Source organism: Eleutherodactylus coqui, chromosome 8 (assembly GCF_035609145.1).
Source record: "Eleutherodactylus coqui strain aEleCoq1 chromosome 8, aEleCoq1.hap1, whole genome shotgun sequence".
Taxonomy (NCBI): Eukaryota; Metazoa; Chordata; class Amphibia; order Anura; family Eleutherodactylidae; genus Eleutherodactylus; species Eleutherodactylus coqui.
This window is the reverse complement of record NC_089844.1, coordinates 202617381-202689469: the sequence shown is the minus strand read 5'-3', so window position 1 is coordinate 202689469 and position 72089 is coordinate 202617381.

Below are 72089 nucleotides of genomic sequence, written 5' to 3'. Positions count from 1 at the left end.
ATTATGATGTCATAATGCAAAATTCCATTATGATGTCATAATGCAAAATTCCAATATGATGTCATAATGTAAAATTCCATTATGATGTCATAATGAAAAATTCCATTATGATGTCATAATGCAAAATTCCATTATGATGTCATAATGGAAAATTCCATTATGATGTCATAATGCAAAATTCCATTATGATGTCATAATGTAACATTCCATTATGATGTCATAATGCAAAATTCCATTATGATGTCATAATGCAAAATTCCATTTAATGTCATAATGTAAAATTCCATTATGATGTCATAATGAAAAATTCCATTATGATGTCATAATGCAAAATTCCATTATGATGTCATAATGGAAAATTCCATTATGATGTCATAATGCAAAATTCCATTATGATGTCATAATGTAACATTCCATTATGATGTCATAATGCAAAATTCCATTATGATGTCATAATGCAAAATTCCATTATGATGTCATAATGTAAAATTCCATTATGATGTCATAATGTAAAATTCCATTATGATGTCATAATGCAAAATTCCATTATGATGTCATAATGTAACATTCCATTATGATGTCATAATGCAAAATTCCATTAGGATGTCATAATGTAACATTCCATTATGATGTCATAATGCCAAATTCCATTATGAGCTCATAATTTAAATTCCATTATGATGTCATAATGCAAAATTCTATTATGATGTCATAATGCAAAATCCCATTATGATGTCATAATGCAAAATTCCATTATGATGTCATAATGTAACATTCCATTATGATGTCATAATGCAAAATTCCATTATGATGTCATAATGCAAAATTCCATTATGATGTCATAATGTAAAATTCCATTATGATGTCATAATGAAACATTCCATTATGATGTCATAATGCAAAATTCCATTATGATGTCATAATGGAAAATTCCATTATGATGTCATAATGCAAAATTCCATTATGATGTCATAATGTAACATTCCATTATGATGTCATAATGCAAAATTCCATTATGATGTCATAATGCAAAATTCCATTATGATGTCATAATGTAAAATTCCATTATGATGTCATAATGTAAAATTCCATTATAATGTCATAATGCAAAATTCCATTATGATGTCATAATGTAACATTCCATTATGATGTCAAAATGCAAAATTCCATTATGATGTCATAATGTAACATTCCATTATGATGTCATAATGCCAAATTCCATTATGAGCTCATAATTTAAATTCCATTATGATGTCATAATGCAAAATTCCATTATGATGTCATAATGTAACATTCCATTATGATGTCATAATGTAAAATTCCATTATAATGTCTTAATGCAAAATTCCATTATGATGTCATAATGTAACATTCCATTATGATGTCATAATGCAAAATTCCATTATGATGTCATAATGTAACATTCCATTATGATGTCATAATGCAAAATTCCATTATGATGTCATAATGTAACATTCCATTATGATGTCATAATGCAAAATTCCATTATGATGTCATAATGTAAAATTCCATTATGATGTCATAATGTAAATTCCATTATGATGTCATAATGCAAAATTCTATTATGATGTCATAATGTAACATTCCATTATGATATCATAATGCAAAATTCCATTATGATGTCATAATGCAAAATTCCATTATGATGTCATAATGTAACAATCCATTATGATGTCATAATGCAAAATTCCATTATGATGTCATAATGTAACATTCCATTATGATGTCAAAATGCAAAATTCCATTATGATGTCATAATGCAAAATTCCATTATGATGTCATAATGTAAAATTCCATTATGATGTCATAATGCAAAATTCCATTATGATGTCATAATGCAAAATTCCATTATGATGTCATAATGTAAAATACCATTATGATGTCATAATGTAACATTCCATTATGATGTCACAATGCAAAATTCCATTATGATGTCATAATGCAAAATTCCATTATGATGTCATAATGTAACATTCCATTATGATGTCACAATGCAAAATTCCATTATGATGTCATAATGCAAAATTCCATTATGATGTCATAATGCAAAATTCCATTATGATGTCACAATGCAAAATTCCATTATGATGTCATAATGTAAAATTCCATTATGATGTCATAATTAAAAATTCCATTATGATGTCATAAGGCAAAATTCCATTATGATGTCATACTGTAAAATTCCATTATGATGTCATAATGCAAAATTCTATTATGATGTCATATAGCAAAATTCCATTATGATGTCATAATGTAAAATTCCATTATGATGTCATAATGCAAAATTTTATTATGATGTCATAATGTAACATTCCATTATGATGTCATAATGCAAAATTCCATTATGATGTCATAATGCAAAATCCCATTATGATGTCATAATGCAAAATTCCATTATGATGTCATAATATAACATTCCATTATGATGTCATAATGCAAAATTCCATTATGATGTCATAATGTAACATTCCATTATGATGTCATAATGTAAAATTCCATTATGATGTCATAATGAAAAATTCCATTATGATGTCATAATGCAAAATTCCATTATGATGTCATAATGCAAAATTCCATTATGATGTCATAATGTAACATTCCATTATGATGTCATAATGCAAAATTCCATTATGATGTCATAATGCAAAATTCCATTATGATGTCATAATTAAAGATGAGCGAACACCAAAATGTTCGGGTTCGCGTTATTCGAAACGAACTTCCCGCGATGTTCGGGTGTTCGTTTCGAATAACGAACCCCATTGAAGTCAATGGGCGACCGGAACATTTTTGTATTTCGCCGATGCTCGCTAAGGTTTTCATGTGTGAAAATCTTGGCAATTCAAGAAAATGAATGGAACGACACAGCAAGTTCTCCTCTGCCACAGCTGTAACAGCTGTGGCAGAGAAGAACGATGTTAGCCCATTGAATTCAATGGAGCCGTCAATACAGCCGACTCCACTGAATGCAATGGGCTGCCGGCGATCGCGGGATGAATTGTCGGAAAGGGGTTAAATATATAAGCCCTTTCCTGCAATTCATCCAGAAATGTGTAAAAATAAAAAATATATATATACTCACCTGGTGCCGGCAGATGGAGTTCAGCGCGGCAGGCTGCAGTTCTCCTGAACTGCTCTGAACAGCTGTGAGTAGTATTCAGCAGCCGGGGATTTAAAATCCCCGCCTGCTGAATAAGATGCCTCTGAATGGTCACAGCCTGACCAATCAGAGGCCAGCCCTCACTCACACCCATTCATGAATTCATGAATGGGTGAGTGAGGGCTGCCTCTGATTGGCTCAGGGGCAGCTCTCCTGCCCCTGAGCCAATCAGAGGCAGCCCTCACTCACCCATTCATGAATTCATGAATGGGTGTGAGTGAGGGCTGGCCTCTGATTGGTCAGGCTGTGACCATTCAGAGGCATCTTATTCAGCAGGCGGGGATTTTAAATCCCCGGCTGCTGAATACTACTAACAGCTGTTCAGAGCAGTTCAGGAGAACTGCAGCCTGCCGCGCTGAACTCCGTCTGTCGGCACCAGGTGAGTATATATATATTTTTTATTTTTACACATTTCTGGATGAATTGCAGGAAAGGGCTTATATATTTAACCCCTTTCCGACAATTCATCCCGCGATCGCCGGCAGCCCATTGCATTCAGTGGAGTCGGCTGTATTGCCGGTTCCATTGAATTCAATGGGCAAACATCGTTCTTCTCTGTTACAGCTGTGGCAGAGAAGAAGGATTTGTCTTCTATATGTTCTCAATGGGGTTGGCGCTGCTGCCACCGGCCCCATTGAGCGCATATAGACGAACATCCGAACATCGTGTGGTGTTCGTTACGAATAACGAACATCCCGAACACCCTAATATTCGCCCGAGCATCAAGCTCGGACGAGTACGTTCGCTCATCTCTAGTCATAATGTAAAATTCCATTATGATGTCATAATGAAAAATTCCATTATGATGTCATAATGCAAAATTCCATTATGATGTCATAATGTAACATTCCATTATGATGTCATAATGCAAAATTCCATTATGATGTCATAATGCAAAATTTTATTATGATGTCATAATGTAACATTATATTATGATGTCATAATGAAAAATTCCATTATGATGCCATAATGCAAAATTCCATTATGATGTCATAATGGAAAATTCCATTATGATGTCATAATGCAAAATTCCATTATGATGTCATAATGTAACATTCCATTATGATGTCATATAGCAAAATTCCATTATGATGTCATAATGTAAAATTCCATTATGATGTCATAATGCAAAATTTTATTATGATGTCATAATGTAACATTCCATTATGATGTCATAATGCAAAATTCCATTATGATGTCATAATGCAAAATCCCATTATGATGTCATAATGCAAAATTCCATTATGATGTCATAATGTAACATTCCATTATGATGTCATAATGCAAAATTCCATTATGATGTCATAATGCAAAATTCCATTATGATGTCATAATGTAAAATTCCATTATGATGTCATAATGAAAAATTCCATTATGATGTCATAATGCAAAATTCCATTATGATGTCATAATGGAAAATTCCATTATGATGTCATAATGCAAAATTCCATTATGATGTCATAATGTAAAATACCATTATGATGTCATAATGTAAAATTCCATTATGATGTCACAATGCAAAATTCCATTATGATGTCATAATGCAAAATTCCATTATGATGTCATAATGAAAAATTCCATTATGATGTCATAATGCAAAATTCCATTATGATGTCATAATGGAAAATTCCATTATGATGTCATAATGCAAAATTCCATTATGATGTCATAATGTAACATTCCATTATGATGTCATAATGAAAAATTCCATTATGATGTCACAATGTAACATTCCATTATGATGTCATAATGAAAAATTCCATTATGATGTCATAATGCAACATTCCATTATGATGTCATAATGTAAAATTCCATTATGATGTCATAATGTAAAATTCCATTATGATGTCATAATGCAAAATTCCATTATGATGTCATAATGTAACATTCCATTATGATGTCAAAATGCAAAATTCCATTATGATGTCATAATGCAAAATTCCATTATGATGTCATAATGCAAAATTCCATTATGATGTCATAATGTAAAATTCCATTATGATGTCATAATGAAAAATTCCATTATGATGTCATAATGCAAAATTCCATTATGATGTCATAATGGAAAATTCCATTATGATGTCATAATGCAAAATTCCATTATGATGTCATAATGTAACATTCCATTATGATGTCATAATGCAAAATTCCATTATGATGTCATAATGTAAAATTCCATTATGATGTCATAATGCAAAATTTTATTATGATGTCATAATGTAACATTATATTATGATGTCATAATGAAAAATTCCATTATGATGTCATAATGCAAAATTCCATTATGATGTCATAATGGAAAATTCCATTATGATGTCATAATGCAAAATTCCATTATGATGTCATAATGTAACATTCTATTATGATGTCATATAGCAAAATTCCATTATGATGTCATAATGTAAAATTCCATTATGATGTCATAATGCAAAATTTTATTATGATGTCATAATGTAACATTCCATTATGATGTCATAATGCAAAATTCCATTATGATGTCATAATGTAAAATCCCATTATGATGTCATAATGCAAAATTCCATTATGATGTCATAATGTAACATTCCATTATGATGTCATAATGCAAAATTCCATTATGATGTCATAATGCAAAATTCCATTATGATGTCATAATGTAGAATTCCATTATGATGTCATAATGAAAAATTCCATTATGATGTCATAATGCAAAATTCCATTATGATGTCATAATGGAAAATTCCATTATGATGTCATAATGCAAAATTCCATTATGATGTCATAATGTAACATTCCATTATGATGTCATAATGCAAAATTCCATTATGATGTCATAATGCAAAATTCCATTATGATGTCATAATGTAAAATTCCATTATGATGTCATAATGAAAAATTCCATTATGATGTCATAATGCAAAATTCCATTATGATGTCATAATGGAAAATTCCATTATGATGTCATAATGCAAAATTACATTATGATGTCATAATGTAACATTCCATTATGATGTCATAATGCAAAATTCCATTATGATGTCATAATGCAAAATTCCATTATGATGTCATAATGTAAAATTCCATTATGATGTCATAATGAAAAATTCCATTATGATGTCATAATGCAAAATTCCATTATGATGTCATAATGGAAAATTCCATTATGATGTCATAATGCAAAATTCCATTATGATGTCATAATGTAACATTCCATTATGATGTCATAATGCAAAATTCCATTATGATGTCATAATGCAAAATTCCATTATGATGTCATAATGTAAAATTCCATTATGATGTCATAATGTAAAATTCCATTATGATGTCATAATGCAAAATTCCATTATGATGTCATAATGTAACATTCCATTATGATGTCAAAATGCAAAATTCCATTAGGATGTCATAATGTAACATTCCATTATGATGTCATAATGCCAAATTCCATTATGAGCTCATAATTTAAATTCCATTATGATGTCATAATGCAAAATTCCATTATGATGTCATAATGCAAAATCCCATTATGATGTCATAATGCAAAATTCCATTATGATGTCATAATGTAACATTCCATTATGATGTCATAATGCAAAATTCCATTATGATGTCATAATGCAAAATTCCATTATGATGTCATAATGTAAAATTCCATTATGATGTCATAATGAAACATTCCATTATGATGTCATAATGCAAAATTCCATTATGATGTCATAATGCAAAATTCCATTATGATGTCATAATGTAACATTCCATTATGATGTCATAATGCAAAATTCCATTATGATGTCATAATGCAAAATTCCATTATGATGTCATAATGTAAAATTCCATTATGATGTCATAATGAAAAATTCCATTATGATGTCATAATGCAAAATTCCATTATGATGTCATAATGTAAAATTCCATTATGATGTCATAATGCAAAATTCCATTATGATGTCATAATGTAACATTCCATTATGATGTCATAATGCAAAATTCCATTATGATATCATAATGCAAAATTCCATTATGATGTCATAATGTAAAATTCCATTATGATGTCATAATGTAAAATTCCATTATGATGTCATAATGCAAAATTCCATTATGATGTCATAATGTAACATTCCATTATGATGTCAAAATGCAAAATTCCATTATGATGTCATAATGTAACATTCCATTATGATGTCATAATGCAAAATTCCATTATGATGTCATAATGTAACATTCCATTATGATGTCATAATGCCAAATTCCATTATGAGCTCATAATTTAAATTCCATTATGATGTCATAATGCAAAATTCCATTATGATGTCATAATGTAACATTCCATTATGATGTCATAATGTAAAATTCCATTATAATGTCATAATGCAAAATTCCATTATGATGTCATAATGTAACATTCCATTATGATGTCATAATGCAAAATTCCATTATGATGTCATAATGTAACATTCCATTATGATGTCATAATGCAAAATTCCATTATGATGTCATAATGTAACATTCCATTATGATGTCATAATGCAAAATTCCATTATGATGTCATAATGTAAAATTCCATTATGATGTCATATTGTAAATTCCATTATGATGTCATAATGCAAAATTCTATTATAATGTCATAATGTAACATTCCATTATGATGTCATAATGCAAAATTCCATTATGATGTCATAATGCAAAATTCCATTATGATGTCATAATGTAACAATCCATTATGATGTCATAATGCAAAATTCCATTATGATGTCGTAATGTAACATTCCATTATGATGTCAAAATGCAAAATTCCATTATGATGTCATAATGCAAAATTCCATTATGATGTCATAATGTAAAATTCCATTATGATGTCATAATGCAAAATTCCATTATGATGTCATAATGCAAAATTCCATTATGATGTCATAATGTAAAATACCATTATGATGTCATAATGTAAAATTCCATTATGATGTCACAATGCAAAATTCCATTATGATGTCATAATGCAAAATTCCATTATGATGTCATAATGTAACATTCCATTATGATGTCACAATGCAAAATTCCATTATGATGTCATAATGCAAAATTCCATTATGATGTCATAATGCAAAATTCCATTATGATGTCACAATGCAAAATTCCATTATGATGTCATAATGTAAAATTCCATTATGATGTCATAATTAAAAATTCCATTATGATGTCATAAGGCAAAATTCCATTATGATGTCATACTGTAAAATTCCATTATGATGTCATAATGCAAAATTCTATTATGATGTCATATAGCAAAATTCCATTATGATGTCATAATGTAAAATTCCATTATGATGTCATAATGCAAAATTTTATTATGATGTCATAATGTAACATTCCATTATGATGTCATAATGCAAAATTCCATTATGATGTCATAATGCAAATTCCCATTATGATGTCATAATGCAAAATTCCATTATGATGTCATAATATAACATTCCATTATGATGTCATAATGCAAAATTCCATTATGATGTCATAATGTAACATTCCATTATGATGTCATAATGTAAAATTCCATTATGATGTCATAATGAAAAATTCCATTATGATGTCATAATGCAAAATTCCATTATGATGTCATAATGGAAAATTCCATTATGATGTCATAATGCAAAATTCCATTATGATGTCATAATGTAACATTCCATTATGATGTCATAATGCAAAATTCCATTATGATGTCATAATGCAAAATTCCATTATGATGTCATAATGTAAAATTCCATTATGATGTCATAATGAAAAATTCCATTATGATGTCATAATGCAAAATTCCATTATGATGTCATAATGGAAAATTCCATTATGATGTCATAATGCAAAATTCCATTATGATGTCATAATGTAACATTCCATTATGATGGCATAATGCAAAATTCCATTATGATGTCATAATGCAAAATTTTATTATGATGTCATAATGTAACATTATATTATGATGTCATAATGAAAAATTCCATTATGATGCCATAATGCAAAATTCCATTATGATGTCATAATGGAAAATTCCATTATGATGTCATAATGCAAAAATTCCATTATGATGTCATAATGTAACATTCCATTATGATGTCATATAGCAAAATTCCATTATGATGTCATAATGTAAAATTCCATTATGATGTCATAATGCAAAATTTTATTATGATGTCATAATGTAAAATTCCATTATGATGTCATAATGTAAAATTCCATTATGATGTCATAATGCAAAATTCCATTATGATGTCATAATGTAAAATCCCATTATGATGTCATAATGCAAAATTCCATTATGATGTCATAATGTAACATTCCATTATGATGCCATAATGCAAAATTCCATTATGATGTCATAATGGAAAATTCCATTATGATGTCATAATGCAAAATTCCATTATGATGTCATAATGTAAAATTCCATTATGATGTCATAATGCAAAATTCCATTATGATGTCATAATGTAACATTCCATTATGATGTCAAAATGCAAAATTCCATTATGATGTCATAATGCAAAATTCCATTATGATGTCATAATGCAAAATTCCATTATGATGTCATAATGTAAAATTCCATTATGATGTCATAATGAAAAATTCCATTATGATGTCATAATGCAAAATTCCATTATGATGTCATAATGGAAAATTCCATTATGATGTCATAATGCAAAATTCCATTATGATGTCATAATGTAACATTCCATTATGATGTCATAATGCAAAATTCCATTATGATGTCATAATGTAAAATTCCATTATGATGTCATAATGCAAAATTTTATTATGATGTCATAATGTAACATTATATTATGATGTCATAATGAAAAATTCCATTATGATGTCATAATGCAAAATTCCATTATGATGTCATAATGGAAAATTCCATTATGATGTCATAATGCAAAATTCCATTATGATGTCATAATGTAACATTCTATTATGATGTCATATAGCAAAATTCCATTATGATGTCATAATGTAAAATTCCATTATGATGTCATAATGCAAAATTTTATTATGATGTCATAATGTAACATTCCATTATGATGTCATAATGCAAAATTCCATTATGATGTCATAATGTAAAATCCCATTATGATGTCATAATGCAAAATTCCATTATGATGTCATAATGTAACATTCCATTATGATGTCATAATGCAAAATTCCATTATGATGTCATAATGCAAAATTCCATTATGATGTCATAATGTAGAATTCCATTATGATGTCATAATGAAAAATTCCATTATGATGTCATAATGCAAAATTCCATTATGATGTCATAATGGAAAATTCCATTATGATGTCATAATGCAAAATTCCATTATGATGTCATAATGTAACATTCCATTATGATGTCATAATGCAAAATTCCATTATGATGTCATAATGCAAAATTCCATTATGATGTCATAATGTAAAATTCCATTATGATGTCATAATGAAAAATTCCATTATGATGTCATAATGCAAAATTCCATTATGATGTCATAATGGAAAATTCCATTATGATGTCATAATGCAAAATTACATTATGATGTCATAATGTAACATTCCATTATGATGTCATAATGCAAAATTCCATTATGATGTCATAATGCAAAATTCCATTATGATGTCATAATGTAAAATTCCATTATGATGTCATAATGAAAAATTCCATTATGATGTCATAATGCAAAATTCCATTATGATGTCATAATGGAAAATTCCATTATGATGTCATAATGCAAAATTCCATTATGATGTCATAATGTAACATTCCATTATGATGTCATAATGCAAAATTCCATTATGATGTCATAATGCAAAATTCCATTATGATGTCATAATGTAAAATTCCATTATGATGTCATAATGTAAAATTCCATTATGATGTCATAATGCAAAATTCCATTATGATGTCATAATGTAACATTCCATTATGATGTCAAAATGCAAAATTCCATTAGGATGTCATAATGTAACATTCCATTATGATGTCATAATGCCAAATTCCATTATGAGCTCATAATTTAAATTCCATTATGATGTCATAATGCAAAATTCCATTATGATGTCATAATGCAAAATCCCATTATGATGTCATAATGCAAAATTCCATTATGATGTCATAATGTAACATTCCATTATGATGTCATAATGCAAAATTCCATTATGATGTCATAATGCAAAATTCCATTATGATGTCATAATGTAAAATTCCATTATGATGTCATAATGAAACATTCCATTATGATGTCATAATGCAAAATTCCATTATGATGTCATAATGCAAAATTCCATTATGATGTCATAATGTAACATTCCATTATGATGTCATAATGCAAAATTCCATTATGATGTCATAATGCAAAATTCCATTATGATGTCATAATGTAAAATTCCATTATGATGTCATAATGAAAAATTCCATTATGATGTCATAATGCAAAATTCCATTATGATGTCATAATGTAAAATTCCATTATGATGTCATAATGCAAAATTCCATTATGATGTCATAATGTAACATTCCATTATGATGTCATAATGCAAAATTCCATTATGATGTCATAATGCAAAATTCCATTATGATGTCATAATGTAAAATTCCATTATGATGTCATAATGTAAAATTCCATTATGATGTCATAATGCAAAATTCCATTATGATGTCATAATGTAACATTCCATTATGATGTCAAAATGCAAAATTCCATTATGATGTCATAATGTAACATTCCATTATGATGTCATAATGCAAAATTCCATTATGATGTCATAATGTAACATTCCATTATGATGTCATAATGCCAAATTCCATTATGAGCTCATAATTTAAATTCCATTATGATGTCATAATGCAAAATTCCATTATGATGTCATAATGTAACATTCCATTATGATGTCATAATGTAAAATTCCATTATAATGTCATAATGCAAAATTCCATTATGATGTCATAATGTAACATTCCATTATGATGTCATAATGCAAAATTCCATTATGATGTCATAATGTAACATTCCATTATGATGTCATAATGCAAAATTCCATTATGATGTCATAATGTAACATTCCATTATGATGTCATAATGCAAAATTCCATTATGATGTCATAATGTAAAATTCCATTATGATGTCATATTGTAAATTCCATTATGATGTCATAATGCAAAATTCTATTATAATGTCATAATGTAACATTCCATTATGATGTCATAATGCAAAATTCCATTATGATGTCATAATGCAAAATTCCATTATGATGTCATAATGTAACAATCCATTATGATGTCATAATGCAAAATTCCATTATGATGTCGTAATGTAACATTCCATTATGATGTCAAAATGCAAAATTCCATTATGATGTCATAATGCAAAATTCCATTATGATGTCATAATGTAAAATTCCATTATGATGTCATAATGCAAAATTCCATTATGATGTCATAATGCAAAATTCCATTATGATGTCATAATGTAAAATACCATTATGATGTCATAATGTAAAATTCCATTATGATGTCACAATGCAAAATTCCATTATGATGTCATAATGCAAAATTCCATTATGATGTCATAATGTAACATTCCATTATGATGTCACAATGCAAAATTCCATTATGATGTCATAATGCAAAATTCCATTATGATGTCATAATGCAAAATTCCATTATGATGTCACAATGCAAAATTCCATTATGATGTCATAATGTAAAATTCCATTATGATGTCATAATTAAAAATTCCATTATGATGTCATAAGGCAAAATTCCATTATGATGTCATACTGTAAAATTCCATTATGATGTCATAATGCAAAATTCTATTATGATGTCATATAGCAAAATTCCATTATGATGTCATAATGTAAAATTCCATTATGATGTCATAATGCAAAATTTTATTATGATGTCATAATGTAACATTCCATTATGATGTCATAATGCAAAATTCCATTATGATGTCATAATGCAAATTCCCATTATGATGTCATAATGCAAAATTCCATTATGATGTCATAATATAACATTCCATTATGATGTCATAATGCAAAATTCCATTATGATGTCATAATGTAACATTCCATTATGATGTCATAATGTAAAATTCCATTATGATGTCATAATGAAAAATTCCATTATGATGTCATAATGCAAAATTCCATTATGATGTCATAATGGAAAATTCCATTATGATGTCATAATGCAAAATTCCATTATGATGTCATAATGTAACATTCCATTATGATGTCATAATGCAAAATTCCATTATGATGTCATAATGCAAAATTCCATTATGATGTCATAATGTAAAATTCCATTATGATGTCATAATGAAAAATTCCATTATGATGTCATAATGCAAAATTCCATTATGATGTCATAATGGAAAATTCCATTATGATGTCATAATGCAAAATTCCATTATGATGTCATAATGTAACATTCCATTATGATGGCATAATGCAAAATTCCATTATGATGTCATAATGCAAAATTTTATTATGATGTCATAATGTAACATTATATTATGATGTCATAATGAAAAATTCCATTATGATGCCATAATGCAAAATTCCATTATGATGTCATAATGGAAAATTCCATTATGATGTCATAATGCAAAAATTCCATTATGATGTCATAATGTAACATTCCATTATGATGTCATATAGCAAAATTCCATTATGATGTCATAATGTAAAATTCCATTATGATGTCATAATGCAAAATTTTATTATGATGTCATAATGTAAAATTCCATTATGATGTCATAATGTAAAATTCCATTATGATGTCATAATGCAAAATTCCATTATGATGTCATAATGTAAAATCCCATTATGATGTCATAATGCAAAATTCCATTATGATGTCATAATGTAACATTCCATTATGATGTCATAATGCAAAATTCCATTATGATGTCATAATGTAACATTCCATTATGATGTCATAATGCAAAATTCCATTATGATGTCATAATGCAAAATTCCATTATGATGTCATAATGCAAAATTCCATTATGATGTCATAATGCAAAATTCCATTATGATGTCATAATGTAACATTCCATTATGATGTCATAATGCAAAATTCCATTATGATGTCATAATGCAAAATTCCATTATGATCTCATAATGTAAAATTCCATTATGATGTCATAATGAAAAATTCCATTATGATGTCATAATGCAAAATTCCATTATGATGTCATAATGGAAAATTCCATTATGATGTCATAATGCAAAATTCCATTATGATGTCATAATGTAACATTCCATTATGATGTCATAATGCAAAATTCCATTATGATGTCATAATGCAAAATTTTATTATGATGTCATAATGTAACATTATATTATGATGTCATAATGAAAAATTCCATTATGATGCCATAATGCAAAATTCCATTATGATGTCATAATGGAAAATTCCATTATGATGTCATAATGCAAAATTCCATTATGATGTCATAATGTAACATTCCATTATGATGTCATATAGCAAAATTCCATTATGATGTCATAATGTAAAATTCCATTATGATGTCATAATGCAAAATTTTATTATGATGTCATAATGTAAAATTCCATTATGATGTCATAATGTAAAATTCCATTATGATGTCATAATGCAAAATTCCATTATGATGTCATAATGTAAAATCCCATTATGATGTCATAATGCAAAATTCCATTATGATGTCATAATGTAACATTCCATTATGATGTCATAATGCAAAATTCCATTATGATGTCATAATGCAAAATTCCATTATGATGTCATAATGCAAAATTCCATTATGATGTCATAATATAGAATTCCATTATGATGTCATAATGCAAAATTCCATTATGATGTCATAATGCAAAATTCCATTATGATGTCATAATGCAAAATTCCATTATGATGTCATAATGCAACATTCCATTATGATGTCATAATGCAACATTCCATTATGATGTCATAATGTAACATTCCATTATGATGTCATAATGTAACATTCCATTATGATGTCATAATGCAAAATTCCATTATGATGTCATAATGCAAAATTCCATTATGATGTCATAATGTAAAATTCCATTATGATGTCATAATGCAAAATTCCATTATGATGTCATAATGTAAAATTGCATTATGATGTCATAATGAAACATTCCATTATGATGTCATAATGCAAAATTCCATTATGATGTCATAATGCAAAATTCCATTATGATGTCATAATGCAAAAATTCCATTATGATGTCATAATGCAAAATTCCATTATGATGTCATAATGTAAAATTCCATTATGATGTCATAATGCAAAATTCCATTATGATGTCATAATGCAAAATTCCATTATGATGTCATAATGCAAAAATTCCATTATGATGTCATAATGCAAAATTCCATTATGATGTCATAATGCAACATTCCATTATGATGTCATAATGCAAAATTCCATTATGATGTCATAATGCAAAATTCCATTATGATGTCATAATGTAACATTCCATTATGATGTCATAATGCAACATTCCATTATGATGTCATAATGCAAAATTCCATTATGATGTCATAATGTAACATTCCATTATGATGTCATAATGCAAAATTCCATTATGATGTCATAATGCAAAATTTTATTATGATGTCATAATGTAACATTATATTATGATGTCATAATGAAAAATTCCATTATGATGCCATAATGCAAAATTCCATTATGATGTCATAATGGAAAATTCCATTATGATGTCATAATGCAAAATTCCATTATGATGTCATAATGTAACATTCCATTATGATGTCATAATGCAAAATTCCATTATGATGTCATAATGTAAAATTCCATTATGATGTCATAATGCAAAATTTTATTATGATGTCATAATGTAAAATTCCATTATGATGTCATAATGTAAAATTCCATTATGATGTCATAATGCAAAATTCCATTATGATGTCATAATGTAAAATCCCATTATGATGTCATAATGCAAAATTCCATTATGATGTCATAATGTAACATTCCATTATGATGTCATAATGCAAAATTCCATTATGATGTCATAATGCAAAATTCCATTATGATGTCATAATGCAACATTCCATTATGATGTCATAATGCAACATTCCATTATGATGTCATAATGTAACATTCCATTATGATGTCATAATGTAACATTCCATTATGATGTCATAATGCAAAATTCCATTATGATGTCATAATTAGAGATGAGCGAACGTGTTCGGCTCCGCCCCTTTTCGCCCGGACACCGAACTTCGCGAGGAATTCCGTGTTCGGGCGAAAAAAGTTCGGGGGTCGCCGTGGCAGCGCGGGGGGTTGCGGCGGGGAGTGGGGGGGAGAGGGAGAGAGAGAGGGCTCCCCCCTGTTCCCCGCTGCTGCCGCCCGCGCCGCCGCGCCTCTCCCCGCCCCCCGGCGCCCCCCGAATACTTACGCGCGAACACGGAAGTCCTCGGAAAAGCCGGTGTCCGGGTGCGTAAGTGTTCGTTAAGAACACGTTCGCTCATCTCTAGTCATAATGCAAAATTCCATTATGATGTCATAATGTAAAATTGCATTATGATGTCATAATGAAACATTCCATTATGATGTCATAATGCAAAATTCCATTATGATGTCATAATTAGGGATGAGCGAACGTGTCCGTTACGGACACATCCGCACCCGGACACCGGCTTTGCCGAACACTGCAGTGTTCGCGCGTAAGTGTCCGGGTGCCGCCGGGGGGCGGGGAGATGCGCGGCGGCGCGGGCGGCAGTAGCGGGGAACAGGGGGGAGCCCTCTCTCTCTCCCTCTCCCCCCCACTCCCGGCCGCACCCCCCCGCGCTGCCACGGCGGCCCCCGAACTTTTTCGCCCGAACACTGAAGTGTTCGCAAAGTTCGGTGTTCGGGCGAAAAAGGGGCGGAGCCGAACGTGTTCGCTCATCTCTAGTCATAATGCAAAATTCCATTATGATGTCATAATGCAAAAATTCCATTATGATGTCATAATGCAAAATTCCATTATGATGTCATAATGTAAAATTCCATTATGATGTCATAATGCAAAATTCCATTATGATGTCATAATGCAAAATTCCATTATGATGTCATAATGCAAAAATTCCATTATGATGTCATAATGCAAAATTCCATTATGATGTCATAATGCAAAATTCTATTATGATGTCATATAGCAAAATTCCATTATGATGTCATAATGTAAAATTCCATTATGATGTCATAATGCAAAATTTTATTATGATGTCATAATGTAACATTCCATTATGATGTCATAATGCAAAATTCCATTATGATGTCATAATGCAAATTCCCATTATGATGTCATAATGCAAAATTCCATTATGATGTCATAATATAACATTCCATTATGATGTCATAATGCAAAATTCCATTATGATGTCATAATGTAACATTCCATTATGATGTCATAATGTAAAATTCCATTATGATGTCATAATGAAAAATTCCATTATGATGTCATAATGCAAAATTCCATTATGATGTCATAATGGAAAATTCCATTATGATGTCATAATGCAAAATTCCATTATGATGTCATAATGTAACATTCCATTATGATGTCATAATGCAAAATTCCATTATGATGTCATAATGCAAAATTCCATTATGATGTCATAATGTAAAATTCCATTATGATGTCATAATGAAAAATTCCATTATGATGTCATAATGCAAAATTCCATTATGATGTCATAATGGAAAATTCCATTATGATGTCATAATGCAAAATTCCATTATGATGTCATAATGTAACATTCCATTATGATGGCATAATGCAAAATTCCATTATGATGTCATAATGCAAAATTTTATTATGATGTCATAATGTAACATTATATTATGATGTCATAATGAAAAATTCCATTATGATGCCATAATGCAAAATTCCATTATGATGTCATAATGGAAAATTCCATTATGATGTCATAATGCAAAATTCCATTATGATGTCATAATGTAACATTCCATTATGATGTCATATAGCAAAATTCCATTATGATGTCATAATGTAAAATTCCATTATGATGTCATAATGCAAAATTTTATTATGATGTCATAATGTAAAATTCCATTATGATGTCATAATGTAAAATTCCATTATGATGTCATAATGCAAAATTCCATTATGATGTCATAATGTAAAATCCCATTATGATGTCATAATGCAAAATTCCATTATGATGTCATAATGTAACATTCCATTATGATGTCATAATGCAAAATTCCATTATGATGTCATAATGTAACATTCCATTATGATGTCATAATGCAAAATTCCATTATGATGTCATAATGCAAAATTCCATTATGATGTCATAATGCAAAATTCCATTATGATGTCATAATGCAAAATTCCATTATGATGTCATAATGTAACATTCCATTATGATGTCATAATGCAAAATTCCATTATGATGTCATAATGCAAAATTCCATTATGATCTCATAATGTAAAATTCCATTATGATGTCATAATGAAAAATTCCATTATGATGTCATAATGCAAAATTCCATTATGATGTCATAATGGAAAATTCCATTATGATGTCATAATGCAAAATTCCATTATGATGTCATAATGTAACATTCCATTATGATGTCATAATGCAAAATTCCATTATGATGTCATAATGCAAAATTTTATTATGATGTCATAATGTAACATTATATTATGATGTCATAATGAAAAATTCCATTATGATGCCATAATGCAAAATTCCATTATGATGTCATAATGGAAAATTCCATTATGATGTCATAATGCAAAATTCCATTATGATGTCATAATGTAACATTCCATTATGATGTCATATAGCAAAATTCCATTATGATGTCATAATGTAAAATTCCATTATGATGTCATAATGCAAAATTTTATTATGATGTCATAATGTAAAATTCCATTATGATGTCATAATGTAAAATTCCATTATGATGTCATAATGCAAAATTCCATTATGATGTCATAATGTAAAATCCCATTATGATGTCATAATGCAAAATTCCATTATGATGTCATAATGTAACATTCCATTATGATGTCATAATGCAAAATTCCATTATGATGTCATAATGCAAAATTCCATTATGATGTCATAATGCAAAATTCCATTATGATGTCATAATATAGAATTCCATTATGATGTCATAATGCAAAATTCCATTATGATGTCATAATGCAAAATTCCATTATGATGTCATAATGCAAAATTCCATTATGATGTCATAATGCAACATTCCATTATGATGTCATAATGCAACATTCCATTATGATGTCATAATGTAACATTCCATTATGATGTCATAATGTAACATTCCATTATGATGTCATAATGCAAAATTCCATTATGATGTCATAATGCAAAATTCCATTATGATGTCATAATGTAAAATTCCATTATGATGTCATAATGCAAAATTCCATTATGATGTCATAATGTAAAATTGCATTATGATGTCATAATGAAACATTCCATTATGATGTCATAATGCAAAATTCCATTATGATGTCATAATGCAAAATTCCATTATGATGTCATAATGCAAAAATTCCATTATGATGTCATAATGCAAAATTCCATTATGATGTCATAATGTAAAATTCCATTATGATGTCATAATGCAAAATTCCATTATGATGTCATAATGCAAAATTCCATTATGATGTCATAATGCAAAATTCCATTATGATGTCATAATGCAAAAATTCCATTATGATGTCATAATGCAAAATTCCATTATGATGTCATAATGCAACATTCCATTATGATGTCATAATGCAAAATTCCATTATGATGTCATAATGCAAAATTCCATTATGATGTCATAATGTAACATTCCATTATGATGTCATAATGCAACATTCCATTATGATGTCATAATGCAAAATTCCATTATGATGTCATAATGTAACATTCCATTATGATGTCATAATGCAAAATTCCATTATGATGTCATAATGCAAAATTTTATTATGATGTCATAATGTAACATTATATTATGATGTCATAATGAAAAATTCCATTATGATGCCATAATGCAAAATTCCATTATGATGTCATAATGGAAAATTCCATTATGATGTCATAATGCAAAATTCCATTATGATGTCATAATGTAACATTCCATTATGATGTCATAATGCAAAATTCCATTATGATGTCATAATGTAAAATTCCATTATGATGTCATAATGCAAAATTTTATTATGATGTCATAATGTAAAATTCCATTATGATGTCATAATGTAAAATTCCATTATGATGTCATAATGCAAAATTCCATTATGATGTCATAATGTAAAATCCCATTATGATGTCATAATGCAAAATTCCATTATGATGTCATAATGTAACATTCCATTATGATGTCATAATGCAAAATTCCATTATGATGTCATAATGTAACATTCCATTATGATGTCATAATGCAAAATTCCATTATGATGTCATAATGCAAAATTCCATTATGATGTCATAATGCAAAATTCCATTATGATGTCATAATATAGAATTCCATTATGATGTCATAATGCAAAATTCCATTATGATGTCATAATGCAAAATTCCATTATGATGTCATAATGCAAAATTCCATTATGATGTCATAATGCAACATTCCATTATGATGTCATAATGCAACATTCCATTATGATGTCATAATGTAACATTCCATTATGATGTCATAATGTAACATTCCATTATGATGTCATAATGCAAAATTCCATTATGATGTCATAATGCAAAATTCCATTATGATGTCATAATGTAAAATTGCATTATGATGTCATAATGAAACATTCCATTATGATGTCATAATGCAAAATTCCATTATGATGTCATAATGCAAAATTCCATTATGATGTCATAATGCAAAAATTCCATTATGATGTCATAATGCAAAATTCCATTATGATGTCATAATGTAAAATTCCATTATGATGTCATAATGCAAAATTCCATTATGATGTCATAATGCAAAATTCCATTATGATGTCATAATGCAAAAATTCCATTATGATGTCATAATGCAAAATTCCATTATGATGTCATAATGCAACATTCCATTATGATGTCATAATGCAAAATTCCATTATGATGTCATAATGCAAAATTCCATTATGATGTCATAATGTAACATTCCATTATGATGTCATAATGCAACATTCCATTATGATGTCATAATGCAAAATTCCATTATGATGTCATAATGTAACATTCCATTATGATGTCATAATGCAACATTCCATTATGATGTCATAGGGTAACATTCCATTATGATGTCATAATGCAACATTCCATTATGATGTCATAATGCAAAATTCCATTATGATGTCATAATGCAAAATTCCATTATGATGTCATAATGTAACATTCCATTATGATGTCATAATGCAAAATTCCATTATGATGTCATAATGTAACATTCCATTATGATGTCATAATGCAAAATTCCATTATGATGTCATAATGTAAAATTCCATTATGATGTCATAATGAAAAATTCCATTATGATGTCATAATGCAAAATTCCATTATGATGTCATAATGGAAAATTCCATTATGATGTCATAATGCAAAATTCCATTATGATGTCATAATGTAACATTCCATTATGATGTCATAATGCAAAATTCCATTATGACGTCATAATGCAAAATTTTATTATGATGTCATAATGTAACATTATATTATGATGTCATAATGAAAAATTCCATTATGATGCCATAATGCAAAATTCCATTATGATGTCATAATGGAAAATTCCATTATGATGTCATAATGCAAAATTCCATTATGATGTCATAATGTAACATTCCATTATGATGTCATATAGCAAAATTCCATTATGATGTCATAATGTAAAATTCCATTATGATGTCATAATGCAAAATTTTATTATGATGTCATAATGTAACATTCCATTATGATGTCATAATGCAAAATTCCATTATGATGTCATAATGCAAAATCCCATTATGATGTCATAATGCAAAATTCCATTATGATGTCATAATGTAACATTCCATTATGATGTCATAATGCAAAATTCCATTATGATGTCATAATGCAAAATTCCATTATGATGTCATAATGTAAAATTCCATTATGATGTCATAATGAAAAATTCCATTATGATGTCATAATGCAAAATTCCATTATGATGTCATAATGCAAAATTCCATTATGATGTCATAATGTAAAATACCATTATGATGTCATAATGTAAAATTCCATTATGATGTCACAATGCAAAATTCCATTATGATGTCATAATGCAAAATTCCATTATGATGTCATAATGAAAAATTCCATTATGATGTCATAATGCAAAATTCCATTATGATGTCATAATGCAAAATTCCATTATGATGTCATAATGTAACATTCCATTATGATGTCATAATGCAAAATTCCATTATGATGTCATAATGCAACATTCCATTATGATGTCATAATGTAAAATTCCATTATGATGTCATAATGTAAAATTCCATTATGATGTCATAATGCAAAATTCCATTATGATGTCATAATGTAACATTCCATTATGATGTCAAAATGCAAAATTCCATTATGATGTCATAATGCAAAATTCCATTATGATGTCATAATGCAAAATTCCATTATGATGTCATAATGTAAAATTCCATTATGATGTCATAATGAAAAATTCCATTATGATGTCATAATGCAAAATTCCATTATGATGTCATAATGGAAAATTCCATTATGATGTCATAATGCAAAATTCCATTATGATGTCATAATGTAACATTCCATTATGATGTCATAATGCAAAATTCCATTATGATGTCATAATGTAAAATTCCATTATGATGTCATAATGCAAAATTTTATTATGATGTCATAATGTAACATTATATTATGATGTCATAATGAAAAATTCCATTATGATGTCATAATGCAAAATTCCATTATGATGTCATAATGGAAAATTCCATTATGATGTCATAATGCAAAATTCCATTATGATGTCATAATGTAACATTCCATTATGATGTCATATAGCAAAATTCCATTATGATGTCATAATGTAAAATTCCATTATGATGTCATAATGCAAAATTTTATTATGATGTCATAATGTAACATTCCATTATGATGTCATAATGCAAAATTCCATTATGATGTCATAATGTAAAATCCCATTATGATGTCATAATGCAAAATTCCATTATGATGTCATAATGTAACATTCCATTATGATGTCATAATGCAAAATTCCATTATGATGTCATAATGCAAAATTCCAATATGATGTCATAATGTAAAATTCCATTATGATGTCATAATGAAAAATTCCATTATGATGTCATAATGCAAAATTCCATTATGATGTCATAATGGAAAATTCCATTATGATGTCATAATGCAAAATTCCATTATGATGTCATAATGTAACATTCCATTATGATGTCATAATGCAAAATTCCATTATGATGTCATAATGCAAAATTCCATTATGATGTCATAATGTAAAATTCCATTATGATGTCATAATGAAAAATTCCATTATGATGTCATAATGCAAAATTCCATTATGATGTCATAATGGAAAATTCCATTATGATGTCATAATGCAAAATTCCATTATGATGTCATAATGTAACATTCCATTATGATGTCATAATGCAAAATTCCATTATGATGTCATAATGCAAAATTCCATTATGATGTCATAATGTAAAATTCCATTATGATGTCATAATGTAAAATTCCATTATGATGTCATAATGCAAAATTCCATTATGATGTCATAATGTAAAATTCCATTATGATGTCATAATGTAAAATTCCATTATGATGTCATAATGCAAAATTCCATTATGATGTCATAATGTAACATTCCATTATGATGTCAAAATGCAAAATTCCATTAGGATGTCATAATGTAACATTCCATTATGATGTCATAATGCCAAATTCCATTATGAGCTCATAATTTAAATTCCATTATGATGTCATAATGTAAAATTCCATTATGATGTCATAATGCAAAATTCCATTATGATGTCATAATGTAAAATTCCATTATGATGTCATAATGCAAAATTCTATTATGATGTCATAATGTAACATTTCATTATGATGTCATAATGCAAAATTTCATTATGATGTCATAATGTAACATTCCATTATGATGTCATAATGCAAAATTCCATTATGATGTCATAATTTAAAATTCCATTATGATGTCATAATGTAAAATTTCATTATGATGTCATAATGTAAAATTCCATTATGATGTCATAATGCAAAATTCCATTATGATGTCATAATGTAAAATTCCATTATGATGTCATAATGCAAAATTCTATTATGATGTCATAATGTAACATTTCATTATGATGTCATAATGTAAAATTCCATTATGATGTCATAATGAAACATTCCATTATGATGTCATAATGCAAAATTCCATTATGATGTCATAATGGAAAATTCCATTATGATGTCATAATGCAAAATTCCATTATGATGTCATAATGTAAAATTCCATTATGATGTCATAATGTAAAATTCCATTATGATGTCATAATGTAAAATCCCATTATGATGTCATAATGTAAAATTCCATTATGATGTCATAATGCAAAATTCCATTATGATCTCATAATGCAAAATTCCATTATGATGTCATAATGCAAAATTCCATTATGATGTCATAATGTAAAACTCCATTATGATGTCATAATGTAAAATTCCATTATGATGTCATAATGCAAAATTCCATTATGATGTCATAATGTAAAATTCCATTATGATGTCATAATGTAAAATTCCATTATGATGTCATAATGCAAAATTCTATTATGATGTCATAATGTAACATTTCATTATGATGTCATAATGCAAAATTCCATTATGATGTCATAATGTAACATTCCATTATGAAGTCATAATTCAAAATTCCATTATGATGTCATAATTTAAAATTCCATTATGATGTCATAATGTAAAATTTCATTATGATGTCATAATGCAAAATTCCATTATGATGGCATAATGCAAAATTCCATTATGATGTCATAATGTAAAATTCCATTATGATGTCATAATGCAAAATTCCATTATGATGTCATAATGTAACATTCCATTATGATGTCAAAATGCAAAATTCCATTATGATGTCATAATGTAACATTCCATTATGATGTCATAATGCCAAATTCCATTATGAGCTCATAATTTAAATTCCATTATGATGTCATAATGTAAAATTCCATTATGAGCTCATAATTTAAATTCCATTATGATGTCATAATGTAAAATTCCATTATGATGTCATAATGTAAATTCCATTATGATGTCATAATGCAAAATTCTATTATGATGTCATAATGTAACATTCCATTATGTCATAATGCAAAATTCCATTATGATGTCATAATGCAAAATTCCATTATGATGTCATAATGAAAAATTCCATTATGATGTCATAATGTAAAATTCCATTATGATGTCATAATGAAAAATTCCATTATGATGTCATAATGTAACATTCCATTATGATGTCATAATGTAAAATTCCATTATGATGTCATAATGTAAAATCCCATTATGATGTCATAATGTAAAATTGCATTATGATGTCATAATGCAAAATTCCATTATGATCTCATAATGCAAAATTCCATTATGATTTCATAATGCAAAATTCCATTATGATGTCATAATGCAAAATTCCATTATGATGTCATAATGTAAAATTCCATTATGATGTCATAATGTAAAACTCCATTATGATGTCATAATGTAAAATTCCATTATGATGTCATAATGCAAAATTCCATTATGATGTCATAATGTAAAATTCCATTATGATGTCATAATGTAAAATTCCATTATGATGTCATAATGCAAAATTCTATTATGATGTCATAATGTAACATTCCATTATGATGTCATAATGCAAAATTCCATTATGATGTCATAATGTAACATTCCATTATGATGTCATAATGCAAAATTCCATTATGATGTCATAATGTAACATTCCATTATGATGTCATAATGCAAAATTCCATTATGATGTCATAATGCAAAATTCCATTATGATGTCATAATGCAAAATTCCATTATGATGTCATAATGTAAAATTCCATTATGATGTCATAATGCAAAATTCCATTATGATGTCATAATGTAACATTCCATTATGATGTCAAAATGCTAAATTCCATTATGATGTCATAATGTAACATTCCATTATGATGTCATAATGCCAAATTCCATTATGAGCTCATAATTTAAATTCCATTATGATGTCATAATGTAAAATTCCATTATGAGCTCATAATTTAAATTCCATTATGATGTCATAATGTAAAATTCCATTATGATGTCATAATGTAAATTCCATTATGATGTCATAATGCAAAATTCTATTATGATGTCATAATGTAACATTCCATTATGATGTCATAATGCAAAATTCCATTATGATGTCATAATGCAAAATTCCATTATGATGTCATAATGAAAAATTCCATTATGATGTCATAATGTAAAATTCCATTATGATGTCATAATGAAAAATTCCATTATGATGTCATAATGTAAAATTCCATTATGATGTCATAATGTAAAATTCCATTATGATGTCATAATGTAAAATCCCATTATGATGTCATAATGTAAAATTCCATTATGATGTCATAATGCAAAATTCCATTATGATGTCATAATGTAAAATCCCATTATGATGTCATAATGTAAAATTCCATTATGATGTCATAATGCAAAATTCCATTATGATGTCATAATGTAAAATTCCATTATGATGTCATAATGTAAAATTCCATTATGATGTCATAATGAAAAATTCCATTATGATGTCATAATGTAACATTCCATTATGATGTCATAATGTAAAATTCCATTATGATGTCATAATGTAAAATCCCATTATGATGTCATAATGTAAAATTCCATTATGATGTCATAATGCAAAATTCCATTATGATGTCATAATGTAAAATTCCATTATGATGTCATAATGTAAAATTCCATTATGATGTCATAATGCAAAATTCCATTATGATGTCATAATGTAACATTCCATTATGATGTCAAAATGCAAAATTCCATTATGATGTCATAATGTAACATTCCATTATGATGTCATAATGCCAAATTCCATTATGAGCTCATAATTTAAATTCCATTATGATGTCATAATGCAAAATTCCATTATGATGTCATAATGTAACATTCCATTATGATGTCATAATGCAAAATTCCATTATGATGTCATAATGCAAAATCCCATTATGATGTCATAATGCAAAATTCCATTATGATGTCATAATGTAACATTCCATTATGATGTCATAATGCAAAATTCCATTATGATGTCATAATGCAAAATTCCATTATGATGTCATAATGTAAAATTCCATTATGATGTCATAATGCAAAATTCCATTATGATGTCATAATGTAACATTCCATTATGATGTCAAAATGCAAAATTCCATTATGATGTCATAATGCAAAATTCCATTATGATGTCATAATGCCAAATTCCATTATGAGCTCATAATTTAAATTCCATTATGATGTCATAATGCAAAATTCCATTATGATGTCATAATGTAACATTCCATTATGATGTCATAATGTAAAATTCCATTATAATGTCATAATGCAAAATTCCATTATGATGTCATAATGTAACATTCCATTATGATGTCATAATGCAAAATTCCATTATGATGTCATAATGTAACATTCCATTATGATGTCATAAAGCAAAATTCCATTATGATGTCATAATGTAACATTCCATTATGATGTCATAATTAGAGATGAGCGAACGTGTCCGTAACGGACACATCCGCACCCGGACACCGGCTTTAGCGAACACTGGAGTGTTCGCGCGTAAGTGTCCGGGTGCCGCCGGGGGGCGGGGAGATGCGCGGCGGCGCGGGCGGCAGTAGCGGGGAACAGGGGGGAGCCCTCTCTCTCTCCCTCTCCCCCCGCTCCCCGCCGCACCCCCCCGCGCTGCCACGGCGGCCCCCGAACTTTTTCGCCCGAACACCGAGGTGTTCGCAAAGTTCGGTGTTCGGGCGAAAAAGGGGCGGGGCCGAACGTGTTCGCTCATCTCTAGTCATAATGCAAAATTCCATTATGATGTCATAATGTAAAATCCCATTATGATGTCATAATGTAAAATTCCATTATGATGTCATAATGCAAAATTCCATTATGATGTCATAATGTAAAATCCCATTATGATGTCATAATGTAAAATTCCATTATGATGTCATAATGCAAAATTCCATTATGATGTCATAATGTAAAATTCCATTATGATGTCATAATGTAAAATTCCATTATGATGTCATAATGAAAAATTCCATTATGATGTCATAATGTAACATTCCATTATGATGTCATAATGTAAAATTCCATTATGATGTCATAATGTAAAATCCCATTATGATGTCATAATGTAAAATTCCATTATGATGTCATAATGCAAAATTCCATTATGATGTCATAATGTAAAATTCCATTATGATGTCATAATGTAAAATTCCATTATGATGTCATAATGCAAAATTCCATTATGATGTCATAATGTAACATTCCATTATGATGTCAAAATGCAAAATTCCATTATGATGTCATAATGTAACATTCCATTATGATGTCATAATGCCAAATTCCATTATGAGCTCATAATTTAAATTCCATTATGATGTCATAATGCAAAATTCCATTATGATGTCATAATGTAACATTCCATTATGATGTCATAATGCAAAATTCCATTATGATGTCATAATGCAAAATCCCATTATGATGTCATAATGCAAAATTCCATTATGATGTCATAATGTAACATTCCATTATGATGTCATAATGCAAAATTCCATTATGATGTCATAATGCAAAATTCCATTATGATGTCATAATGTAAAATTCCATTATGATGTCATAATGCAAAATTCCATTATGATGTCATAATGTAACATTCCATTATGATGTCAAAATGCAAAATTCCATTATGATGTCATAATGCAAAATTCCATTATGATGTCATAATGCCAAATTCCATTATGAGCTCATAATTTAAATTCCATTATGATGTCATAATGCAAAATTCCATTATGATGTCATAATGTAACATTCCATTATGATGTCATAATGTAAAATTCCATTATAATGTCATAATGCAAAATTCCATTATGATGTCATAATGTAACATTCCATTATGATGTCATAATGCAAAATTCCATTATGATGTCATAATGTAACATTCCATTATGATGTCATAAAGCAAAATTCCATTATGATGTCATAATGTAACATTCCATTATGATGTCATAATTAGAGATGAGCGAACGTGTCCGTAACGGACACATCCGCACCCGGACACCGGCTTTAGCGAACACTGGAGTGTTCGCGCGTAAGTGTCCGGGTGCCGCCGGGGGGCGGGGAGATGCGCGGCGGCGTGGGCGGCAGTAGCGGGGAACAGGGGGGAGCCCTCTCTCTCTCCCTCTCCCCCCGCTCCCCGCCGCACCCCCCCGCGCTGCCACGGCGGCCCCCGAACTTTTTCGCCCGAACACCGAGGTGTTCGCAAAGTTCGGTGTTCGGGCGAAAAAGGGGCGGGGCCGAACGTGTTCGCTCATCTCTAGTCATAATGCAAAATTCCATTATGATGTCATAATGTAAAATTCCATTATGATGTCATAATGTAAATTCCATTATGATGTCATAATGCAAAATTCCATTATGATGTCATAATGTAACATTCCATTATGATGTCATAATGCAAAATTCCATTATGATGTCATAATGCAAAATTCCATTATGATGTCATAATGCAAAATTCCATTATGATGTCATAATGTAAATTTCCATTATGATGTCATAATGAAAAATTCCATTATGATGTCATAATGTAACATTCCATTATGATGTCATAATGTAAAATTCCATTATGATGTCATAATGTAAAATCCCATTATGATGTCATAATGTAAAATTCCATTATGATGTCATAATGCAAAATTCCATTATGATCTCATAATGCAAAATTCCATTATGATGCCATAATGCAAAATTCAATTATGATGTCATAATGCAAAATTCCATTATGATGTCATAATGTAAAATTCCATTATGATGTCATAATGTAAAACTCCATTATGATGTCATAATGTAAAATTCCATTATGATGTCATAATGCAAAATTCCATTATGATGTCATAATGTAAAATTCCATTATGATGTCATAATGCAAAATTCCATTATGATGTCATAATGCAAAATTCCATTATGATGGCATAATGCAAAATTCCATTATGATGTCATAATGTAAAATTCCATTATGATGTCATAATGTAAAATCCCATTATGATGTCATAATGTAACATTCCATTATGATGTCAAAATGCAAAATTCCATTATGATGTCATAATGTAACATTCCATTATGATGTCATAATGCCAAATTCCATTATGAGCTCATAATTTAAATCCCATTATGATGTCATAATGCAAAATTCCATTATGATGTCATAATGCAAAATTCCATTATGATGTCATAATGCAAAATTCCATTATGATGTCATAATGTAAAATTCCATTATGATGTCATAATGAAAAATTCCATTATGATGTCATAATGCAAAATTCCATTATGATGTCATAATGTAACATTCCATTATGATGTCAAAATGCAAAATTCCATTATGATGTCATAATGTAACATTCCATTATGATGTCATAATGCCAAATTCCATTATGAGCTCATAATTTAAATTCCATTATGATGTCATAATGCAAAATTCCATTATGATGTCATAATGTAACATTCCATTATGATGTCATAATGTAAAATTCCATGATAATGTCATAATGCAAAATTCCATTATGATGTCATAATGTAACATTCCATTATGATGTCATAATGCAAAATTCCATTATGATGTCATAATGTAACATTCCATTATGATGTCATAATTCAAAATTCCATTATGATGTCATAATGTAACATTCCATTATGATGTCATAATGCAAAATTCCATTATGATGTCATAATGTAAAATTCCATTATGATGTCATAATGTAAATTCCATTATGATGTCATAATGCAAAATTCCATTATGATGTCATAATGTAACATTCCATTATGATGTCATAATGCAAAATTCCATTATGATGTCATAATGCAAAATTCCATTATGATGTCATAATGCAAAATTCCATTATGATGTCATAATGAAAAATTCCATTATGATGTCATAATGTAAAATTCCATTATGATGTCATAATGCAAAATTCCATTATGATGTCATAATGTAAAATACCATTATGATGTCATAATGTAAAATTCCATTATGATGTCATAATGTAACATTCCATTATGATGTCACAATGCAAAATTCCATTATGATGTCATAATGCAAAATTCCATTATGATGTCATAATGTAACATTCCATTATGATGTCACAATGCAAAATTCCATTATGATGTCATAATGCAAAATTCCATTATGATGTCATAATGTAACATTCCATTATGATGTCATAATGCAAAATTCCATTATGATGTCATAATGCAAAATCCCATTATGATGTCATAATGCAAAATTCCATTATGATGTCATAATGTAACATTCCATTATGATGTCATAATGCAAAATTCCATTATGATGTCATAATGCAAAATTCCATTATGATGTCATAATGTAAAATTCCATTATGATGTCATAATGCAAAATTCCATTATGATGTCATAATGTAACATTCCATTATGATGTCAAAATGCAAAATTCCATTATGATGTCATAATGCAAAATTCCATTATGATGTCATAATGCCAAATTCCATTATGAGCTCATAATTTAAATTCCATTATGATGTCATAATGCAAAATTCCATTATGATGTCATAATGTAACATTCCATTATGATGTCATAATGTAAAATTCCATTATAATGTCATAATGCAAAATTCCATTATGATGTCATAATGTAACATTCCATTATGATGTCATAATGCAAAATTCCATTATGATGTCATAATGTAACATTCCATTATGATGTCATAAAGCAAAATTCCATTATGATGTCATAATGTAACATTCCATTATGATGTCATAATTAGAGATGAGCGAACGTGTCCGTAACGGACACATCCGCACCCGGACACCGGCTTTAGCGAACACTGGAGTGTTCGCGCGTAAGTGTCCGGGTGCCGCCGGGGGGCGGGGAGATGCGCGGCGGCGTGGGCGGCAGTAGCGGGGAACAGGGGGGAGCCCTCTCTCTCTCCCTCTCCCCCCGCTCCCCGCCGCACCCCCCCGCGCTGCCACGGCGGCCCCCGAACTTTTTCGCCCGAACACCGAGGTGTTCGCAAAGTTCGGTGTTCGGGCGAAAAAGGGGCGGGGCCGAACGTGTTCGCTCATCTCTAGTCATAATGCAAAATTCCATTATGATGTCATAATGTAAAATTCCATTATGATGTCATAATGTAAATTCCATTATGATGTCATAATGCAAAATTCCATTATGATGTCATAATGTAACATTCCATTATGATGTCATAATGCAAAATTCCATTATGATGTCATAATGCAAAATTCCATTATGATGTCATAATGCAAAATTCCATTATGATGTCATAATGTAAATTTCCATTATGATGTCATAATGAAAAATTCCATTATGATGTCATAATGTAACATTCCATTATGATGTCATAATGTAAAATTCCATTATGATGTCATAATGTAAAATCCCATTATGATGTCATAATGTAAAATTCCATTATGATGTCATAATGCAAAATTCCATTATGATCTCATAATGCAAAATTCCATTATGATGCCATAATGCAAAATTCAATTATGATGTCATAATGCAAAATTCCATTATGATGTCATAATGTAAAATTCCATTATGATGTCATAATGTAAAACTCCATTATGATGTCATAATGTAAAATTCCATTATGATGTCATAATGCAAAATTCCATTATGATGTCATAATGTAAAATTCCATTATGATGTCATAATGCAAAATTCCATTATGATGTCATAATGCAAAATTCCATTATGATGGCATAATGCAAAATTCCATTATGATGTCATAATGTAAAATTCCATTATGATGTCATAATGTAAAATCCCATTATGATGTCATAATGTAACATTCCATTATGATGTCAAAATGCAAAATTCCATTATGATGTCATAATGTAACATTCCATTATGATGTCATAATGCCAAATTCCATTATGAGCTCATAATTTAAATCCCATTATGATGTCATAATGCAAAATTCCATTATGATGTCATAATGCAAAATTCCATTATGATGTCATAATGCAAAATTCCATTATGATGTCATAATGTAAAATTCCATTATGATGTCATAATGAAAAATTCCATTATGATGTCATAATGCAAAATTCCATTATGATGTCATAATGTAACATTCCATTATGATGTCAAAATGCAAAATTCCATTATGATGTCATAATGTAACATTCCATTATGATGTCATAATGCCAAATTCCATTATGAGCTCATAATTTAAATTCCATTATGATGTCATAATGCAAAATTCCATTATGATGTCATAATGTAACATTCCATTATGATGTCATAATGTAAAATTCCATGATAATGTCATAATGCAAAATTCCATTATGATGTCATAATGTAACATTCCATTATGATGTCATAATGCAAAATTCCATTATGATGTCATAATGTAACATTCCATTATGATGTCATAATTCAAAATTCCATTATGATGTCATAATGTAACATTCCATTATGATGTCATAATGCAAAATTCCATTATGATGTCATAATGTAAAATTCCATTATGATGTCATAATGTAAATTCCATTATGATGTCATAATGCAAAATTCCATTATGATGTCATAATGTAACATTCCATTATGATGTCATAATGCAAAATTCCATTATGATGTCATAATGCAAAATTCCATTATGATGTCATAATGCAAAATTCCATTATGATGTCATAATGAAAAATTCCATTATGATGTCATAATGTAAAATTCCATTATGATGTCATAATGCAAAATTCCATTATGATGTCATAATGTAAAATACCATTATGATGTCATAATGTAAAATTCCATTATGATGTCATAATGTAACATTCCATTATGATGTCACAATGCAAAATTCCATTATGATGTCATAATGCAAAATTCCATTATGATGTCATAATGTAACATTCCATTATGATGTCACAATGCAAAATTCCATTATGATGTCATAATGCAAAATTCCATTATGATGTCATAATGCCAAATTCCATTATGATGTCACAATGCAAAATTCCATTATGATGTCATAATGTAAAATTCCATTATGATGTCATAATTAAAAATTCCATTATGATGTCATAATGCAAAATTCCATTATGATGTCATACTGTAAAATTCCATTATGATGTCATAATGCAAAATTCTATTATGATGTCATATAGCAAAATTCCATTATGATGTCATAATGTAAAATTCCATTATGATGTCATAATGCAAAATTTTATTATGATGTCATAATGTAACATTCCATTATGATGTCATAATGCAAAATTCCATTATGATGTCATAATGCAAAATCCCATTATGATGTCATAATGCAAAATTCCATTATGATGTCATAATGTAACATTCCATTATGATGTCATAATGCAAAATTCCATTATGATGTCATAATGCAAAATTCCATTATGATGTCATAATGTAAAATTCCATTATGATGTCATAATGAAAAATTCCATTATGATGTCATAATGCAAAATTCCATTATGATGTCATAATGGAAAATTCCATTATGATGTCATAATGCAAAATTCCATTATGATGTCATAATGTAACATTCCATTATGATGTCATAATGCAAAATTCCATTATGATGTCATAATGCAAAATTCCATTATGATGTCATAATGTAAAATTCCATTATGATGTCATAATGTAAAATTCCATTATGATTTCATAATGCCAAATTCCATTATGAGCTCATAATTTAAATTCCATTATGATGTCATAATGCAAAATTCCATTATGATGTCATAATGTAACATTCCATTATGATGTCATAATGTAAAATTCCATTATAATGTCATAATGCAAAATTCCATTATGATGTCATAATGTAACATTCCATTATGATGTCATAATGCAAAATTCCATTATGATGTCATAATGTAACATTCCATTATGATGTCATAATGCAAAATTCCATTATGATGTCATAATGTAACATTCCATTATGATGTCATAATGCAAAATTCCATTATGATGTCATAATGTAAAATTCCATTATGATGTCATAATGTAAATTCCATTATGATGTCATAATGCAAAATTCCATTATGATGTCATAATGTAACATTCCATTATGATGTCATAATGCAAAATTCCATTATGATGTCATAATGCAAAATTCCATTATGATGTCATAATGAAAAATTCCATTATGATGTCATAATGTAAAATTCCATTATGATGTCATAATGAAAAATTCCATTATGATGTCATAATGTAACATTCCATTATGATGTCATAATGTAAAATTCCATTATGATGTCATAATGTAAAATCCCATTATGATGTCATAATGTAAAATTCCATTATGATGTCATAATGCAAAATTCCATTATGATCTCATAATGCAAAATTCCATTATGATGCCATAATCCAAAATTCAATTATGATGTCATAATGCAAAATTCCATTATGATGTCATAATGTAAAATTCCATTATGATGTCATAATGTAAAACTCCATTATGATGTCATAATGTAAAATTCCATTATGATGTCATAATGCAAAATTCCATTATGATGTCATAATGTAAAATTCCATTATGATGTCATAATGTAAAATTCCATTATGATGTCATAATGCAAAATTCTATTATGATGTCATAATGTAACATTCCATTATGATGTCATAATGCAAAATTTCATTATGATGTCATAATGTAACATTCCATTATGATGTCATAATGCAAAATTCCATTATGATGTCATAATTTAAAATTCCATTATGATGTCATAATGTAAAATTTCATTATGATGTCATAATGCAAAATTCCATTATGATGTCATAATGTAACATTCCATTATGATGTCATAATGCAAAATTCCATTATGATGTCAAAATCCAAAATTCCATTATGATGTCATAATGCAAAATTCCATTATGATGTCATAATGAAAAATTCCATTATGATGTCATAATGTAAAATTCCATTATGATGTCATAATGAAAAATTCCATTATGATGTCATAATGTAACATTCCATTATGATGTCATAATGTAAAATTCCATTATGATGTCATAATGTAAAATCCCATTATGATGCCATAATGTAAAATTCCATTATGATGCCATAATGTAAAATTCCATTATGATGTCATAATTCAAAATTCCATTATGATGTCATAATGTAACATTCCATTATGATGTCATAATGTAAAATTCCATTATGATGTCATAATGTAAAATCCCATTATGATGTCATAATGTAAAATTCCATTATGATGTCATAATGCAAAATTCCATTATGATGTCATAATGTAAAATCCCATTATGATGTCATAATGTAAAATTCCATTATGATGTCATAATGCAAAATTCCATTATGATGTCATAATGTAAAATTCCATTATGATGTCATAATGTAAAATTCCATTATGATGTCATAATGAAAAATTCCATTATGATGTCATAATGTAACATTCCATTATGATGTCATAATGTAAAATTCCATTATGATGTCATAATGCAAAATTCCATTATGATGTCATAATGTAACATTCCATTATGATGTCATAATGCAAAATTCCATTATGATGTCATAATGCAAAATTCCATTATGATGTCATAATGTAAAATTCCATTATGATGTCATAATGAAAAATTCCATTATGATGTCATAATGCAAAATTCCATTATGATGTCATAATGTAACATTCCATTATGATGTTATAATGCAAAATTCCATTATGATGTCATAATGTAACATTCCATTATGATGTCATAATGCAAAATTCCATTATGATGTCATAATGCAAAATTCCATTATGATGTCATAATGTAAAATTCCATTATGATGTCATAATGTAAAATTCCATTATGATGTCATAATGCAAAATTCCATTATGATGTCATAATGTAACATTCCATTATGATGTCAAAATGCAAAATTCCATTATGATGTCATAATGTAACATTCCATTATGATGTCATATTGCCAAATTCCATTATGAGCTCATAATTTAAATTCCATTATGATGTCATAATGCAAAATTCCATTATGATGTCATAATGTAAAATTCCATTATGATGTCATAATGTAAAATCCCATTATGATGTCATAATGTAAAATTGCATTATGATGTCATAATGCAAAATTCCATTATGATCTCATAATGCAAAATTCCATTATGATTTCATAATGCAAAATTCCATTATGATGTCATAATGCAAAATTCCATTATGATGTCATAATGTAAAATTCCATTATGATGTCATAATGTAAAACTCCATTATGATGTCATAATGTAAAATTCCATTATGATGTCATAATGCAAAATTCCATTATGATGTCATAATGTAAAATTCCATTATGATGTCATAATGTAAAATTCCATTATGATGTCATAATGCAAAATTCTATTATGATGTCATAATGTAACATTCCATTATGATGTCATAATGCAAAATTCCATTATGATGTCATAATGTAACATTCCATTATGATGTCATAATGCAAAATTCCATTATGATGTCATAATGTAACATTCCATTATGATGTCATAATGCAAAATTCCATTATGATGTCATAATGCAAAATTCCATTATGATGTCATAATGCAAAATTCCATTATGATGTCATAATGTAAAATTCCATTATGATGTCATAATGCAAAATTCCATTATGATGTCATAATGTAACATTCCATTATGATGTCAAAATGCTAAATTCCATTATGATGTCATAATGTAACATTCCATTATGATGTCATAATGCCAAATTCCATTATGAGCTCATAATTTAAATTCCATTATGATGTCATAATGTAAAATTCCATTATGAGCTCATAATTTAAATTCCATTATGATGTCATAATGTAAAATTCCATTATGATGTCATAATGTAAATTCCATTATGATGTCATAATGCAAAATTCTATTATGATGTCATAATGTAACATTCCATTATGATGTCATAATGCAAAATTCCATTATGATGTCATAATGCAAAATTCCATTATGATGTCATAATGAAAAATTCCATTATGATGTCATAATGTAAAATTCCATTATGATGTCATAATGAAAAATTCCATTATGATGTCATAATGTAAAATTCCATTATGATGTCATAATGTAAAATTCCATTATGATGTCATAATGTAAAATCCCATTATGATGTCATAATGTAAAATTCCATTATGATGTCATAATGCAAAATTCCATTATGATGTCATAATGTAAAATCCCATTATGATGTCATAATGTAAAATTCCATTATGATGTCATAATGCAAAATTCCATTATGATGTCATAATGTAAAATTCCATTATGATGTCATAATGTAAAATTCCATTATGATGTCATAATGAAAAATTCCATTATGATGTCATAATGTAACATTCCATTATGATGTCATAATGTAAAATTCCATTATGATGTCATAATGTAAAATCCCATTATGATGTCATAATGTAAAATTCCATTATGATGTCATAATGCAAAATTCCATTATGATGTCATAATGTAAAATTCCATTATGATGTCATAATGTAAAATTCCATTATGATGTCATAATGCAAAATTCCATTATGATGTCATAATGTAACATTCCATTATGATGTCAAAATGCAAAATTCCATTATGATGTCATAATGCAAAATTCCATTATGATGTCATAATGCCAAATTCCATTATGAGCTCATAATTTAAATTCCATTATGATGTCATAATGCAAAATTCCATTATGATGTCATAATGTAACATTCCATTATGATGTCATAATGCAAAATTCCATTATGATGTCATAATGCAAAATCCCATTATGATGTCATAATGCAAAATTCCATTATGATGTCATAATGTAACATTCCATTATGATGTCATAATGCAAAATTCCATTATGATGTCATAATGCAAAATTCCATTATGATGTCATAATGTAAAATTCCATTATGATGTCATAATGCAAAATTCCATTATGATGTCATAATGTAACATTCCATTATGATGTCAAAATGCAAAATTCCATTATGATGTCATAATGCAAAATTCCATTATGATGTCATAATGCCAAATTCCATTATGAGCTCATAATTTAAATTCCATTATGATGTCATAATGCAAAATTCCATTATGATGTCATAATGTAACATTCCATTATGATGTCATAATGTAAAATTCCATTATAATGTCATAATGCAAAATTCCATTATGATGTCATAATGTAACATTCCATTATGATGTCATAATGCAAAATTCCATTATGATGTCATAATGTAACATTCCATTATGATGTCATAAAGCAAAATTCCATTATGATGTCATAATGTAACATTCCATTATGATGTCATAATTAGAGATGAGCGAACGTGTCCGTAACGGACACATCCGCACCCGGACACCGGCTTTAGCGAACACTGGAGTGTTCGCGCGTAAGTGTCCGGGTGCCGCCGGGGGGCGGGGAGATGCGCGGCGGCGCGGGCGGCAGTAGCGGGGAACAGGGGGGAGCCCTCTCTCTCTCCCTCTCCCCCCGCTCCCCGCCGCACCCCCCCGCGCTGCCACGGCGGCCCCCGAACTTTTTCGCCCGAACACCGAGGTGTTCGCAAAGTTCGGTGTTCGGGCGAAAAAGGGGCGGGGCCGAACGTGTTCGCTCATCTCTAGTCATAATGCAAAATTCCATTATGATGTCATAATGTAAAATCCCATTATGATGTCATAATGTAAAATTCCATTATGATGTCATAATGCAAAATTCCATTATGATGTCATAATGTAAAATCCCATTATGATGTCATAATGTAAAATTCCATTATGATGTCATAATGCAAAATTCCATTATGATGTCATAATGTAAAATTCCATTATGATGTCATAATGTAAAATTCCATTATGATGTCATAATGAAAAATTCCATTATGATGTCATAATGTAACATTCCATTATGATGTCATAATGTAAAATTCCATTATGATGTCATAATGTAAAATCCCATTATGATGTCATAATGTAAAATTCCATTATGATGTCATAATGCAAAATTCCATTATGATGTCATAATGTAAAATTCCATTATGATGTCATAATGTAAAATTCCATTATGATGTCATAATGCAAAATTCCATTATGATGTCATAATGTAACATTCCATTATGATGTCAAAATGCAAAATTCCATTATGATGTCATAATGTAACATTCCATTATGATGTCATAATGCCAAATTCCATTATGAGCTCATAATTTAAATTCCATTATGATGTCATAATGCAAAATTCCATTATGATGTCATAATGTAAAATTCCATTATGATGTCATAATGTAAAATTCCATTATGATGTCATAATGAAAAATTCCATTATGATGTCATAATGTAACATTCCATTATGATGTCATAATGTAAAATTCCATTATGATGTCATAATGCAAAATTCCATTATGATGTCATAATGTAACATTCCATTATGATGTCATAATGCAAAATTCCATTATGATGTCATAATGCAAAATTCCATTATGATGTCATAATGTAAAATTCCATTATGATGTCATAATGAAAAATTCCATTATGATGTCATAATGCAAAATTACATTATGATGTCATAATGTAACATTCCATTATGATGTTATAATGCAAAATTCCATTATGATGTCATAATGTAACATTCCATTATGATGTCATAATGCAAAATTCCATTATGATGTCATAATGCAAAATTCCATTATGATGTCATAATGTAACATTCCATTATGATGTCATAATGCAAAATTCCATTATGATGTCATAATGCAAAATTCCATTATGATGTCATAATGTAAAATTCCATTATGATGTCATAATGCAAAATTCCATTATGATGTCATAATGTAACATTCCATTATGATGTCAAAATGCAAAATTCCATTATGATGTCATAATGCAAAATTCCATTATGATGTCATAATGCCAAATTCCATTATGAGCTCATAATTTAAATTCCATTATGATGTCATAATGCAAAATTCCATTATGATGTCATAATGTAACATTCCATTATGATGTCATAATGTAAAATTCCATTATAATGTCATAATGCAAAATTCCATTATGATGTCATAATGTAACATTCCATTATGATGTCATAATGCAAAATTCCATTATGATGTCATAATGTAACATTCCATTATGATGTCATAAAGCAAAATTCCATTATGATGTCATAATGTAACATTCCATTATGATGTCATAATTAGAGATGAGCGAACGTGTCCGTAACGGACACATCCGCACCCGGACACCGGCTTTAGCGAACACTGGAGTGTTCGCGCGTAAGTGTCCGGGTGCCGCCGGGGGGCGGGGAGATGCGCGGCGGCGCGGGCGGCAGTAGCGGGGAACAGGGGGGAGCCCTCTCTCTCTCCCTCTCCCCCCGCTCCCCGCCGCACCCCCCCGCGCTGCCACGGCGGCCCCCGAACTTTTTCGCCCGAACACCGAGGTGTTCGCAAAGTTCGGTGTTCGGGCGAAAAAGGGGCGGGGCCGAACGTGTTCGCTCATCTCTAGTCATAATGCAAAATTCCATTATGATGTCATAATGTAAAATCCCATTATGATGTCATAATGTAAAATTCCATTATGATGTCATAATGCAAAATTCCATTATGATGTCATAATGTAAAATCCCATTATGATGTCATAATGTAAAATTCCATTATGATGTCATAATGCAAAATTCCATTATGATGTCATAATGTAAAATTCCATTATGATGTCATAATGTAAAATTCCATTATGATGTCATAATGAAAAATTCCATTATGATGTCATAATGTAACATTCCATTATGATGTCATAATGTAAAATTCCATTATGATGTCATAATGTAAAATCCCATTATGATGTCATAATGTAAAATTCCATTATGATGTCATAATGCAAAATTCCATTATGATGTCATAATGTAAAATTCCATTATGATGTCATAATGTAAAATTCCATTATGATGTCATAATGCAAAATTCCATTATGATGTCATAATGTAACATTCCATTATGATGTCAAAATGCAAAATTCCATTATGATGTCATAATGTAACATTCCATTATGATGTCATAATGCCAAATTCCATTATGAGCTCATAATTTAAATTCCATTATGATGTCATAATGCAAAATTCCATTATGATGTCATAATGTAAAATTCCATTATGATGTCATAATGTAAAATTCCATTATGATGTCATAATGAAAAATTCCATTATGATGTCATAATGTAACATTCCATTATGATGTCATAATGTAAAATTCCATTATGATGTCATAATGCAAAATTCCATTATGATGTCATAATGTAACATTCCATTATGATGTCATAATGCAAAATTCCATTATGATGTCATAATGCAAAATTCCATTATGATGTCATAATGTAAAATTCCATTATGATGTCATAATGAAAAATTCCATTATGATGTCATAATGCAAAATTCCATTATGATGTCATAATGTAACATTCCATTATGATGTTATAATGCAAAATTCCATTATGATGTCATAATGTAACATTCCATTATGATGTCATAATGCAAAATTCCATTATGATGTCATAATGCAAAATTCCATTATGATGTCATAATGTAAAATTCCATTATGATGTCATAATGTAAAATTCCATTATGATGTCATAATGCAAAATTCCATTATGATGTCATAATGTAACATTCCATTATGATGTCAAAATGCAAAATTCCATTATGATGTCATAATGTAACATTCCATTATGATGTCATATTGCCAAATTCCATTATGAGCTCATAATGTTACATTCCATTATGATGTCATAATGTAAAATTCCATTATGATGTCATAATGTAAAATCCCATTATGATGTCATAATGTAACATTCCATTATAATGTCATAATGCCAAATTCCATTATGAGCTCATAATTTAAATTCCATTATGATGTCATAATGCAAAATTCCATTATGATGTCATAATGTAACATTCCATTATGATGTCATAATGCAAAATTCCATTATGATGTCATAATGCAAAATCCCATTATGATGTCATAATGCAAAATTCCATTATGATGTCATAATGTAACATTCCATTATGATGTCATAATGCAAAATTCCATTATGATGTCATAATGTAAAACTCCATTATGATGTCAAAATGTAAAATTCCATTATGATGTCATAATGCAACATTCCATTATGATGTCATAATGAAAAATTCCATTATGATGTCATAATGTAAAATTCCATTATGATGTCATAATGAAAAATTCCATTATGATGTCATAATGTTACATTCCATTATGATGTCATAATGTAAAATTCCATTATGATGTCATAATGTAAAATCCCATTATGATGTCATAATGTAACATTCCATTATAATGTCATAATGCCAAATTCCATTATGAGCTCATAATTTAAATTCCATTATGATGTCATAATGCAAAATTCCATTATGATGTCATAATGTAACATTCCATTATGATGTCATAATGCAAAATTCCATTATGATGTCATAATGCAAAATCCCATTATGATGTCATAATGCAAAATTCCATTATGATGTCATAATGTAACATTCCATTATGATGTCATAATGCAAAATTCCATTATGATGTCATAATGTAAAACTCCATTATGATGTCAAAATGTAAAATTCCATTATGATGTCATAATGCAAAATTCCATTATGATGTCATAATGTAAAATTCCATTATGATGTCATAATGTAAAATTCCATTATGATGTCATAATGCAAAATTCTATTATGATGTCATAATGTAACATTCCATTATGATGTCATAATGCAAAATTCCATTATGATGTCATAATGTAACATTCCATTATGATGTCATAATGCAAAATTCCATTATGATGTCATAATGTAACATTCCATTATGATGTCATAATGCAAAATTCCATTATGATGTCATAATGCAAAATTCCATTATGATGTCATAATGCAAAATTCCATTATGATGTCATAATGTAAAATTCCATTATGATGTCATAATGCAAAATTCCATTATGATGTCATAATGTAACATTCCATTATGATGTCAAAATGCTAAATTCCATTATGATGTCATAATGTAACATTCCATTATGATGTCATAATGCCAAATTCCATTATGAGCTCATAATTTAAATTCCATTATGATGTCATAATGTAAAATTCCATTATGAGCTCATAATTTAAATTCCATTATGATGTCATAATGTAAAATTCCATTATGATGTCATAATGTAAATTCCATTATGATGTCATAATGCAAAATTCTATTATGATGTCATAATGTAACATTCCATTATGATGTCATAATGCAAAATTCCATTATGATGTCATAATGCAAAATTCCATTATGATGTCATAATGAAAAATTCCATTATGATGTCATAATGTAAAATTCCATTATGATGTCATAATGAAAAATTCCATTATGATGTCATAATGTAAAATTCCATTATGATGTCATAATGTAAAATTCCATTATGATGTCATAATGTAAAATCCCATTATGATGTCATAATGTAAAATTCCATTATGATGTCATAATGCAAAATTCCATTATGATGTCATAATGTAAAATCCCATTATGATGTCATAATGTAAAATTCCATTATGATGTCATAATGCAAAATTCCATTATGATGTCATAATGTAAAATTCCATTATGATGTCATAATGTAAAATTCCATTATGATGTCATAATGAAAAATTCCATTATGATGTCATAATGTAACATTCCATTATGATGTCATAATGTAAAATTCCATTATGATGTCATAATGTAAAATCCCATTATGATGTCATAATGTAAAATTCCATTATGATGTCATAATGCAAAATTCCATTATGATGTCATAATGTAAAATTCCATTATGATGTCATAATGTAAAATTCCATTATGATGTCATAATGCAAAATTCCATTATGATGTCATAATGTAACATTCCATTATGATGTCAAAATGCAAAATTCCATTATGATGTCATAATGCAAAATTCCATTATGATGTCATAATGCCAAATTCCATTATGAGCTCATAATTTAAATTCCATTATGATGTCATAATGCAAAATTCCATTATGATGTCATAATGTAACATTCCATTATGATGTCATAATGCAAAATTCCATTATGATGTCATAATGCAAAATCCCATTATGATGTCATAATGCAAAATTCCATTATGATGTCATAATGTAACATTCCATTATGATGTCATAATGCAAAATTCCATTATGATGTCATAATGCAAAATTCCATTATGATGTCATAATGTAAAATTCCATTATGATGTCATAATGCAAAATTCCATTATGATGTCATAATGTAACATTCCATTATGATGTCAAAATGCAAAATTCCATTATGATGTCATAATGCAAAATTCCATTATGATGTCATAATGCCAAATTCCATTATGAGCTCATAATTTAAATTCCATTATGATGTCATAATGCAAAATTCCATTATGATGTCATAATGTAACATTCCATTATGATGTCATAATGTAAAATTCCATTATAATGTCATAATGCAAAATTCCATTATGATGTCATAATGTAACATTCCATTATGATGTCATAATGCAAAATTCCATTATGATGTCATAATGTAACATTCCACTATGATGTCATAAAGCAAAATTCCATTATGATGTCATAATGTAACATTCCATTATGATGTCATAATTAGAGATGAGCGAACGTGTCCGTAACGGACACATCCGCACCCGGACACCGGCTTTAGCGAACACTGGAGTGTTCGCGCGTAAGTGTCCGGGTGCCGCCGGGGGGCGGGGAGATGCGCGGCGGCGCGGGCGGCAGTAGCGGGGAACAGGGGGGAGCCCTCTCTCTCTCCCTCTCCCCCCGCTCCCCGCCGCACCCCCCCGCGCTGCCACGGCGGCCCCCGAACTTTTTCGCCCGAACACCGAGGTGTTCGCAAAGTTCGGTGTTCGGGCGAAAAAGGGGCGGGGCCGAACGTGTTCGCTCATCTCTAGTCATAATGCAAAATTCCATTATGATGTCATAATGTAAAATCCCATTATGATGTCATAATGTAAAATTCCATTATGATGTCATAATGCAAAATTCCATTATGATGTCATAATGTAAAATCCCATTATGATGTCATAATGTAAAATTCCATTATGATGTCATAATGCAAAATTCCATTATGATGTCATAATGTAAAATTCCATTATGATGTCATAATGTAAAATTCCATTATGATGTCATAATGAAAAATTCCATTATGATGTCATAATGTAACATTCCATTATGATGTCATAATGTAAAATTCCATTATGATGTCATAATGTAAAATCCCATTATGATGTCATAATGTAAAATTCCATTATGATGTCATAATGCAAAATTCCATTATGATGTCATAATGTAAAATTCCATTATGATGTCATAATGTAAAATTCCATTATGATGTCATAATGCAAAATTCCATTATGATGTCATAATGTAACATTCCATTATGATGTCAAAATGCAAAATTCCATTATGATGTCATAATGTAACATTCCATTATGATGTCATAATGCCAAATTCCATTATGAGCTCATAATTTAAATTCCATTATGATGTCATAATGCAAAATTCCATTATGATGTCATAATGTAACATTCCATTATGATGTCATAATGCAAAATTCCATTATGATGTCATAATGCAAAATCCCATTATGATGTCATAATGCAAAATTCCATTATGATGTCATAATGTAACATTCCATTATGATGTCATAATGCAAAATTCCATTATGATGTCATAATGCAAAATTCCATTATGATGTCATAATGTAAAATTCCATTATGATGTCATAATGCAAAATTCCATTATGATGTCATAATGTAACATTCCATTATGATGTCAAAATGCAAAATTCCATTATGATGTCATAATGCAAAATTCCATTATGATGTCATAATGCCAAATTCCATTATGAGCTCATAATTTAAATTCCATTATGATGTCATAATGCAAAATTCCATTATGATGTCATAATGTAACATTCCATTATGATGTCATAATGTAAAATTCCATTATAATGTCATAATGCAAAATTCCATTATGATGTCATAATGTAACATTCCATTATGATGTCATAATGCAAAATTCCATTATGATGTCATAATGTAACATTCCATTATGATGTCATAAAGCAAAATTCCATTATGATGTCATAATGTAACATTCCATTATGATGTCATAATTAGAGATGAGCGAACGTGTCCGTAACGGACACATCCGCACCCGGACACCGGCTTTAGCGAACACTGGAGTGTTCGCGCGTAAGTGTCCGGGTGCCGCCGGGGGGCGGGGAGATGCGCGGCGGCGCGGGCGGCAGTAGCGGGGAACAGGGGGGAGCCCTCTCTCTCTCCCTCTCCCCCCGCTCCCCGCCGCACCCCCCCGCGCTGCCACGGCGGCCCCCGAACTTTTTCGCCCGAACACCGAGGTGTTCGCAAAGTTCGGTGTTCGGGCGAAAAAGGGGCGGGGCCGAACGTGTTCGCTCATCTCTAGTCATAATGCAAAATTCCATTATGATGTCATAATGTAAAATTCCATTATGATGTCATAATGTAAATTCCATTATGATGTCATAATGCAAAATTCCATTATGATGTCATAATGTAACATTCCATTATGATGTCATAATGCAAAATTCCATTATGATGTCATAATGCAAAATTCCATTATGATGTCATAATGCAAAATTCCATTATGATGTCATAATGTAAATTTCCATTATGATGTCATAATGAAAAATTCCATTATGATGTCATAATGTAACATTCCATTATGATGTCATAATGTAAAATTCCATTATGATGTCATAATGTAAAATCCCATTATGATGTCATAATGTAAAATTCCATTATGATGTCATAATGCAAAATTCCATTATGATCTCATAATGCAAAATTCCATTATGATGCCATAATGCAAAATTCAATTATGATGTCATAATGCAAAATTCCATTATGATGTCATAATGTAAAATTCCATTATGATGTCATAATGTAAAACTCCATTATGATGTCATAATGTAAAATTCCATTATGATGTCATAATGCAAAATTCCATTATGATGTCATAATGCAAAATTCCATTATGATGGCATAATGCAAAATTCCATTATGATGTCATAATGTAAAATTCCATTATGATGTCATAATGTAAAATCCCATTATGATGTCATAATGTAACATTCCATTATTATGTCAAAATGCAAAATTCCATTATGATGTCATAATGTAACATTCCATTATGATGTCATAATGCCAAATTCCATTATGAGCTCATAATTTAAATCCCATTATGATGTCATAATGCAAAATTCCATTATGATGTCATAATGCAAAATTCCATTATGATGTCATAATGCAAAATTCCATTATGATGTCATAATGTAAAATTCCATTATGATGTCATAATGAAAAATTCCATTATGATGTCATAATGCAAAATTCCATTATGATGTCATAATGTAACATTCCATTATGATGTCAAAATGCAAAATTCCATTATGATGTCATAATGTAACATTCCATTATGATGTCATAATGCCAAATTCCATTATGAGCTCATAATTTAAATTCCATTATGATGTCATAATGCAAAATTCCATTATGATGTCATAATGTAACATTCCATTATGATGTCATAATGTAAAATTCCATTATAATGTCATAATGCAAAATTCCATTATGATGTCATAATGTAACATTCCATTATGATGTCATAATGCAAAATTCCATTATGATGTCATAATGTAACATTCCATTATGATGTCATAATTCAAAATTCCATTATGATGTCATAATGTAACATTCCATTATGATGTCATAATGCAAAATTCCATTATGATGTCATAATGTAAAATTCCATTATGATGTCATAATGTAAATTCCATTATGATGTCATAATGCAAAATTCCATTATGATGTCATAATGTAACATTCCATTATGATGTCATAATGCAAAATTCTATTATGATGTCATAATGCAAAATTCCATTATGATGTCATAATGCAAAATTCCATTATGATGTCATAATGAAAAATTCCATTATGATGTCATAATGTAAAATTCCATTATGATGTCATAATGCAAAATTCCATTATGATGTCATAATGTAAAATACCATTATGATGTCATAATGTAAAATTCCATTATGATGTCATAATGTAACATTCCATTATGATGTCACAATGCAAAATTCCATTATGATGTCATAATGCAAAATTCCATTATGATGTCATAATGTAACATTCCATTATGATGTCACAATGCAAAATTCCATTATGATGTCATAATGCAAAATTCCATTATGATGTCATAATGCAAAATTCCATTATGATGTCACAATGCAAAATTCCATTATGATGTCATAATGTAAAATTCCATTATGATGTCATAATTAAAAATTCCATTATGATGTCATAATGCAAAATTCCATTATGATGTCATACTGTAAAATTCCATTATGATGTCATAATGCAAAATTCTATTATGATGTCATATAGCAAAATTCCATTATGATGTCATAATGTAAAATTCCATTATGATGTCATAATGCAAAATTTTATTATGATGTCATAATGTAACATTCCATTATGATGTCATAATGCAAAATTCCATTATGATGTCATAATGCAAAATCCCATTATGATGTCATAATGCAAAATTCCATTATGATGTCATAATGTAACATTCCATTATGATGTCATAATGCAAAATTCCATTATGATGTCATAATGCAAAATTCCATTATGATGTCACAATGTAAAATTCCATTATGATGTCATAATGAAAAATTCCATTATGATGTCATAATGCAAAATTCCATTATGATGTCATAATGGAAAATTCCATTATGATGTCATAATGCAAAATTCCATTATGATGTCATAATGTAACATTCCATTATGATGTCATAATGTAAAATTCCATTATGATTTCATAATGCCAAATTCCATTATGAGCTCATAATTTAAATTCCATTATGATGTCATAATGCAAAATTCCATTATGATGTCATAATGTAACATTCCATTATGATGTCATAATGTAAAATTCCATTATAATGTCATAATGCAAAATTCCATTATGATGTCATAATGTAACATTCCATTATGATGTCATAATGCAAAATTCCATTATGATGTCATAATGTAACATTCCATTATGATGTCATAATGCAAAATTCCATTATGATGTCATAATGTAACATTCCATTATGATGTCATAATGCAAAATTCCATTATGATGTCATAATGTAAAATTCCATTATGATGTCATAATGTAAATTCCATTATGATGTCATAATGCAAAATTCCATTATGATGTCATAATGTAACATTCCATTATGATGTCATAATGCAAAATTCCATTATGATGTCATAATGCAAAATTCCATTATGATGTCATAATGAAAAATTCCATTATGATGTCATAATGTAAAATTCCATTATGATGTCATAATGAAAAATTCCATTATGATGTCATAATGTAACATTCCATTATGATGTCATAATGTAAAATTCCATTATGATGTCATAATGTAAAATCCCATTATGATGTCATAATGTAAAATTCCATTATGATGTCATAATGCAAAATTCCATTATGATCTCATAATGCAAAATTCCATTATGATGCCATAATCCAAAATTCAATTATGATGTCATAATGCAAAATTCCATTATGATGTCATAATGTAAAATTCCATTATGATGTCATAATGTAAAACTCCATTATGATGTCATAATGTAAAATTCCATTATGATGTCATAATGCAAAATTCCATTATGATGTCATAATGTAAAATTCCATTATGATGTCATAATGTAAAATTCCATTATGATGTCATAATGCAAAATTCTATTATGATGTCATAATGTAACATTCCATTATGATGTCATAATGCAAAATTTCATTATGATGTCATAATGTAACATTCCATTATGATGTCATAATGCAAAATTCCATTATGATGTCATAATTTAAAATTCCATTATGATGTCATAATGTAAAATTTCATTATGATGTCATAATGCAAAATTCCATTATGATGTCATAATGTAACATTCCATTATGATGTCATAATGCAAAATTCCATTATGATGTCAAAATCCAAAATTCCATTATGATGTCATAATGCAAAATTCCATTATGATGTCATAATGAAAAATTCCATTATGATGTCATAATGTAAAATTCCATTATGATGTCATAATGAAAAATTCCATTATGATGTCATAATGTAACATTCCATTATGATGTCATAATGTAAAATTCCATTATGATGTCATAATGTAAAATCCCATTATGATGCCATAATGTAAAATTCCATTATGATGCCATAATGTAAAATTCCATTATGATGTCATAATTCAAAATTCCATTATGATGTCATAATGTAACATTCCATTATGATGTCATAATGTAAAATTCCATTATGATGTCATAATGTAAAATCCCATTATGATGTCATAATGTAAAATTCCATTATGATGTCATAATGCAAAATTCCATTATGATGTCATAATGTAAAATCCCATTATGATGTCATAATGTAAAATTCCATTATGATGTCATAATGCAAAATTCCATTATGATGTCATAATGTAAAATTCCATTATGATGTCATAATGTAAAATTCCATTATGATGTCATAATGAAAAATTCCATTATGATGTCATAATGTAACATTCCATTATGATGTCATAATGTAAAATTCCATTATGATGTCATAATGCAAAATTCCATTATGATGTCATAATGTAACATTCCATTATGATGTCATAATGCAAAATTCCATTATGATGTCATAATGCAAAATTCCATTATGATGTCATAATGTAAAATTCCATTATGATGTCATAATGAAAAATTCCATTATGATGTCATAATGCAAAATTCCATTATGATGTCATAATGTAACATTCCATTATGATGTTATAATGCAAAATTCCATTATGATGTCATAATGTAACATTCCATTATGATGTCATAATGCAAAATTCCATTATGATGTCATAATGCAAAATTCCATTATGATGTCATAATGTAAAATTCCATTATGATGTCATAATGTAAAATTCCATTATGATGTCATAATGCAAAATTCCATTATGATGTCATAATGTAACATTCCATTATGATGTCAAAATGCAAAATTCCATTATGATGTCATAATGTAACATTCCATTATGATGTCATATTGCCAAATTCCATTATGAGCTCATAATTTAAATTCCATTATGATGTCATAATGCAAAATTCCATTATGATGTCATAATGTAACATTCCATTATGATGTCATAATGTAAAATTCCATTATAATGTCATAATGCAAAATTCCATTATGATGTCATAATGTAACATTCCATTATGATGTCATAATGCAAAATTCCATTATGATGTCATAATGTAACATTCCATTATGATGTCATAATGCAAAATTCCATTATGATGTCATAATGTAACATTCCATTATGATGTCATAATGCAAAATTCCATTATGATGTCATAATGTAAAATTCCATTATGATGTCATAATGTAAATTCCATTATGATGTCATAATGCAAAATTCCATTATGATGTCATAATGTAACATTCCATTATGATGTCATAATGCAAAATTCCATTATGATGTCATAATGTAAAATTCCATTATGATGTCATAATGTAAAATTCCATTATGATGTCATAATGCAAAATTCTATTATGATGTCATAATGTAACATTTCATTATGATGTCATAATGCAAAATTCCATTATGATGTCATAATGTAACATTCCATTATGAAGTCATAATTCAAAATTCCATTATGATGTCATAATTTAAAATTCCATTATGATGTCATAATGTAAAATTTCATTATGATGTCATAATGCAAAATTCCATTATGATGGCATAATGCAAAATTCCATTATGATGTCATAATGTAAAATTCCATTATGATGTCATAATGCAAAATTCCATTATGATGTCATAATGTAACATTCCATTATGATGTCAAAATGCAAAATTCCATTATGATGTCATAATGTAACATTCCATTATGATGTCATAATGCCAAATTCCATTATGAGCTCATAATTTAAATTCCATTATGATGTCATAATGTAAAATTCCATTATGAGCTCATAATTTAAATTCCATTATGATGTCATAATGTAAAATTCCATTATGATGTCATAATGTAACATTCCATTATGATGTTATAATGCAAAATTCCATTATGATGTCATAATGTAACATTCCATTATGATGTCATAATGCAAAATTCCATTATGATGTCATAATGCAAAATTCCATTATGATGTCATAATGTAAAATTCCATTATGATGTCATAATGTAAAATTCCATTATGATGTCATAATGCAAAATTCCATTATGACGTCATAATGTAACATTCCATTATGATGTCAAAATGCAAAATTCCATTATGATGTCATAATGTAACATTCCATTATGATGTCATAATGCCAAATTCCATTATGAGCTCATAATTTAAATTCCATTATGATGTCATAATGCAAAATTCCATTATGATGTCATAATGTAACATTCCATTATGATGTCATAATGTAAAATTCCATTATAATGTCATAATGCAAAATTCCATTATGATGTCATAATGTAACATTCCATTATGATGTCATAATGCAAAATTCCATTATGATGTCATAATGTAACATTCCATTATGATGTCATAATGCAAAATTCCATTATGATGTCATAATGTAACATTCCATTATGATGTCATAATGCAAAATTCCATTATGATGTCATAATGAAAAATTCCATTATGATGTCATAATGTAACATTCCATTATGATGTCATAATGTAAAATTCCATTATGATGTCATAATGCAAAATTCCATTATGATGTCATAATGTAACATTCCATTATGATGTCATAATGCAAAATTCCATTATGATGTCATAATGCAAAATTCCATTATGATGTCATAATGTAAAATTCCATTATGATGTCATAATGAAAAATTCCATTATGATGTCATAATGCAAAATTCCATTATGATGTCATAATGTAACATTCCATTATGATGTTATAATGCAAAATTCCATTATGATGTCATAATGTAACATTCCATTATGATGTCATAATGCAAAATTCCATTATGATGTCATAATGCAAAATTCCATTATGATGTCATAATGTAAAATTCCATTATGATGTCATAATGTAAAATTCCATTATGATGTCATAATGCAAAATTCCATTATGACGTCATAATGTAACATTCCATTATGATGTCAAAATGCAAAATTCCATTATGATGTCATAATGTAACATTCCATTATGATGTCATAATGCCAAATTCCATTATGAGCTCATAATTTAAATTCCATTATGATGTCATAATGCAAAATTCCATTATGATGTCATAATGTAACATTCCATTATGATGTCATAATGTAAAATTCCATTATAATGTCATAATGCAAAATTCCATTATGATGTCATAATGTAACATTCCATTATGATGTCATAATGCAAAATTCCATTATGATGTCATAATGTAACATTCCATTATGATGTCATAATGCAAAATTCCATTATGATGTCATAATGTAACATTCCATTATGATGTCATAATGCAAAATTCCATTATGATGTCATAATGCAAAATTCCATTATGATGTCATAATGCAAAATTCCATTATGATGTCATAATGAAAAATTCCATTATGATGTCATAATGTAACATTCCATTATGATGTCATAATGTAAAATTCCATTATGATGTCATAATGTAAAATCCCATTATGATGTCATAATGTAAAATTCCATTATGATGTCATAATGCAAAATTCCATTATGATGTCATAATGTAAAATCCCATTATGATGTCATAATGTAAAATTCCATTATGATGTCATAATGCAAAATTCCATTATGATGTCATAATGTAAAATTCCATTATGATGTCATAATGTAAAATTCCATTATGATGTCATAATGAAAAATTCCATTATGATGTCATAATGTAACATTCCATTATGATGTCATAATGTAAAATTCCATTATGATGTCATAATGTAAAATCCCATTATGATGTCATAATGTAAAATTCCATTATGATGTCATAATGCAAAATTCCATTATGATGTCATCATGTAAAATTCCATTATGATGTCATAATGTAAAATTCCATTATGATGTCATAATGCAAAATTCCATTATGATGTCATAATGTAACATTCCATTATGATGTCAAAATGCAAAATTCCATTATGATGTCATAATGTAACATTCCATTATGATGTCATAATGTAAAATTCCATTATAATGTCATAATGCAAAATTCCATTATGATGTCATAATGTAACATTCCATTATGATGTCATAATGCAAAATTCCATTATGATGTCATAATGTAACATTCCATTATGATGTCATAATGCAAAATTCCATTATGATGTCATAATGTAACATTCCATTATGATGTCATAATGCAAAATTCCATTATGATGTCATAATGTAAAATTCCATTATGATGTCATAATGTAAATTCCATTATGATGTCATAATGCAAAATTCCATTATGATGTCATAATGTAACATTCCATTATGATGTCATAATGCAAAATTCCATTATGATGTCATAATGCAAAATTCCATTATGATGTCATAATGCAAAATTCCATTATGATGTCATAATGTAAATTTCCATTATGATGTCATAATGAAAAATTCCATTATGATGTCATAATGTAACATTCCATTATGATGTCATAATGTAAAATTCCATTATGATGTCATAATGTAAAATCCCATTATGATGTCATAATGTAAAATTCCATTATGATGTCATAATGCAAAATTCCATTATGATCTCATAATGCAAAATTCCATTATGATGCCATAATGCAAAATTCAATTATGATGTCATAATGCAAAATTCCATTATGATGTCATAATGTAAAATTCCATTATGATGTCATAATGTAAAACTCCATTATGATGTCATAATGTAAAATTCCATTATGATGTCATAATGCAAAATTCCATTATGATGTCATAATGTAAAATTCCATTATGATGTCATAATGCAAAATTCCATTATGATGTCATAATGCAAAATTCCATTATGATGGCATAATGCAAAATTCCATTATGATGTCATAATGTAAAATTCCATTATGATGTCATAATGTAAAATCCCATTATGATGTCATAATGTAACATTCCATTATGATGTCAAAATGCAAAATTCCATTATGATGTCATAATGTAACATTCCATTATGATGTCATAATGCCAAATTCCATTATGAGCTCATAATTTAAATCCCATTATGATGTCATAATGCAAAATTCCATTATGATGTCATAATGCAAAATTCCATTATGATGTCATAATGCAAAATTCCATTATGATGTCATAATGTAAAATTCCATTATGATGTCATAATGAAAAATTCCATTATGATGTCATAATGCAAAATTCCATTATGATGTCATAATGTAACATTCCATTATGATGTCAAAATGCAAAATTCCATTATGATGTCATAATGTAACATTCCATTATGATGTCATAATGCCAAATTCCATTATGAGCTCATAATTTAAATTCCATTATGATGTCATAAAGCAAAATTCCATTATGATGTCATAATGTAACATTCCATTATGATGTCATAATGTAAAATTCCATTATGATGTCATAATGCAAAATTCCATTATGATGTCATAATGCAAAATTCCATTATGATGTCATAATGAAAAATTCCATTATGATGTCATAATGTAAAATTCCATTATGATGTCATAATGCAAAATTCCATTATGATGTCATAATGTAAAATACCATTATGATGTCATAATGTAAAATTCCATTATGATGTCATAATGTAACATTCCATTATGATGTCACAATGCAAAATTCCATTATGATGTCATAATGCAAAATTCCATTATGATGTCATAATGTAACATTCCATTATGATGTCACAATGCAAAATTCCATTATGATGTCATAATGCAAAATTCCATTATGATGTCATAATGCAAAATTCCATTATGATGTCACAATGCAAAATTCCATTATGATGTCATAATGTAAAATTCCATTATGATGTCATAATTAAAAATTCCATTATGATGTCATAATGCAAAATTCCATTATGATGTCATACTGTAAAATTCCATTATGATGTCATAATGCAAAATTCTATTATGATGTCATATAGCAAAATTCCATTATGATGTCATAATGTAAAATTCCATTATGATGTCATAATGCAAAATTTTATTATGATGTCATAATGTAACATTCCATTATGATGTCATAATGCAAAATTCCATTATGATGTCATAATGCAAAATCCCATTATGATGTCATAATGCAAAATTCCATTATGATGTCATAATGTAACATTCCATTATGATGTCATAATGCAAAATTCCATTATGATGTCATAATGCAAAATTCCATTATGATGTCATAATGTAAAATTCCATTATGATGTCATAATGAAAAATTCCATTATGATGTCATAATGCAAAATTCCATTATGATGTCATAATGGAAAATTCCATTATGATGTCATAATGCAAAATTCCATTATGATGTCATAATGTAACATTCCATTATGATGTCATAATGCAAAATTCCATTATGATGTCATAATGCAAAATTCCATTATGATGTCATAATGTAAAATTCCATTATGATGTCATAATGTAAAATTCCATTATGATTTCATAATGCCAAATTCCATTATGAGCTCATAATTTAAATTCCATTATGATGTCATAATGCAAAATTCCATTATGATGTCATAATGTAACATTCCATTATGATGTCATAATGTAAAATTCCATTATAATGTCATAATGCAAAATTCCATTATGATGTCATAATGTAACATTCCATTATGATGTCATAATGCAAAATTCCATTATGATGTCATAATGTAACATTCCATTATGATGTCATAATGCAAAATTCCATTATGATGTCATAATGTAACATTCCATTATGATGTCATAATGCAAAATTCCATTATGATGTCATAATGTAAAATTCCATTATGATGTCATAATGTAAATTCCATTATGATGTCATAATGCAAAATTCCATTATGATGTCATAATGTAACATTCCATTATGATGTCATAATGCAAAATTCCATTATGATGTCATAATGCAAAATTCCATTATGATGTCATAATGAAAAATTCCATTATGATGTCATAATGTAAAATTCCATTATGATGTCATAATGAAAAATTCCATTATGATGTCATAATGTAACATTCCATTATGATGTCATAATGTAAAATTCCATTATGATGTCATAATGTAAAATCCCATTATGATGTCATAATGTAAAATTCCATTATGATGTCATAATGCAAAATTCCATTATGATCTCATAATGCAAAATTCCATTATGATGCCATAATCCAAAATTCAATTATGATGTCATAATGCAAAATTCCATTATGATGTCATAATGTAAAATTCCATTATGATGTCATAATGTAAAACTCCATTATGATGTCATAATGTAAAATTCCATTATGATGTCATAATGCAAAATTCCATTATGATGTCATAATGTAAAATTCCATTATGATGTCATAATGTAAAATTCCATTATGATGTCATAATGCAAAATTCTATTATGATGTCATAATGTAACATTCCATTATGATGTCATAATGCAAAATTTCATTATGATGTCATAATGTAACATTCCATTATGATGTCATAATGCAAAATTCCATTATGATGTCATAATTTAAAATTCCATTATGATGTCATAATGTAAAATTTCATTATGATGTCATAATGCAAAATTCCATTATGATGTCATAATGTAACATTCCATTATGATGTCATAATGCAAAATTCCATTATGATGTCAAAATCCAAAATTCCATTATGATGTCATAATGCAAAATTCCATTATGATGTCATAATGAAAAATTCCATTATGATGTCATAATGTAAAATTCCATTATGATGTCATAATGAAAAATTCCATTATGATGTCATAATGTAACATTCCATTATGATGTCATAATGTAAAATTCCATTATGATGTCATAATGTAAAATCCCATTATGATGCCATAATGTAAAATTCCATTATGATGCCATAATGTAAAATTCCATTATGATGTCATAATTCAAAATTCCATTATGATGTCATAATGTAACATTCCATTATGATGTCATAATGTAAAATTCCATTATGATGTCATAATGTAAAATCCCATTATGATGTCATAATGTAAAATTCCATTATGATGTCATAATGCAAAATTCCATTATGATGTCATAATGTAAAATCCCATTATGATGTCATAATGTAAAATTCCATTATGATGTCATAATGCAAAATTCCATTATGATGTCATAATGTAAAATTCCATTATGATGTCATAATGTAAAATTCCATTATGATGTCATAATGAAAAATTCCATTATGATGTCATAATGTAACATTCCATTATGATGTCATAATGTAAAATTCCATTATGATGTCATAATGCAAAATTCCATTATGATGTCATAATGTAACATTCCATTATGATGTCATAATGCAAAATTCCATTATGATGTCATAATGCAAAATTCCATTATGATGTCATAATGTAAAATTCCATTATGATGTCATAATGAAAAATTCCATTATGATGTCATAATGCAAAATTCCATTATGATGTCATAATGTAACATTCCATTATGATGTTATAATGCAAAATTCCATTATGATGTCATAATGTAACATTCCATTATGATGTCATAATGCAAAATTCCATTATGATGTCATAATGCAAAATTCCATTATGATGTCATAATGTAAAATTCCATTATGATGTCATAATGTAAAATTCCATTATGATGTCATAATGCAAAATTCCATTATGATGTCATAATGTAACATTCCATTATGATGTCAAAATGCAAAATTCCATTATGATGTCATAATGTAACATTCCATTATGATGTCATATTGCCAAATTCCATTATGAGCTCATAATTTAAATTCCATTATGATGTCATAATGCAAAATTCCATTATGATGTCATAATGTAACATTCCATTATGATGTCATAATGTAAAATTCCATTATAATGTCATAATGCAAAATTCCATTATGATGTCATAATGTAACATTCCATTATGATGTCATAATGCAAAATTCCATTATGATGTCATAATGTAACATTCCATTATGATGTCATAATGCAAAATTCCATTATGATGTCATAATGTAACATTCCATTATGATGTCATAATGCAAAATTCCATTATGATGTCATAATGTAAAATTCCATTATGATGTCATAATGTAAATTCCATTATGATGTCATAATGCAAAATTCCATTATGATGTCATAATGTAACATTCCATTATGATGTCATAATGCAAAATTCCATTATGATGTCATAATGTAAAATTCCATTATGATGTCATAATGTAAAATTCCATTATGATGTCATAATGCAAAATTCTATTATGATGTCATAATGTAACATTTCATTATGATGTCATAATGCAAAATTCCATTATGATGTCATAATGTAACATTCCATTATGAAGTCATAATTCAAAATTCCATTATGATGTCATAATTTAAAATTCCATTATGATGTCATAATGTAAAATTTCATTATGATGTCATAATGCAAAATTCCATTATGATGGCATAATGCAAAATTCCATTATGATGTCATAATGTAAAATTCCATTATGATGTCATAATGCAAAATTCCATTATGATGTCATAATGTAACATTCCATTATGATGTCAAAATGCAAAATTCCATTATGATGTCATAATGTAACATTCCATTATGATGTCATAATGCCAAATTCCATTATGAGCTCATAATTTAAATTCCATTATGATGTCATAATGTAAAATTCCATTATGAGCTCATAATTTAAATTCCATTATGATGTCATAATGTAAAATTCCATTATGATGTCATAATGTAAATTCCATTATGATGTCATAATGCAAAATTCTATTATGATGTCATAATGTAACATTCCATTATGATGTCATAATGCAAAATTCCATTATGATGTCATAATGCAAAATTCCATTATGATGTCATAATGAAAAATTCCATTATGATGTCATAATGTAAAATTCCATTATGATGTCATAATGAAAAATTCCATTATGATGTCATAATGTAACATTCCATTATGATGTCATAATGTAAAATTCCATTATGATGTCATAATGCAAAATTCCATTATGATGTCATAATGTAACATTCCATTATGATGTCATAATGCAAAATTCCATTATGATGTCATAATGCAAAATTCCATTATGATGTCATAATGTAAAATTCCATTATGATGTCATAATGAAAAATTCCATTATGATGTCATAATGCAAAATTCCATTATGATGTCATAATGTAACATTCCATTATGATGTTATAATGCAAAATTCCATTATGATGTCATAATGTAACATTCCATTATGATGTCATAATGCAAAATTCCATTATGATGTCATAATGCAAAATTCCATTATGATGTCATAATGTAAAATTCCATTATGATGTCATAATGTAAAATTCCATTATGATGTCATAATGCAAAATTCCATTATGACGTCATAATGTAACATTCCATTATGATGTCAAAATGCAAAATTCCATTATGATGTCATAATGTAACATTCCATTATGATGTCATAATGCCAAATTCCATTATGAGCTCATAATTTAAATTCCATTATGATGTCATAATGCAAAATTCCATTATGATGTCATAATGTAACATTCCATTATGATGTCATAATGTAAAATTCCATTATAATGTCATAATGCAAAATTCCATTATGATGTCATAATGTAACATTCCATTATGATGTCATAATGCAAAATTCCATTATGATGTCATAATGTAACATTCCATTATGATGTCATAATGCAAAATTCCATTATGATGTCATAATGTAACATTCCATTATGATGTCATAATGCAAAATTCCATTATGATGTCATAATGCAAAATTCCATTATGATGTCATAATGCAAAATTCCATTATGATGTCATAATGAAAAATTCCATTATGATGTCATAATGTAACATTCCATTATGATGTCATAATGTAAAATTCCATTATGATGTCATAATGTAAAATCCCATTATGATGTCATAATGTAAAATTCCATTATGATGTCATAATGCAAAATTCCATTATGATGTCATAATGTAAAATCCCATTATGATGTCATAATGTAAAATTCCATTATGATGTCATAATGCAAAATTCCATTATGATGTCATAATGTAAAATTCCATTATGATGTCATAATGTAAAATTCCATTATGATGTCATAATGAAAAATTCCATTATGATGTCATAATGTAACATTCCATTATGATGTCATAATGTAAAATTCCATTATGATGTCATAATGTAAAATCCCATTATGATGTCATAATGTAAAATTCCATTATGATGTCATAATGCAAAATTCCATTATGATGTCATCATGTAAAATTCCATTATGATGTCATAATCTAAAATTCCATTATGATGTCATAATGCAAAATTCCATTATGATGTCATAATGTAACATTCCATTATGATGTCAAAATGCAAAATTCCATTATGATGTCATAATGTAACATTCCATTATGATGTCATAATGTAAAATTCCATTATAATGTCATAATGCAAAATTCCATTATGATGTCATAATGTAACATTCCATTATGATGTCATAATGCAAAATTCCATTATGATGTCATAATGTAACATTCCATTATGATGTCATAATGCAAAATTCCATTATGATGTCATAATGTAACATTCCATTATGATGTCATAATGCAAAATTCCATTATGATGTCATAATGTAAAATTCCATTATGATGTCATAATGTAAATTCCATTATGATGTCATAATGCAAAATTCCATTATGATGTCATAATGTAACATTCCATTATGATGTCATAATGCAAAATTCCATTATGATGTCATAATGCAAAATTCCATTATGATGTCATAATGAAAAATTCCATTATGATGTCATAATGTAAAATTCCATTATGATGTCATAATGAAAAATTCCATTATGATGTCATAATGTAACATTCCATTATGATGTCATAATGTAAAATTCCATTATGATGTCATAATGTAAAATCCCATTATGATGTCATAATGTAAAATTCTATTATGATGTCATAATGCAAAATTCCATTATGATCTCATAATGCAAAATTCCATTATGATGCCATAATGCAAAATTCAATTATGATGTCATAATGCAAAATTCCATTATGATGTCATAATGTAAAATTCCATTATGATGTCATAATGTAAAACTCCATTATGATGTCATAATGTAAAATTCCATTATGATGTCATAATGCAAAATTCCATTATGATGTCATAATGTAAAATTCCATTATGATGTCATAATGTAAAATTCCATTATGATGTCATAATGCAAAATTCTATTATGATGTCATAATGTAACATTCCATTATGATGTCATAATGCAAAATTTCATTATGATGTCATAATGTAACATTCCATTATGATGTCATAATGCAAAATTCCATTATGATGTCATAATTTAAAATTCCATTATGATGTCATAATGTAAAATTTCATTATGATGTCATAATGCAAAATTCCATTATGATGGCATAATGCAAAATTCCATTATGATGTCATAATGTAAAATTCCATTATGATGTCATAATGCAAAATTCCATTATGATGTCATAATGTAACATTCCATTATGATGTCAAAATGCAAAATTCCATTATGATGTCATAATGTAACATTCCATTATGATGTCATAATGTAAAATTCCATTATAATGTCATAATGCAAAATTCCATTATGATGTCATAATGTAACATTCCATTATGATGTCATAATGCAAAATTCCATTATGATGTCATAATGTAACATTCCATTATGATGTCATAATGCAAAATTCCATTATGATGTCATAATGTAACATTCCATTATGATGTCATAATGCAAAATTCCATTATGATGTCATAATGTAAAATTCCATTATGATGTCATAATGTAAATTCCATTATGATGTCATAATGCAAAATTCCATTATGATGTCATAATGTAACATTCCATTATGATGTCATAATGCAAAATTCCATTATGATGTCATAATGCAAAATTCCATTATGATGTCATAATGAAAAATTCCATTATGATGTCATAATGTAAAATTCCATTATGATGTCATAATGAAAAATTCCATTATGATGTCATAATGTAACATTCCATTATGATGTCATAATGTAAAATTCCATTATGATGTCATAATGTAAAATCCCATTATGATGTCATAATGTAAAATTCTATTATGATGTCATAATGCAAAATTCCATTATGATCTCATAATGCAAAATTCCATTATGATGCCATAATGCAAAATTCAATTATGATGTCATAATGCAAAATTCCATTATGATGTCATAATGTAAAATTCCATTATGATGTCATAATGTAAAACTCCATTATGATGTCATAATGTAAAATTCCATTATGATGTCATAATGCAAAATTCCATTATGATGTCATAATGTAAAATTCCATTATGATGACATAATGTAAAATTCCATTATGATGTCATAATGCAAAATTCTATTATGATGTCATAATGTAACATTCCATTATGATGTCATAATGCAAAATTTCATTATGATGTCATAATGTAACATTCCATTATGATGTCATAATGCAAAATTCCATTATGATGTCATAATTTAAAATTCCATTATGATGTCATAATGTAAAATTTCATTATGATGTCATAATGCAAAATTCCATTATGATGGCATAATGCAAAATTCCATTATGATGTCATAATGTAAAATTCCATTATGATGTCATAATGCAAAATCCCATTATGATGTCATAATGTAACATTCCATTATGATGTCAAAATGCAAAATTCCATTATGATGTCATAATGTAACATTCCATTATGATGTCATAATGCCAAATTCCATTATGAGCTCATAATTTAAATCCCATTATGATGTCATAATGCAAAATTCCATTATGATGTCATAATGCAAAATTCCATTATGATGTCATAATGCAAAATTCCATTATGATGTCATAATGTAAAATTCCATTATGATGTCATAATGAAAAATTCCATTATGATGTCATAATGCAAAATTCCATTATGATGTCATAATGTAACATTCCATTATGATGTCAAAATGCAAAATTCCATTATGATGTCATAATGTAACATTCCATTATGATGTCATAATGCCAAATTCCATTATGAGCTCATAATTTAAATTCCATTATGATGTCATAATGCAAAATTCCATTATGATGTCATAATGTAACATTCCATTATGATGTCATAATGCAAAATTCCATTATGATGTCATAATGCAAAATTCCATTATGATGTCATAATGTAAAATTCCATTATGATGTCATAATGTAAAATTCCATTATGATGTCATAATGTAAAATTCCATTATGATGTCATAATGTAAAATCCCATTATGATGTCATAATGTAAAATTCCATTATGATGTCATAATGCAAAATTCCATTATGATCTCATAATGCAAAATTCCATTATGATGTCATAATGCAAAATTCCATTATGATGTCATAATGTAAAACTCCATTATGATGTCATAATGTAAAATTCCATTATGATGTCATAATGCAAAATTCCATTATGATGTCATAATGTAAAATTCCATTATGATGTCATAATGTAAAATTCCATTATGATGTCATAATGCAAAATTCTATTATGATGTCATAATGTAACATTTCATTATGATGTCATAATGCAAAATTCCATTATGATGTCATAATGTAACATTCCATTATGAAGTCATAATTCAAAATTCCATTATGATGTCATAATTTAAAATTCCATTATGATGTCATAATGTAAAATTTCATTATGATGTCATAATGCAAAATTCCATTATGATGGCATAATGCAAAATTCCATTATGATGTCATAATGTAAAATTCCATTATGATGTCATAATGCAAAATTCCATTATGATGTCATAATGTAACATTCCATTATGATGTCAAAATGCAAAATTCCATTATGATGTCATAATGTAACATTCCATTATGATGTCATAATGCCAAATTCCATTATGAGCTCATAATTTAAATTCCATTATGATGTCATAATGTAAAATTCCATTATGAGCTCATAATTTAAATTCCATTATGATGTCATAATGTAAAATTCCATTATGATGTCATAATGTAAATTCCATTATGATGTCATAATGCAAAATTCTATTATGATGTCATAATGTAACATTCCATTATGTCATAATGCAAAATTCCATTATGATGTCATAATGCAAAATTCCATTATGATGTCATAATGAAAAATTCCATTATGATGTCATAATGTAAAATTCCATTATGATGTCATAATGAAAAATTCCATTATGATGTCATAATGTAACATTCCATTATGATGTCATAATGTAAAATTCCATTATGATGTCATAATGTAAAATCCCATTATGATGTCATAATGTAAAATTGCATTATGATGTCATAATGCAAAATTCCATTATGATCTCATAATGCAAAATTCCATTATGATTTCATAATGCAAAATTCCATTATGATGTCATAATGCAAAATTCCATTATGATGTCATAATGTAAAATTCCATTATGATGTCATAATGTAAAACTCCATTATGATGTCATAATGTAAAATTCCATTATGATGTCATAATGCAAAATTCCATTATGATGTCATAATGTAAAATTCCATTATGATGTCATAATGTAAAATTCCATTATGATGTCATAATGCAAAATTCTATTATGATGTCATAATGTAACATTCCATTATGATGTCATAATGCAAAATTCCATTATGATGTCATAATGTAACATTCCATTATGATGTCATAATGCAAAATTCCATTATGATGTCATAATGTAACATTCCATTATGATGTCATAATGCAAAATTCCATTATGATGTCATAATGCAAAATTCCATTATGATGTCATAATGCAAAATTCCATTATGATGTCATAATGTAAAATTCCATTATGATGTCATAATGCAAAATTCCATTATGATGTCATAATGTAACATTCCATTATGATGTCAAAATGCTAAATTCCATTATGATGTCATAATGTAACATTCCATTATGATGTCATAATGCCAAATTCCATTATGAGCTCATAATTTAAATTCCATTATGATGTCATAATGTAAAATTCCATTATGAGCTCATAATTTAAATTCCATTATGATGTCATAATGTAAAATTCCATTATGATGTCATAATGTAAATTCCATTATGATGTCATAATGCAAAATTCTATTATGATGTCATAATGTAACATTCCATTATGATGTCATAATGCAAAATTCCATTATGATGTCATAATGCAAAATTCCATTATGATGTCATAATGTAAAATTTCATTATGATGTCATAATGCAAAATTCCATTATGATGGCATAATGCAAAATTCCATTATGATGTCATAATTTAAATCCCATTATGATGTCATAATGCAAAATTCCATTATGATGTCAAAATGTAACATTCCATTATGATGTCATAATGCAAAATTCCATTATGATGTCATAATGTAACATTCCATTATGATGTCATAATGCAAAATTCCATTATGATGTCATAATGTAAAATTCCATTATGATGTCATAATGCAAAATTTTATTATGATGTCATAATGTAACATTATATTATGATGTCATAATGAAAAATTCCATTATGATGTCATAATGCAAAATTCCATTATGATGTCATAATGGAAAATTCCATTATGATGTCATAATGCAAAATTCCATTATGATGTCATAATGTAAAATTCCATTATGATGTCATAATGTAAAATTCCATTATGATGTCATAATGCAAAATTCCATTATGATGTCATAATGTAACATTCCATTATGATGTCAAAATGCAAAATTCCATTATGATGTCATAATGTAACATTCCATTATGATGTCATAATGTAAAATTCCATTATGATGTCATAATGTAAAATTCCATTATGATGTCATAATGCAAAATTCCATTATGATGTCATAATGTAACATTCCATTATGATGTCATAATGTAAAATTCCATTTTGATGTCATAATGCAAAGTTCCATTATGATGTCATAATGTAAAATTCCATTATGATGTCATAATGAAAAATTCCATTATGATGTCATAATGTAACATTCCATTATGATGTCATAATGCAAAATTCCATTATGATGTCATAATGCAAAATTCCATTATGATGTCATAATGTAACATTCCATTATGATGTCATAATGCAAAATTCCATTATGATGTCATAATGTAAAATTCCATTATGATGTCATAATGTAAATTCCATTATGATGTCATAATGCAAAATTCCATTATGATGTCATAATGCAAAATTCCATTATGATGTCATAATGGAAAATTCCATTATGATGTCATAATGCAAAATTCCATTATGATGTCATAATGTAACATTCCATTATGATGTCATAATGCAAAATTCCATTATGATGTCATAATGCAAAATTCCATTATGATGTCATAATGTAAAATTCCATTATGATGTCATAATGTAAAATTCCATTATGATGTCATAATGTAAAATCCCATTATGATGTCATAATGTAAAATTCCATTATGATGTCATAATGCAAAATTCCATTATGATCTCATAATGCAAAATTCCATTATGATGTCATAATGCAAAATTCCATTATGATGTCATAATGTAAAACTCCATTATGATGTCATAATGTAAAATTCCATTATGATGTCATAATGCAAAATTCCATTATGATGTCATAATGTAAAATTCCATTATGATGTCATAATGTAAAATTCCATTATGATGTCATAATGCAAAATTCTATTATGATGTCATAATGTAACATTTCATTATGATGTCATAATGCAAAATTCCATTATGATGTCATAATGTAACATTCCATTATGAAGTCATAATTCAAAATTCCATTATGATGTCATAATTTAAAATTCCATTATGATGTCATAATGTAAAATTTCATTATGATGTCATAATGCAAAATTCCATTATGATGGCATAATGCAAAATTCCATTATGATGTCATAATGTAAAATTCCATTATGATGTCATAATGCAAAATTCCATTATGATGTCATAATGTAACATTCCATTATGATGTCAAAATGCAAAATTCCATTATGATGTCATAATGTAACATTCCATTATGATGTCATAATGCCAAATTCCATTATGAGCTCATAATTTAAATTCCATTATGATGTCATAATGTAAAATTCCATTATGAGCTCATAATTTAAATTCCATTATGATGTCATAATGAAAAATTCCATTATGATGTCATAATGTAACATTCCATTATGATGTCATAATGTAACATTCCATTATGATGTCATAATGTAAAATCCCATTATGATGTCATAATGTAAAATTGCATTATGATGTCATAATGCAAAATTCCATTATGTTCTCATAATGCAAAATTCCATTATGATGTCATAATGCAAAATTCCATTATGATGTCATAATGCAAAATTCCATTATGATGTCATAATGTAAAATTCCATTATGATGTCATAATGTAAAACTCCATTATGATGTCATAATGTAAAATTCCATTATGATGTCATAATGCAAAATTCTATTATGATGTCATAATGTAACATTCCATTATGATGTCATAATGCAAAATTCCATTATGATGTCATAATGTAACATTCCATTATGATGTCATAATGCAAAATTCCATTATGATGTCATAATGTAACATTCCATTATGATGTCATAATTCAAAATTCCATTATGATGTCATAATGCAAAATTCCATTATGATGTCATAATGCAAAATTCCATTATGATGTCATAATGTAAAATTCCATTATGATGTCATAATGCAAAATTCCATTATGATGTCATAATGTAACATTCCATTATGATGTCAAAATGCTAAATTCCATTATGATGTCATAATGTAACATTCCATTATGATGTCATAATGCCAAATTCCATTATGAGCTCATAATTTAAATTCCATTATGATGTCATAATGTAAAATTCCATTATGAGCTCATAATTTAAATTCCATTATGATGTCATAATGTAAAATTCCATTATGATGTCATAATGTAAATTCCATTATGATGTCATAATGCAAAATTCTATTATGATGTCATAATGTAACATTCCATTATGATGTCATAATGCAAAATTCCATTATGATGTCATAATGCAAAATTCCATTATGATGTCATAATGAAAAATTCCATTATGATGTCATAATGTAAAATTCCATTATGATGTCATAATGAAAAATTCCATTATGAAGTCATAATGTAACATTCCATTATGATGTCATAATGTAAAATTCCATTATGATGTCATAATGTAAAATCCCATTATGATGTCATACTGTAAAATTCCATTATGATGTCATAATGCAAAATTCCATTATGATGTCATAATGTAAAATCCCATTATGATGTCATAATGTAAAATTCCATTATGATGTCATAATGCAAAATTCCATTATGATGTCATTATGTAAAATTCCATTATGATGTCATAATGTAAAATTCCATTATGATGTCATAATGAAAAATTCCATTATGATGTCATAATGTAACATTCCATTATGATGTCATAATGTAAAATTCCATTATGATGTCATAATGTAAAATCCCATTATGATGTCATAATGTAAAATTCCATTATGATGTCATAATGCAAAATTCCATTATGATGTCATAATGTAAAATTCCATTATGATGTCATAATGCAAAATTCCATTATGATGTCATAATGCAAAATTCCATTATGAAATGCATAATGTAACATTCCATTATGATGTCATAATGCCAAATTCCATTATGAGCTCATAATTTAAATTCCATTATGATGTCATAATGCAAAATTCCATTATGATGTCATAATGTAACATTCCATTATGATGTCATAATGCAAAATTCCATTATGATGTCATAATGCAAAATCCCATTATGATGTCATAATGCAAAATTCCAATATGATGTCATAATGTAACATTCCATTATGATGTCATAATGCAAAATTCCATTATGATGTCATAATGCAAAATTCCATTATGATGTCATAATGTAAAATTCCATTATGATGTCATAATGCAAAATTCCATTATGATGTCATAATGCAAAATTCCATTATGATGTCATAATGTAACATTCCATTATGATGTCAAAATGCAAAATTCCATTATGATGTCATAATGTAACATTCCATTATGATGTCATAATGCCAAATTCCATTATGAGCTCATAATTTAAATTCCATTATGATGTCATAATGCAAAATTCCATTATGATGTCATAATGTAACATTCCATTATGATGTCATAATGCAAAATTCCATTATGATGTCATAATGTAACATTCCATTATGATGTCATAATGCAAAATTCCATTATGATGTCATAATGTAACATTCCATTATGATGTCATAAAGCAAAATTCC